This window comes from Lepidochelys kempii, chromosome 6 (assembly GCF_965140265.1).
Source record: "Lepidochelys kempii isolate rLepKem1 chromosome 6, rLepKem1.hap2, whole genome shotgun sequence".
In the NCBI taxonomy this organism is placed as follows: Eukaryota; Metazoa; Chordata; order Testudines; family Cheloniidae; genus Lepidochelys; species Lepidochelys kempii.
In genome coordinates, this window is record NC_133261.1 from 45,143,016 (window position 1) to 45,208,744 (window position 65,729).

Below are 65,729 nucleotides of genomic sequence, written 5' to 3' on the forward strand. Positions count from 1 at the left end.
ACATAAAAGGTAGCTGTACAGTACATACTATTCAGTGTTAATAGCACTTCTTGTTATAGCCATTCAAATGTATATTGAATGATGCTTTGGTCATAAACAAAAGTTATCATGAGAAGTAATTAGAAGTGTGTCATAAAAGAAAAGGAAAAGGAGGTAGATTATGCTTAACTCATCAGATAGCTGATAATATGCAAAAAAGACTTAGTGGGATTCACAATGCAATGTCTTCACACTTAAAAGATTCATACTTACTTTGCAGGTGTAGATGATACTGAGTCATAGAACCCATGGTGAAGAACACTGCAGTGTTCAATATTGGCAAGCTTAATTAAGGTGGAAATAAAATGAAAATAGTCACACTTCTTTGCCATACTAGCATTTGGAAAAACAAAACCCAGTTTTATAACCTCTTTTGGAATGAAGGAATCACTAACTGTCAGTGGTGGGCTTCGTAAAAATGTATCTTTCTGACCTAATACTTACAGTCTATCTGGAAGCGCAAAGGCCTGCACCAAAATCCTGGATATTAATGCTTTGGTTCTTTGGGTTGTTTGCAATCTTGATCGAGATCTGAATTTTGTAGCTTGAGCTCCTCTGTAATTAATAGAAAATACAGTAGGTCTAGAATGTGGACATGATACAGATCCCAGTCAGGCAAAGCACTTAAACACATGTGACTTTAAGACTGTGAGTAATCCCATGGACTTCAATGAGTTAACTCCATTAAAGTGAGGAGTAGGAGTACTGGAAACCCATTGTGCAGATATTGAAACTGAGACAAAAAGTTTCATAGCACTTTAATGGGACTAAGTACATGCTTAAGGTTATGCTCATGCTTTCCTGGATAAGGGCAATAAACTCTACAAAATAATGACATTCTTTCTATCCATGGCAAATTATTCATGCTCTGTCAGAAAGGCCTAGTGCTAGGAGTCTGGAACTTCTGACATCTCATCTCTGACACTGATTACTTCTGTGTTCTTGAGCAGCCCATTTATAAAGCTCTTTGCCTCAGTTTCCCCATCTGTATAATGGGGTTCCAATATTTTGATTATCACTCAGTGAGTTACTTGGACCACAAGAGTGTTGTGAGGATTACTTAGTGAATGTTTATAAGTGTATTGATACAGATGGACCTGATGCAGAAATTTTTACCCATTCAGCACTGGACCTGAAAAGTGCTCAATTATAATTACCTGATGGATGTGTCTACCTGTTTCAGAGAGAATGTTTAGTTGGAAAAAGAGTGACACAAAACAGTGGATATAAAGACTGGTCAAGTATTAATAAAAAATGGTGAGTTAACACCTGAGTTTTGAGAGTGATTTGTGCTCGGGGATTTATTATTATTGTTGTTGGTTTATTATCCTCAGTTCAGTATTTGAATCAGAACAACTTTCCAGATATCTGTTTTCTTTTATCTTGTATTTCTTCTTAAATTTTCCTTTTCTCTTTTCTGTCCTCCTCTGTTTTCCATCTTCCTACTTAGCATAGGAGAGTCAAACAGAAAGTGGATATATTTGGAAGACTATATCACTTGAATACAAAGAAAAAGTAAAGGCTCAGGGTTGTAATCATCTTTTTCTGGTTTTCCTTAATAGCTCTTTTATATATATACACCCCTGCTTTCTATAGCTCTCTGCTGTCTGAGGCTTTGTCAACACTTAAAACTTATATAGGCACAGCTATGTCAGGCCTCATTTATGCTACAAAACTAGGTCAATGTAAGCCATCTTGCATCGACTTAGTTGTGCATGTGTCTACACTTACATTTGTCTGGCACCGGTGTAAGTACTCCATTACAGTGACACAGCACCAACACCCCACCCCCCCTCCCAGCCGCATTGAGCGTCAATGGAGAATGAGTTTAGAAGCTGTGTTATTTTTGTCAACTCTTACAGTCCCCCAGCTGTCCCACAATGTCTGATACTGACCGCTCTATTCAGAGTTGTGAACTCCACTGACCAGGGGTCACAGACACCAGAAGGCCCCCTTGCACTTTTAAAGCTCCTCAAATTTTTGAAATGCCTTTTCCTAATTGTCTAGCTTGGTGAACACACCTACCATCTCTCCATTGTTGTGGGAAAATGCCCAGCGGACCATGCCAGCTATACACTCCAGACACAAACTCTGACTTGGTGTAGACAGGAGATACCTGATATCCTAGGACTGTGGGGAGAAGAAGCTGTGCAAGCTGTAGAAATGTGGTCATCTATGAGAAGACCGCACGAGGGATACAGGAGAATGGGTATGACACGGACCAGTAGCAGTACCATGTGAAAACGAAGGAACTGCATCAGGCATATCAGAAGGCCAGGGAGGCCAACAGTCAAGCCAGTGCCAAGTCACAGACCTGCTGCTTTTACAAAAAGAAAAGGAGGACCTGTGTCACCTTAGAGACTAACACATTTATTTGAACATCGCTTTCATGAGCTACAGCTGCATCCGATGAAGTGAGCTGTAGCTCATGAAAGCTTATGCTCACATAAATTTGTTAGTCTCTAAGATGCCACAAGTACTCCTTTTTTTTTTTGTGGATATAGACTAACATGGCTGCTACTCTGAAACCTGCTTTTATAAAGAGTTGCATGCCACAGATTGTGGATACCACCACCTCACACATCAGCATGGATACCTCTGAGAAGCCTGAGACACATGCTTCTGGTGTGAACAACAAGGATGAGGAGCAGATGCAGGAGGAAAAGGAGGAGGATGGGCATCAGCTACATCATGAGCGAGGACCTGTTTGAGACTCCACCATAGTCCAGTCAGTCCTGGCGGTTGAGCTCAGGTGAGCCTGATGCAGGGGAAGGTACCTCAGGCAAGTGTGTAATTGTACTTCCCATTACAATGATGTACTGATCGTGCCCCCAACTTAACAGGACACAGCTATCATTATATCAGCTATTCATTATCTTACTTGTACTAGAAGAGGTTGCAGTACAACTGAGGTAGCATTGTTATCTGCTTTTCATTCCCCTCTAGAGTTAGGCAAGAGGTGCCCTGCGGAGCAGTTTGTGTATGTACACAGGGATGTCCCTTGAATCCTTCTGAGAGATCTTAATGAAAATTCCGTGCAGGTACTATGTAATCCTCTCCCAAAGGTTTCTAGGGATTGCAGCTTTATTTCTTCCCCATGCCAGTTGGTGATAACTTCACCAGGTACCACTGCAGTACACAGCTAGCAGCATAGGAACCTGGGCAGCTTTGGGATGCTAGCAACAGCTGTGCTCTCTCTGCCTTTGTTACTCTGAGGAGTGAGATATCAGCTAAAATCACCATGACTTGTGGAAAATGGTGCTAGAATTCAGTGCCATTGCCTTATACTCACAGTTTCATGCAACCCAACAGTTGCCTCCTCATTTCCCTCACCTCTGGCGGACCATACTCACCATGTCTGGAGCTGTGAGTGGTGCCATGCACAAGCACTCTGAAGCAGAAGTGTCGATAAGCGTCTCTTGTTTAAAACTTTAGGGGAGCTAGGAAGGCAGTTCTGAATCTTAAATTTCACTTTCTGTTGTGACTATATTGACAGTGGTATCCCTGTGTGTTTTATGTGCAGCTGCTGCTGTTGTGGCCTTGGGGGGTTCCCCCTCCATAACCACGGAACGCCCAAGCCAGATGAGGAGAGAAAAGAGGACTCAGGATGACATGTTCAGTGAGATCCTGCAAGCCAGTGCTGCATCAGACTGTGAGCACAGGGCCTGGAGGGTGAACATTGTAGACAGCCTGAAGAAGGAAAGAGCAGACAGGAGAAAGGCCCAGCAGGAAAAGGTGAGGGCGGTTCACTGGATATAATGGGGTTTCTCTGGCAACAAACACAGATGCTACAGACTCTTGTGGATCTACAGGTCCAACAGTCATGGGCTCCGCTTCCTTTGCAGACCCTGAAAAACTCCATTACAGCACCTCCCTGTGCCTCCCCATAACTTTCCATGTGGTATCTGGGGATGCATCCCTACCCCTACCATTCCACCCACAGCTTCATATACACTGACATGTTCCTTCCCCTTATTAAGTTCTGTTATATTAATTTATTAAGGTTTAATGTATTTGCTTTTAAATTGCACAGTTTTCTTTGCACTTTTTTTAACTTTATAAAATTTGATTATTTGGAAAATAATTCATCATTATTAGTTTCCAGCATGCTGCTGGATGCCTATCAGTTCTGAAAGTACTCACTTACTTCTTGTTGTACAGTGCAACAACTCTTAGGATCACTGACAAATACAGTGCATTAAAGATAAATTTACAGCAACATTAAGAGGTGCATTCACAGTGTCATATTCACTGATGTACATCAAGCACCATACAATTCCTAACAGGCCCCAAACCAGCACAGTATGCTACAACGCATTACTGTGACTCACTGTTAAAGTGCTCTTTCAAAGCCTCCCTGAGCTGTATAGCTCTGCATTGAGCTCTTTTAATAGCTCTTGTGTCTTGCTGTTCAAACTCAGCAGACAGCCACTCCACCCTCCATCATAGTGGCAACTTTCCCTGCTTTGCTTCACAGATATTATGCAGGACACAGCAGGTAACTATAACCCTAGTGATGGCTTTTTTCACAGAGCGCCAATCTTGTGAGTAAATACTGCCAGCGTCCCTTCAATCTACCAAAAGCACATTCAACTTTCAATCTGCACCTGCTAAGCCAGTAGTTGAATCTTTCCTTGGTGCTGCTGAAGTGCCCAGTGTACAGCTTCATGAGCCAGGGGAGCAAGGAGGAGATTAAGTCCCTTAGGATCACTATGACATTTCAATATCTTTAGTGATAATCCACCTGTCAGGAAAGAAAGTCCCTGCTTTTCTGAACAGTCTGGTGTTCTTAAACATATGAGCATCATGCACCTTCCCTGGCCAGCCAACATTGATGTTGTCGAAGCATGCCCGGTGACCCGCCAACGCATGAATAACAGTAGAAAAATAGGCCTTTCTGTTGATGTACTCTGTGGCAAGGCGGTCTGGTACCAAAATAGGGATGTGCATGTTGTGTAATGCTCCAGCGCAGTTCAGGAATCTCATTGCCGCAAATCTATCCCGTCTTGCACATTGCAGAGAGTCACAGTCCTGCATAGCAGCTGACGATTAATGGCCCTGCATACTTGCATGACAATGGCCCTCACAGTGGATTTTCTAACTCCAAAATGATTTCCCACTGACTGGTAGGAATCTGGTACCAATCTGGTATTCCAAGTTTCCACATTGCAATTGCCACTTGCATCTCCACTGTCAGTGGAGCTCTCATTTTGGTTTCTCTACGTTGGAGGGCTAGGACAATCTCAGCACACAGATCTAGGAAGGTGACCTTGCACAGCAGAAATTACTGAAGCCACTGCTTGTTATCACAAGCCTGCATTACAATGCAATCCCACCAGTCAGTGCTCATTTCTCAGGCCCAGTAGCAGCACTCCATCATCTGCAGCTGCTCTGTGAGTGGCACCAACAGCCTTGAATTGGTTCTTGCTGTATCCCACAGCAATCTATCCTCCAAGAAACTCTTATGTTCCCCACTGATTTGGTTCTTCTTACAGCCCTGCAAATACCAGGGGATCATGCAATGCTTATGACAATAGTGCAGAGCTGAGCAGACTCTATGCTTCTGTCAGAACTCATGGACAGTGAGGAGGGCCATGAGGGTTCATGGTATTTTTAAAAAGAGCATGAAAATTATGAGATATAGATGACATTATGGGATGGAGACAGTTGCACACTGGGAAGTTTCTCCCACTCACCCCCTGTGTGACTCATTTCTGCCCCACTGTGCATTTCCAAAACTTCCAAAAAGACAGTGTGCAGGATGGTGGCCAGTTGCACACTAGGATACCTACCTGTAATACACTGCATTGCACATCGACACAAGCACACCTGGTGAGTATGTGCAGCACCCACGTGAGCCGAGAATGCATATACACAAGTGATACTAACTATGGTGGCTTTGCTGATGTAACTTGCATCAACGAAAGTTTGTAGTGTAGACATGGCCTCAGTCAGGGGTATGAAGAAAAGCATGCTCCTAACTGACACAGCTATGCCAACAAAACTCCCAGTGTAGACACAGCTATGCCAACAGAAGAGTGCTTTTGTTAGCATAGTTAAGTCATTCAGGGAGAAGATGTTCCCACACTGGCAGAAAGACTCCCATCAGTGTATGCTGTGTCTCCGGTAAGGGGCTACGCCATCATAGCTATGCCGCCATAAACTCTGTAATGTAGACATACCTTGAGTGTGTATTTTCCTCAATGGATATATTTATTCCCAGGTACCACATGCTTCTTGTCTCCCTAATTAAGGGCCCACACCTACAGTTGTTACTCACTCACAACTCCCACTGAAGTCAGAGGGGCATTTGACTGTAGGTAGATTGTAGTATCAGGCTGTGTATAAATATTCTCTTTTAGACACCAATTCAGCAAAGAACTAAAGCATGCGCTTAACTTTTATGAACATGAATAGTTCCATTGACTTCAATAAGACTATCCATGTGCTTCAAGTTAGCAGTACGGAAGTTCTTTACTGAACCAGGGCCTTACTGAACACTCCTAAAGAAGCCCTCATGGCAGATCGGTTGATAATTTAATTTCCTATTAGGGTATCCCATTTTTCCACAAACAGATTACTTGTAGGGTTAAAAGAAGCAAATTGAACCAAGCACCAGCTAAAAATGGTTGGTTCATATTTATGTTTTTGTATGATTGTCACTGTGGTTACAAGAAGAAAAATATTTACCTTAATACCAAAAGAAAGAGTCCACTATTGTTTCAAAGAATCCAGTAATCAAGTTGCAATAGTAACAGATTACTGCTGTCATGTTTCTTTTTTCCCCAGGTTCTGATTTCTCTGCCTGTCTCTGGTTTTATTCTAGTAAGAGATACCTACTGGCTCACTTTGCTCAGGTCATCTAGGAGAACTTATATGGGCCAATAGTTTCCATTACATTTAGCTCTTCTCTTGTCTTTTGCAGCTAAATGAAATGATATGGTCTGAACTCCACTGGAGTCAGTGAAGTTACACCAGGACAAAATGTGTCCTGTTATTTAAACTGCATCATAGAAGCCTGCCACAGTGGTATTTGCTATCTGAATAACAATAAGTAAATAAATAAATAAATAAATAAAGCAGTTTAATCAACAGCTTTATAACAGCTGGTAGGCAAATAAATATTTGATATAAAAATATCAGACTAGCTCCTAAACCCTCACTCAGGTCCCTTTGTGCTTCCAGAGCAATGCAAAGGAACCCGAAGCCAGTCATAAGTGGGCCGCTGAGGAATCCCCCACTGTGAGAAAATTCTCAGCTGATGCAAAGCCAGCAGAGCCACTTTACACCAACTGCTCTCCCTCTCACTCTAGCATATAGAGCTAGATCTGGAGTGCAGCAAGCCGAAGCCAACAGAGCAATCCCTAATAGACTGTCCCAACCCGCCTAGGTTAAAGCGGCCCTGAGGCTACTCTGAAATTTGCTACGGGCTATTTTGGCCCCTGGGCAGTCCCAGCATTGGGAGAATTGGAAAGGTAGCCTAATGTGAGCCATCTTTGTGTGTCCCTTGCCCAGCTGTGCCAAGCGTCAGCATGAGCTTGGCAGCGGAGAGGAATCAGACCATATAAAATAAAATTTTAAATGAATCATGGAATATATCTCGCTTCCATTCTGACACTGAACTCCCTCTTACATCCAGTCCAGCTGAGACTGGCTCAAGCTAAGATCCTAGTTCTGTATTGCTTACTGAAAGTTTTGGCTGGAGAAGGATTACAGAAACAGGCACAAAATACAACCATTATAAAGTCTTCCTGAAATAGCTTACAATCTATTTTGTTTTTAAATAACAGAACCTAACTTCTCTTCAAACTATGAATTAATTGTGAGTCCATTAAAGGGTGTTCTCTGTGTACCCCAAGCTGTCAAAGTAACAAGTGCAGTGCCTGAGGCTTACTTAATACATAATATTTCCTGATATTCAGGGAGACTACAAGAAAACAGAAACATTCTGGTGCTTTGAAGGAAGACTATGCCTTGGTCGGAGGAGTAGCTAGTATCTAAGTGGGATGAGGACTCCTGTTGATTTTCATGTGCATGGTACAAGGATGGAATGTACTGGTTTTCAGGCTGATGCAAAAAAGGGAAACTACATCAGGGATAAAAGAAGCTAGAGAATAAAGATTGCTAACTTTGCCTGCATGTAGAGCATAGTAAAGATGAACACAACAGGACAAGACAGACTTTGGGGAAAGGCGTCATTGAACAAACTCCTGTATGCTGTTGGGCAATTACCCTTGTAGTGGTATAGGATACAGGGAGCTTATCCATTCCTCACAACAGGGCAAGATTCCAAATCTATTCCTGAAAAGAAACTAGGATACCACCCTAATTGGGGCACTGTGACTCCAAGAGACGTGGTCTACTACCTTAGATACCTGTCAGACTCTGATTGTGTGGCACACGTTGAAGAACCCACACACACACACACACACAAAAGATGCTTTACCAAAATGTTAAAGTTGTTTTTAATCTTCCAAAATACATGTTCAGTTTAATCAAAAGGTTTAGAAATGGTCTAATTGTGAGATTTAAAGCTAAAAATGTGAAAGCATGAAGATTCTTTATGTATTTGGAGTTACAGGTCAGGTCAAATCAGCCCTCTAATGGGACTGTAGTTATAACCTTCACTCTGAAAATCTACTTCTCCATGCCAAAGCCTACCTGTCTTCAGCCCCAAGACTGAAATCCTGGTCTTACAGAGCCAAAAGTGCTACAAAGGAAGATCTCTGTTAGCTATCAGCTATAGAATGACACCTTACGTTCTTTCTAAGCTGCAACCAGCCAAATGAGGGTAATATGCTCTCACACATAGAGATATGTGTCAAAGCCTGCTTCCAAAGAAGTCAATGCAAAAACAAACTCCTATTGACAACAACAGGAGCAAAATTAGGCCTATAACTGCAGCTTAAATCAGTGGGAGCATGATTTTGCCCCAAACGATCCATAACAAAAATGAGTATCTTTGCTTTATTACAGTCTAGTCTCTTGTGATAGCTGCACAAGAGTTTTAAAGGAAAGGTAACTGTACGGAAAGTTGAAGAATTAGCAACAAGCTACTTTTGAGCTACAGGGAGACAAAGAAGGGTTGGCCAATTTCAGACTGTTAAATCAGAGGAATTTCTAGAGACAAATAATTCAAAAACAACTGGAAGTTTCCTCAACCTTTACAGAAACGTTTTCTTTTGCCTTCAAAGTAAATGTGGCAATTCTCAGGTTAAACTAATTTTTTCGAAACAAAAGAGAGGCAAAAATAGGGCTTTCTAATAAGGGTAGCACTTTCCTCCTTAACTGTGGAAATGTTGCCGCATATGTGAAGGATATAAACAGGAGGAAGGAAGGACAGCAGTTACAAGGAGGTATAACTAAGAGCAACTGGATAAAATAAAGAGAAAATTTCTGCTGAATAACAGGAGAAAATGGTAAGATATATTAGTTCAAGGGGAATTGAGGGAACCCTCATAGCATGGGATATTTAAATCTAGGCTAGACAAATCACTAGAGAAAGTACTGCATGAAACAATATTTCATCAGTATGGGGACTGGATAAATGTTAAGTGATAGGTGTTTTCTGTGTTTAATCTGTGTCACTCTTTGATGGATAAAGCAATGTCATTGTAAAGTACTCTTTCCTAGCAAATATGTCATTAGTCTGCTTGCTTCTAGAAAGTCCTCAGATAAAACCTTTGTTTCAGGGAACTTTCTTAACTTTCTATCAGTGATTCACCTATACCATTTTAACATTTTGAGATGAAGCTGATCTGAGCCATATGCCTTCTTAATTTCCACTCATCTGTTCTAATGTGGCCTGAAATTTCTTCACTATCTTTCCTGTCGTAGAAAATGTGTATGTCATAATACTTTTGGCCAATATATCCCCTGTGAACACTAATGTGAGGAATTTATTGCAATTTTTGTATTCTCTCTCCTTCCTCCTCCACCTCCATCTCTTCTTCCTCCATCACTAAATAATTCCTGTTGCCTCTTACAAGCCCTATTGATTCCATCAATTACCTTTTGCTCTTTTATATACTTGAGCAGCATTCTCATTACTGCCTTGATTGTTCTATGTGATCTATTCTAATTCTTGGGGGCTGACCGGATTGAAACATTGTAGACCAAATCCTGCCTTCAATTACCCCATGCCTAATTTGGCCCAGAGAGAAAAGACCACACTTTCTGCTAGTGTAAATCAACATATCTCCATTGAAGTCAATGGGACTATGTTGATTCACCATAAATAAGGGCCTGGCTTAGAAGCTTTTCAAGATAGCTTTCTAAATGAGTATGTGTGTGTGTTTGTGGCAGCATACCTCATCAGTTTGCCTCAGGAAATAAAAAAGTCAATGGCTGAAAAAAACCAAGAATATCCAAATACATTCACTCTATGGATTCTTACTGAAAGAGTTGACACTTGGGGTTTTAGTCTATGCTCTAAGGCAGTGTTCGTTTCATCTGTCCTACTCATGGGCCAGGTTTTCTTTCCTTCTCTGGTAATTAGGAATTCTCTCACTTTTAACTTTACTAAATGGATGCAATCATGTGATCCTGACATTCCAAATGACTAAGACCTTAAAGAGGAAATGTGGCTACATACACATTGATGAGATGAGGACTGACTAGCTGGTCGTAAAAGTGTTGTAGGTACAGTGCTTGTATTTGTCCTTACCAGTGGTGTGGCTGGAGCTTGCTTAAATGAGAGACTGGATTTCTAGACCTGAAAAGTAAGTGGGAAATGGAAAGAACTGCTAAAACTAATACTGCACTAATAAAATCATCCACCTAAGATCATGGAGGAATTTATCATGTATCTATAGTTGGGCTAGAACTTTTAGGCCTATACATAATTTCATGTAATCAAAAATAAGATTTCTTGTGTTTTCATCTCAAATATAGAAACCACTGAATTAAGATTCCATGGGTCTAAAGATATTCCCTTAGTAAACTGCACATCAACACATTCAGTACAATACATCAATTTTTGAAAACTGAAGCTCCCTACCAAATAACCAACACTGTTTATCTTTAAAATATGGCTTGGATTTTTGAAAAAGAAATGTTTGTCACTTCAGAATATTTTATGGGTGAAGGTTCACAAGGCAAATGAGAGAAGTGGGTATAGTCATAATTTGACGATAGTCTAATGCCAACACAAGATTTTATGCATAATTCCTTCTTGTAGCATGCTATGCAAAAAATCATGATTGGCTCTTAAGGAAGAGGCTCAGCAATGCTATTCTGGGCAGCTTTGCTAGAGACCCTTTTAGTTTTTCCACAACATCTTGCACCCAGGACAATGAAGAGAGGGAAGATGCCAGCTGTACCAGTCTTAGGGCAGCATCTGCTGGTTATTCCATGGATCAACATAAATGGTTGTCATGGAAGATGCTGTTTGCTTTGTCTTTGTCTTCCAGACAAAGCAAACTGTTGAATCAATGACTTTCAGAGCCGGGGTGGGGATGGGGGAAAGCACAGGAACAACCATACAAAATTCAAATAACATCCCATGATGATAAACATGGGGGAGGCCCAATGAACCTTAGATCAAATTAACACCTCTGCATCTTGCATTTGGATAGTATTAGAGAATAACAGCCAAAAACTTAGAGACTGTCTGTGGATCCCCAACTTAGTCTGATCAGACTGTAGTTTAACTCCAGTACTCCTCCAAATATAGAGAAATATTCACTCAAGCTATCATTTTTAGGAAAACTTGTATATATTTAGAAGGGGTTGTTTTTCCCATGCTTTTTGAGAGCTAGGATGGATTGGAAATTACCAAATAAATAAGAAAACAGCTATGGAAGGCAAAATAATGAAACTTTAACACATGCAAGCCTCTATAGAAATGATAGTTGGGATTTATTTTCTACTGGGGAGAAATTGCACTTAGATCAAGCTGCTGTAAAGAATAATTCATAGCATTGTATTTTATATGATCATATAACTTAACAAGGTTTCTTTCCTTAAATAAATAAATAAAAATGAAACATAAAAGACAACAAGTTTTCTGCTCTGGGTATCCTGATGTGAATCAAGATGAATATGTAGTTTACTAATCAGGTTAGTTTTGGTTAAAGGGATGCAACAATTTGGATTTACAGTGGGCACTGGTTGACATTGCAGGCATTGACACGATCAACACAAGTTACAGCTGGATTCTTTTTGCAGTATCAGAGTGACCGGTGGCAACATAGTGGAAGTTATGTATTTTTTAGGACCCAACAAGTGAAAAATGAGGGGGGAAAAACCCCACCAACAGAATTCATACTACACTTAGTACTTGAACTATGGGGGTTGCCTTGACATACCTTCATGATGACTTTTTAAGTTAATCTAAGGTGTCTGTCTTTGTATTGCTGGGGGGGAGGGGGTGACATGGAGCAGTGTCAATGAAGTACGTTGGCATGTATCCACCACATCAGGTGCAATATCCATCACTAGAACTGTATCTATGGTTGTTTCTTAAGCAACTCTCCATCAGTGAATCCACCTTACTATTCCCTTCGCTTTTAAACTATATCAATGTTATCCATTAGCTTGGATGCTTTTCTACCTTCTGACTAAAGCTTTTGTAATCTAGTGCCCATTCTGTTCTGAGAGCCCCTTGACAGATAGCCACCAGCCATCCGTGCTCAGCCTCACCACGCTCAGCAACCCTTATTTCAAACAATACACATAATTGGATTAACTAAATTGCAGCTAATCAATTTACTGGAAGAGGAGACACTGAATGATGCGAAGATGTTTCTCTGGGTAATTCCACGGAGCTAGCTCCGAGCGCCAATTGGGTTATTTCACAGCACAAGACGCCAAGTTGGCTATACGAGTGTCGTTACTCACATTTAAAGCCATTACAGTATCTTAGATGCAGCGATAACTTCATTCAAACTCCGTCACTAGACAGAGGCTGAAATCCCCATACTTTTGGCTGCAACTTTTTGTTCTAATTAAGAAAGCTAAAACACTCAAGGTCCAGGAAGAATGTTTCTTGCTCAGTTGAAAAACAGATCAATCTCCCTCATGCTAAAGTCTTGTAGTCAGAGGTCGCTTGCTTATCCAGACGTTCCCCAGGAACATCAGACACAGATCTTATTTCACAACGCTGTGTCAAAAGGAGAGTGGGAAAGAGAAGTTTATTCAGAAGTTCTGCTTTTGTAAATTACAAGGGTTTCCAAGTGACCCACTCTTGATAACTGTACATATTCCTCCTTTGGCTACACTCTGCAGGAACTAGTATGCAACAAGTCCCGGGAGTGCTTTCCGTGTTAGCTAGAGTGAACGTGACACTAAAAAGCCAAATGTTTCCTTACCTGTCACCAATGCAAATCTCCAGAGCCAGCTCATCTTGCACAGCCCCAGGTGCGAGTCAGGAGGTTGTCGGAAAGTGATCTGGAGGCTGAGTTTATTGTATAGAGAGTGTCCAGAAAAGACTTTCCTCGGGAACTTTCTGTCAAACTCCCAATTTACTGGGAGGCGGTTAGTGTCACGTTTTATACCATGTTAGTTTGTAATCACTGGTAACCTCTCTCATTCATTAAAATCACGTAAGAACTCAAAGGGAAACGTGTCTCTGAGCTAAGGCGTTTGCGTAAATCTTTAGGTTTTTTAAAATCCCTGCCAGTTGCATTCTGTCTTCTGTAGTCACCAAGGTGGTGGAGAGTTTAAGCTTGCGGATATTGCAAAGGGTTATTAGATTCATAAGTCACACCAAGTGGTGGGCGATCCACTGAGCAAAGCAGAAGTTCTCACATGATGACTTCAAACAAGACACATTACCTTCCAGCATCTGTTGGAGAGACTGGATTTTAAGACACTTCTGTCTCCAGGACAGCAAAGAAACAATGGTGAGTACCAATAAAAAATCTCTTTCTATAACTGCAAAAAATGTTTGAGACGTTGCTTAACAACAGTATCTAATCTCATGGCTCAGCTTTCTAGTACCTAATATGCCAAAGAATACAACCCACTGAGGCCGGGTGAATTGTGTTTTAGACAGTATAACTTTAATTGAAATGCTCTTTAAGATTGCGATGCAAAGACTGCGTATAACAAACTTGGAGCTGGGGACCTGGAATATCTGAGTGCTCAGTGCTGATGGCTCTGTCAAGTTCTCCTCTCGTTCACCTTTTCTATATGGGCATAGAGTCTGATTTATGTGTGGCATATGTGGGTATTTCCTTGACATTTGTATGCACCATTGATAGAGAGTTAATGCAAGGAACTATAATGGCTACAAGGAGCAGCATCCCAATATTAAGAACCCTGGGTCTATCTACAGATGCTGGGGGGAAGGGGAAGAGAAAGAAGTCCATAAGTGAATGCAGCCGATAATGAAATGGGTGATCCTCTTGCAAAGCAAAGGGTCCAGTCAACATGTGATCATCTATTAACAGGACGGCTTTGGCAAGGCAATATTCACGTGACAAAGCGTGGGAAATGAACGGAACTGTCTAAAGCGGTACCAAGTGTCACTTAATTAAAGTATAGGTTTTAGTCCTTTTCCACCTGGAGCACCCTGTGCAGTCCTGGGAGCGCTGGGGGGAAAGGGGGTTCGATCAGTACCTTGGACAGGGGCACTGGGTTAGGCAGAGGTGGGAGCACCCCAGGTATCTGCCTCGACTCCGGAGTGAATCCTGTAGCCCTTAAAAGGCGGCTATCCCTGAACATCAGCTTACACTGAAAGATCAGGCTGAAGGAGAGACTCTCGTTTAGGAAGCTGATCGCACTTGTAACCAAGCCCCAGTTCTGTCGCCTCTTTGGAGCTGGCTGAAGTTGCATTCCTAGCGGCGCAGGCTGGAATAGGGGGCAAAAAGAGTCTTGCAAGCTCCGGGGGTTGGTATAACGGTGTCAACTTTGGGAAATGCAAGTGTTTATCTCCAAGATCTAGCCACTGCTTGTGGTGTTAGCTGTGACTAAGGTAAGCACAGGGGTGCTAACCCCCTAGCAACAACACCTCTAGCTGCTAACTGTCTATTATGTGGGGATTGTTTCCTGCTCTTTGCCTAGTTTTGTTACCTTTGTTGCTGACCTGTGTGTGGAAAGGAATAGAAAAGGTAGGAGAATCTTTATGAGATTTCACTGAGACTTAAGTTAACTTGTATCTGTTTAAATCTAAGAATCTCTTTTCTCTCTGTGTGTGCATGCTTTAGATAAAGATTAAACTGATCTTTAGATAATGAGATGCCGCTGATCTTTAGATAGAGATGTAACTGATCTTTAGCTACACAGAGCTTAACTGATTTCTAGATAGATCACTGATGCATCTATGTGTGTTACATATGATAGTATGCAAGAACTGTGCATGTCGCTTAGAGTGTTGCTAAATCAAGATCTGTATCTACTTTGCTATAATTAAAACGGGGAGCTTCTGAAATTAACAACACTGAAGCCTTAACGCAAAAAAACAATCGGAGACCATTCTGGTGAGCCTTCTGCTCATCTATCTCTTTCCCCCCCCCCCTTCGATTCTTCCTACGTAGAAATGTAGCTAATAATATTTAGTCTCCGGGCTAAAAATAAGCTCTGGAAAGTCAGCAGTTTGGAAAAGCAGCAGCAGTAGCAGAAGCTTCTCGCAGGTAGCGAGGCTCCGGGGGTCTCCGGCTCTTTAAGGGGGCTGTTCTCTCAGACACACAGAGAGTTTATTTGTCTTTCCCCCTCTCGCGCTTCCCCCAGCACTTGCCGGAGCGGAGTGGGTGTCATTCCACCAGTGCACGGGGATCGGCTCGGAGGAGACTCGCCTTCCCTGCCTTCTCTCCCCCTAGCCCGGTTTCAAGTCAGTCTGCCCCTCTCGGTGCAAAAGGAGCCCCGTGGGTCGGGGCTGGGGAGGTAGATCCCCGGGGGCGGCGTAGAGGGGGGGAGGGAGGGAGGCAGTGCAGCTGGGGAGAGGGGCGTGCAATGCCTTCTCAGCCTCCCAGGGAGGATCGAGCTGCTACACATCCAGTAGGCGCGCAATGGCTTTAACTGGGGAGGCAGAGCCTCGCTCGGTGGAAACCTCTCGCCTCGGCTTCCCCCGCGCGGTAGCAGTGCAGGCTCAAGGCGCGGGGCCCTGGGAGCCGGGGGCGGGCGAGGAGGAGGAGGGCGAGGGCGAGGGCGGGGGGTGTCTCCGAGAGTCACGAATCCGCTTCGCTGCGCGGACGCTGGCGGTTCACGCGCAGCCCCTGGCGCCCTCCGCAGCCGGAGCAGAGGCGGCTGCCCGGGCCCCACCCCAGGGGCCGACCCGCTCTTCCCCCGCAGAGCGGTGATTCCCCTCGCCGGAGCCCTTTGTTCTCGGGTCACCTGCGGGCTCCGGCTCGCCCCTGGGTGGGCGCCCCCCGCACGCCCCTCCCCGGGGACTGGACGCTTTCCTGCCCCCTCCGGCAGCACCGCGCTCGCGTAGCTCGGGGAAGAAGGGAGTAGCCCGCGCCGGCTGGGCGATTTCACAACGGGGTGTGGTTACAACACACACACACACACACACACACACGCGGCAGGGAGGCACGGGGCGCCCGGCTCGGCACGCAAACGGGGGGAGAGGGGGTGACGGTGATTGGGCCTCCCCCCCCCCGGAGCCCTGTGGGGAATCGAGCCAGCGAGCCCTGTGGGAACTGCCTCCTCTCCTCTCTCAGCTGTGTCGGAGGGGGGATTTCTGCTTCAGCGGATGCAATTCCAAAGCGTGCGGCGAAGGAACTCCGAGGCACCAGCATCACCGCCACCTCCCACCTGCCCAGCTGGTGCCGCTTTAAATACGGCTCGGCAGGGCTTGCAAGCTGGAACAGGAGACTCATGACGGAGGGGGGGAGCCGTTAAAGGCGCAGCGCTCCCTTTCCTTTCCCTTTACCTCCCATGGCCTCCCAAAATCTAACTCACAGGCGGGGAAGAGGAGTAAATATTGTGACACTCCGCACTGCCCGGATTGATACGGAAAAAAATCGGCTGTCAGTCTGAATTGCGGAGTTCGCTTGCCTAGTGGGTTGCGAATCCCTGCCTCAGACTAATACAGTGGCTAAGGTTTCCCGTGAATGCATCGGTAAGGGAGGTATTATCCAGTTACCGTAGCTGCCAATTTATCTGACAGTTGAACCGAGAAAATTGTAGGGCTGCTGGTGGTGTTCTGGGAGGAAGGGAATTTTCTTACTCCAACAGGAGACATAGTTCGCCGTTCCTGATGCGACGAACCTCAGGCTAATCCAAAGCAGTGTCATATAACTCTTTACTCAACAGCCCTTGTCGCTTGTGATAGGGGGACTTGATAAACAACCTCCCTGGAAAGGTACTTTGTAAATATTACACCCAATGTTCAATACGGACACCGAATTCCGCAAATAAAGCTAAAATGGAAATACGTTGTTCTAATATACATAAGAAAACAATCAGAGTTTGAATGGTTAACACACACACACCCCACTTCCTCCTCAGAAAACAAATACAGCAATCCCCTGGGACGTCACGCATATTATTGTTTATTACATTTTCAATCATTAACGTCTAATAATCTAGCTCCCCTACTGGAGAAACACTTGATGAGAGTCCTGGACTTGGTTGTAGAGGAGTCAGTCAACATCTCCATGTTCCTCCATAGCACAATGACACAGGGAACTGGCTGCTGAGGTTTACTATGAGGGTTGTGAGTTGAGGATGGGCAAGTGGGGGGGGGGGGTTTGTTGTGATCTGCATGTTTTTCCCCCATTTCCTGCACTTGCTTCTGAAACTTAACCTTACTCGGAATGCCAGCTAACCCAAAATAAGAAGCATTTATTAACCAAACACAAGATGGTGGGAGACCAGACAAGAAGAGGTCAACATCAAAAGTGTTCCCTCTTCATCAACTGGTTTTAATGAACTCCCCTAATCTGCAATTTCCTTTAACTTAAAATCATCTTTAACCCCCCTTCCCAACTAGAGTTTTCCCTTTGTCACCCAGGGATTGATTTACTATATGGACACCTCTATTGTTAATTAGTTGCTGTGTTCCTTGCTAAAACTCATCGAATTCCAAAAATAAATGATTCTGTCATACCTTATGTTGCCAGGGAGTTTCTATTGATGTGATTCTTTTACTCCATGGATAATTTTATATATTTCCATCTATTTTAACTGTACAACTGTTACTTCTAGCTCTTGAATATTCTTTTTTCCCACATTTCTCTCTTGCTCTCCCTCTCTCTTCTTTAGCCAAATTCTACCCATTCCTGGTAAAGATCAGTGGACATGGGATGTCTCTAACAAACAGGACTGGGCCAAATTCGGATACCCTTTCTCCCACTGGGCAATAAATTACTCTGCAAGTAGTGTTCTCACTCTGTATTGATTCCAAATGCCCTTTATGTAGGTAGCACCAGCCAAAGGGAAGTATGTTCTTTCTGCATATGACTAGACATGAGGCTAAATATGGCTCCTTCCTTTTGGGCATAAGATTAGATGGAGATCACAGAATGCAGCATTTTTCATGCTATGCTCTTTGTGAAATTAATATACCCCATGCACAATTTAGGATAACAGATTGGGGGGTGAGGCCAGCAAAAATGGCAACACTGTCTTTATTGTGGAAATATGCAATCTGGAAAAGCAAAGATTGAGAACTAAATGATTGAATTTGTAATCCCCCTTGCCGTTCATGTTCAGTGAATCAACCTAGCCACGCAAATTGTGGACACATGATGAATTAAAAGACTTTGTAGTCTTGGCTATTAGAATTTGATACCCATTCTCAGAATAACGGCTCATAGAAGTGCAAGTCTGTCCTAAGGGACACTTCTGTTTTCAGTCCCAGCTTCTGCCCCCCGGTTACGAGGCTTGTATTTCCATGAGGCTCCAGCCAATGAGGCTGTCACCACCCTCACCCCTTCCGTCTTGTGGCAGCCCCATTATCATACATACTGAGAAGGCACCAGGGGCAAGTGGACACCAGACCACATATGACTGAACATGCCACATGTCTCTGGGACAGGCTCTGACTAATACCAGCGCAGTGCAAAAAACATGAACAACGTCTGTGACTTCCTACACCCACATGCCAGAGAGATTCTATGCAGTGATTGCTCTGCTTAACTGAAAATATCTCTGAGAAATTCTCTTGCAAATGTATGGCCAGAAAAATATACTAGCCAGCATGGAGTGCGCATAACAACTGCCCACCCATTTTCATTATTTCACAAATGTGTGGTGCGTGCTTGTGAGTGTCAGCATTAACATTTCCATCTGTTTCTGTATTGTTTCTATTCTTAGTTGATATATGTTGGGTGTAGGTGTCTGAAAAGGATTTTTCCCTTTTCTGGGTTTCATGAAAGAATAAATGAGAGCCAAGTGCTAAAATAAATTGATTTGTGAATTTGACTAGGGCAATGTACAATAGAAAAGATTCTGGACGAACCTGTGAATTAATAGGAGTCTGCATAAGTAAAGATCTCAGGGTTTGGGGCCTTTGTGTGCTGCTAGGAAGTCCTCTGCTGAGCTCACTGGTATAAAGAGTAAATAAGTTAGAAATATAATTCCCACAGTCACAAAGGAACAATGTCTTTGCCTGACTTTCTCACACTTGCAGAATGTGCAGTATCAGTTACTAATATTTTGGCCTCCTTCTGTGCTTGCAATTTTTGGGCTCAGTTTTTCAAACCATTTATGCACATGACTACCTTTCTTTATCTGCTTAGTCCCACTCAGCTCTTTAGGGCAATCTCTATGGGACTATGTGCAGGAATAAAGTTATCCCATGTTTGCGTGTTTGCAGGATTAGGCCCTTAGTTGCATATATGTTTTCAAATCTTCTGTTGTCCATGTACTCATAACTTTGGCAAACAGAAGACTCTACATACTATATATAACTTAAACCCTGTATGGGTCTTCCTCTGTGGCAAAATTGAACATGGCTCTGTTGCCACTAAGGCTAATAGAAGTTTTGCAATTGGCTGCAACAGGAGTACAGCCTGATCCCATTGACTGTATATTGCACTTTCTATTTCTGCTTGAATGTAATAACAAAGGACAAAATCTTCTGGGCTACTTAGGAAAAACTCCTCCTATTGACGTCACTGACAGAGATAGGCCTGATTCTCACCTCTGAGCTATCACTGGGCTCCCCTGCTTCCCAGGACAGCTAGGGGTCATTTCTGTCCCTGACAGACCTTAAAGCAGCCTCCTGGCTGCTTCTTTGAATAGGACTGATTTGTAATGGTCCCACACTGGCTGACAATCACCCTAATGCAGTGCATGCTGGCTACGCCCCTTCCAACCACAATACACTTCCTGTGTGCCAGGGGCTAAAAGAAATTTCTGTAGAACAAGCTCTATGGCAACTATCGGATTCCCCACATTTCGTGAAGCTTTATAGGCCCTTTGTGCCCCTGGTGCATTAGTGTGGGACATTAGCAAAGGGGCAAGAAGGGGTTAGGATCTGTCCCTATGAATTTACATTTACATTATAATTCCTCCCCAGCCCCCCTCCCCCATTTCCTTCACCCACTTTTTGTGTGGTGGTAGGAGCGGTCCAGTCTATCTGACTTTCTTCAGACACAGCACACAGAAACACAATTTAACAAGATGGATATTCAAGCCACATATTATAGCCTCCAATTTATTTTGACATTCTATAAGGAGGATTAAGTAACATGTTCATTAAGTTATAACTTTCTCACTAGTTTGCCATTTAAAACCCTTATTGAATGTACCACATGTGGAAAGAATGAATTCCCTCTTGAAACAGGAAGTAGACTACAAACATCTGAAGTGAATGCATTGGTTAGTGATGTTGGAAATACAGAGACTTTTAAAGACACAGATCTAACTATGATTGTAAAAAATAATGTTCATTTTTGGAAGGGGCAGGGAGTCTGTATCGAATACAGTTATATGTTTTGTGCATCAAAGGACGTCTAATTATGCAAGTTGTTTCCTTTTTAAAACAGAAGGCACTATACCTTGAAATTCACTGTGTGTCTTGAATAATGCATTAAACAGCCATGGCACTAGATAATTAGATGGACCAACTAAGAGGAATATGAAAGGGGGCTGGTAGCCTCAGAATTACAGAAGGTGTGTGGATATTTTGACATCCAGGAAACGCTAAAGATCTGGCCTTAACTACCTCAGCCTCATGAAGATAATTATGAGGAAATGTGGGTGTAGAAACCTAGGTTATTGCAGCTGTTCAGAACACAATTGGCACAGACACCCACATTGGACATGATTGCCCTTTGATAAGGCAGTTATTGACTTTTTTACAGATGCCATAGCTAAAATGATGTCTTAAGTTTATTGGATGACAGGCTTCTGTCTAGAATGCTGTCATTACAATAAATGTCAAAATACATGCTGAAGTATTCAAGAAACCTTTAAATATTGGTTCCCTCCATCAAGAGTTGAATAGCAAATGACCCCTGAAGTCCCATAAACATGAATATATCTGAGAAGGTACCATTGTGTAAGCAACCCCTGTGCAATGTGAACCTGAGGAAATGTGCAATTTGTAAGAGGCTTGTTTGGGCTACTTTAAAGGAAGAATGGAAGGAAAGGCAGGCAGCATGGTCACTGAACTGGATATGATGAGATCTCAGTATATTCATGGCTGTGCTACTGAACTGCTGTCTGACCTTGGGCAAGTCACAGCATCTCTGTGTGCCTCAGTTTCCCCATCAACAGTCCCCATAACAATACTTCCCCTCCAAATGTAAAGCATTTTGATATACAAGTTGAAAAGTGATATATGAGCCAAATATCTATTTTTATATCTCAGAATTTTTTTTAAATGAGGATTTATTAAGAAACATTCATGAATGTCATCATGAGACTGATGACACTGGAAACTTGTAGCATCTATTCACAGAGCAACTAGGATGTAACAATATAGGTTTATCTATAACCTTCTCTAATGTGTTGCGCTAATATTATAAAGCTATGGGAACTTCAGCATACAATACACATCAGACCCAATCCTGCATACAGATGGCTATGTGAAGTTATTCCTTGCACATCCTGTTAAAACAATACTCTGGAAGCCTGTCCAATGTGCAAGCAAGTGGAACAATGGCTATTATATAGTCTTACTTGTGCTAGTCAGGGATCACTCACCCCTTACCCAACTCTTATCCAGACCTTCCCTAAGAAACAGGAAAAGTGGGTGTATGGGAGGGATTGGCTCAACCCCACTTATGCCACATAGTGGGCATGCAAAACCTGAACTGTTACTCCACTTCCATAACAGGAATAAACTTCCCCTTAGGCAGTTACTTCTGTTGAGGATCTGATGTCAGGCTGTAATGTACCTGAAGATATACAAGTACATTATAGCTGCAGAACTTGCAGCCTGTCTCAACCAGTCCTGTGGGTTAGAGCTTTTTGTCTAACATATATAAATTTGTTATTCTTAGCTTGTTATGTGCTACAGTTTCCTTTCTAGCACCAGGTAAATATTCTTTACCAAATGGGGGGGGGGAGAAATCCCAGGTGTGCAATTAGAACCAAAACACTGAGAAAAATATTAAATTTACAACAAAACATGCTCAACTGCTACTTCCCCACAATGTAACAATTAGCTATTGGTGCAAAATATACCTCATGCATGCATAGTGCATAATATCTCTCTTTGCCTGGGAAGTCTTCCCAATTTCGCCCACAGACAATTACACTGTTTCAATTTTAGTGTCTTTTTTTTTAAAGCAGGCCAAAGTCTGCATGCAAAAATTCAATTACAATTTATATCCTATATTTGTGTGTGCAATTAATACAACTGTATCAGCAAATGGCGCATTACTCATCTCAATAAGCATGAACCTGATTTCTGCATATAATCAGTTACAGTTTACAACTGTGCTTGCATTTGTGTACACAGACCTTGGACTTATAGACTTCTTTGCAAATTTGGCCCTTAAAGTTGAGGATTAGAGCTGGTCAGGAAATGGTTGTTTTTTGCCAAAAGATTTTAAATTTCAAAGTTATTTTTGTTTCAAATTCCTCAAAACAGACCTGTTTTTCAATTTTTTTCAACATTTCCCCATATTTCTATTGAAAACATTATAGAAAATGCTATAAAAATGTTGACAACCAAATGTTATCAAATTTTCAAAATGGAATATTACACAGATGTTAAATGAAGAATGACATTTAAAAAAAGGACAGTTTTTGATCATTTAAAAAAAGCACAGCTGTTTGTCTGAAAAATCTGACCATCTCTATTGAGAAGGTGATGCTAGGCTGATCTAAATTCTAGAATTGGTATTTTCCTGTGAATGTAAGGCTGACCAGATCTCTCAAATATCCTTCATTTCAAGCGATGTCTCTCATTGTAGTCCAGGGGGTACCTGTGTTACACACACATGATGTCCCCTCATTTTTATTGTTGAAAATTAATTACATCCAAAATAATGAAACAAAGGTTACAAAAAGAGTCATTCATACCAAAGGAATGCACCCTACAGCATTCTAAGGAATGCATCCAATGAAGTGAGCTATAGCCCACGAAAGCTTATGCTCAAATAAATTGGTTAGTCGCTAAGGTGCCACAAGTACTCCTTTTCTTTTTGCGAATACAGACTAACACGGCTGTTACTCTGAAACCTAGCATTTTAAGTGTTATTCATAAATAATTTTGTGCCCCTCATTGTGTGTCTTTGTCATGTTATGTGATTTGGACCATGGCGTGGTGAGAGGGATGAGTCCAGCCATGAATCTCTCTATCTGTCTCCTCCTTTCCCCCTCCCACTCCATATCAAATCCATTTGTTTCTTATCCCTCAATAGTTGCCTTACACACAATAGTTCTTCCCAATCCCCAGTTATGTCTGATATCCAGCGACAATAGCACTTTCAACCCACCATCTGCTTTTCTGTTCTCCAGGCCTTACACTTACCTAGTCTCAATCATCAATCTCCCATCCATGGACATTTTCCAGAAGCCTCATTGCTTATCTTGGCTGTAGCAGAGCTCTCTCCTAGATTATCATTCTCTTAAATGTACAGAGGTTTTCCTCAATCTACTGTTCTTGGCACCAAATAATCATTCTATGCTACTCCTTCCCACCTACCTTCCTACTGAAGATTTCTTGCAGGGCTCACAAACATGTATCTAGTAGGTCTAAAATTTTAGGGAGCCCATAAGACATGAAGAGAATTTTTGAGGCATATCTAGAAAAATTTGTTTGATACAGCCAGCATCTTGTAAACATTTATCTGTAAACCTTTATCATCAAGGATGGGAAGGAAATGGGTAGTGTGAGGCATGGAATTCAGGACATCAAGAAAGCTAAAGGAGGTGAACGTTATCAAATTTATTTTCTTCTAGGTTCATACCAATTTTTGACAACAAGAAATGGGCAAGCCAACTGGACAGAGAGCAATAGGTCAAGGCCATAGGAATGTGATGATATGCCTCCCTGCCCACAAGTGGCTATTTCACCAGATGCTATTTCTATATGACAGCTGCCTGGCACATTGATTAACAGAATAGCTTCCTGGCTTTCTTCTGCCAGTACTGTTCACATGGTGATTGTGTGCTATGCCTATTGCCTTTTGAAAACTGGGAGTCAGCTAGAGTTCAGTACATGTTCCCTTAGGAACTACTGGCGATTCTGCAGCCACAAAGCTGAAACTCTTTCAGCTCAGTTTGCCTATGTCTCCTGATCCTTCAGTGTCACTGTCTCAAACTCGGCTTCCCAAAGGCAGGCCAAAATGGCAACAATGTATCCATGTTGCTTTAGCAACTGGCTGAGCAAAGCAAGGTCCTACGGTCAATGTGATGATAGCCTGATAACTTTTGAAGGCTAGGCTACATTTGATGGCAGCAATTAACCCCTCCCCCCATCATAGCTCTGCCCATTGTCTCCAGTAGAGTTTAATATGTTGTCATCTGAATGATTTATCTCGCAGACAGAAAGAAAAAGAAAAAAAAAGAGGGAGCAGGAGGGAATGGGCTGCAAGCATTGGGGGAATGGGGAACAATGGTGTGTGGCAAAGGGAACAAAAAGAACCCTGGACAAGTAGTGGATGTGGGAATGAGGAGACACAAAGAACTTCAACAATGATGGGGAAGAGGGAAATGAGGGGGAACACAGACCCCCTGGCATGTGAGTGAGGACAATTATATGGAGAAGGGTGATGCACAGAGCTCTTGACATGGGAATGAAAGGAGAAATAGGGAGGCAGAGGGGAATCTGGGGCACTCGGAGCTGCTGGCATGGGAAGAAGTTGGAATGGCAGACACATAGAGCACGAGGAAGGAAGCGAGCCGGGGACTGCAGAATTCCTGAACGAGGGGGATGTAGCATACAGGGGTCTTGTGGGGTGGAATGGAGGAATGCAAAGAGCCCCTGGTGTGTGCAATGCACTCAGCCTACAGAAGCAACAGAATGTGCAAAACTTCTAATAGCCTTAACTCAAACCCTGGAATGCAAACCAGCCCATTCTTAAACTTCTTCTAGAAAGAGGCTGCCTAATCTCTAGTAGAGACGCTCCCCAAATTATGCAATCATTCCTTTCCGGAACGCCTTGCATAACTCAAATTTTGCATAAGTCGGAAACGTATACCTGACCATTATGCAAAACAAGCAAACAAAAAAACCCTTCTATTTCTAGCTTAGAGAACTTTTTCCATACATGCGGATTTGCATAAGTCAGGTCTTGAGTAACCCGGGGAACATCTGTACAAAGAATGATACAAAACAAAAACAGCACAACAAAAAATGCCCTCCGTGGACCTACAAGTATTCCTTAACTTTACAGTTTATAGTCCCAGCACACAGATACCAGCATTGCTGTGACACAATCCAGATGTGAGGTAGAAGCACAATGCAAATAACCACACCCAGCACTTCAGACTGTATACACCTAATGCAGCGGTAAGGTGTAGGTTATAAACTGGAACAGGACTTACCTAGGCCACAACCACTGCTGAGCTTGTTTCACTACACTAATTTTCATAAGTGCCATTGCAACTTGGCTTGACAGAGGCTGAATGAGAGTGTGGTACAACCCAAGCAGAATACAGGTACAGAGGCTAAAAGAAGGGATATTATTTTAAAATCTGACTTCCCGCACATAGTGAAAAGAACTTCATGTACTCATAAAGCATTCCTAAACCTTTCATATTTCCATATACCAGTATTACTACAAACAAGCTTTGAGCGGGAAGAGCATTTGGACTATTTGCAAGTTATTTAGTACAAGTGCCATTGCGAGATGGAGACAGGGCAAAACAGGGGTGATTAAAGAGTATTTTTATGGATGGGAACACTGGGCTGTGACCAGCATACTGTCAGTATTTAAAATAGGCCCTCACGCACAGTGGGCCTCATCTTGCAGTCAATACATGAGGAGTCCCACTGATGTTAAAAAGAATCCTGGCATGAGTGAAAAGCTGCAGAATTGGACCCAATATAAGGGGAACAAACCCCACACAGGTAAAAAGTCAATGTTTTTTTGGTAACTGACCTATCCAGATCTTTGATGATGTATGAGTCTCCTGTGCAATCAATAGCAAATAACTTGATGAGAGCAGTTGTCTGCATGTTTATGAGTCAAAACTTCTTGTGGGCTATCAATAAATGGTATCCAAATATTCATGGGCCAAATTTGGCGAGTGCGGCAGCTACTTATACCAAGTCTATCTTTGAGCCAGTGAGTTTATTTTTTCTCATAAATAAGTCACATTTGTTACAGCTTTACTGTATCTTGATATTTAAATTAGACCCTCTTTTCACAATGCTCTTTCTTTACATTAATAAAAATCATTAACACTTAATTAACAAAGTGTTAAGAGAATGCAAATTAGGGATCCTAAGAACAGTAGTTCCAGATCTTTCAAGTAATATTTATTGACAGTTAAACTTCCTAAAAGAAAAAAATGGTGAAATTTTATTTTTAATTGTATAAAATGAATAGCCTCTCGTTAGGAAACTAATTGAAAATAAACCTTTAAATTCTAGTAGTTCTCATTTACTTTATTTGACATTGACACAACTACTTATAAGATGATTATTTAACACCACTAATAAACATTAATAACAAGAAGCAATAGTCAAAATGTCATAATTTACATATGAAGAGATTTCCCTCAGTGCAACTCGTATCTAAAAATGACATGGTCTGAGAGTCTAAGTAACACATTCTGTTGCAATGAGTTTTGCATCAAAACTGTTTTTTCTGTATTTAAAATCCAAGGAAAAAATGTTGAATATTTAACATTCTGTATCCTTTTTGATCTTAATTCCCATCACAGAAGAGCTCTTTAGGCCTCATCAGTGTGCTCTAGGTACAGTATCGGAGTATATTATTCATATTATGAGCTGTAACCCAAATTAGTAAACCAAAGGGGAAAAAGCTATACATGCCTAGAAGGGTAAAGGCTCACACTTGGAAAATACAGCATGGCAAAGCAATGAACAGAAACAAAAATACATATATAATTGTCTACATTCTCTGTAAGAGAAAACAATGTTTAAAATAAAATGCTCAGTTCTGCCCCAGTTTACACTCTATGCATCCCTGTTGCCTTCAATGGTGGTTACATTAATGTAACTACGGACACAATGAGGACAATGTATTGCATATAGCAAAAATAAGGTATAGCTAGAGAGAAAGCAAAAACTAACAAAAATAACAAACGCAATACAAGGAATGAGTATAAAACCAAAAGCTGATTCTTGAAAGCATTCACATTACAGCAGTATAGCAACAGAACGGAAAATAAACAGTGTCCATGGAATAACGGCACAAAATATTATTTACAGATTTACACTTCCTGGGTACTAACCCTTGAACCAGCAAACAAAATGCCTGGTCCAATGTCCCCTCAAGTCAATGGGTACATTTCTAGTCTCTTCTGTGGGCTTTGGATCCCACCCCTAACTCAGACTAAAAGGGATATGGTCAACTGAAGTTGCTTTGAAACGTATACCGGGTCTGAGGAAGGGAATCCTCCCTTCCATCATATGTTCCAGGGCCAGGGTAACTGTCGCAAGGTTCAAATGGGCATGGGGTTATGAGGAATAGCTCTGTGCTTAGGGAACACATAGTAGATGTGCCTTAAATCCTTGGTTCTGTGTGGAGTTGTGGTCATGTGGTTCCATACTACCTGTGAGCACACTGGCCACCCCTGATGCCACATGCTTACATCCCCCTTACCCACATTCATCACCCTGTTGAGACCTGACACAGAAGGCACGTCCATGATGCAGCTTCCTCCTGTGAGGCTCTCCATGGTGCAGAAATGCACGGTTTAGGCCTTGCACACCCAAGCAGGGCATGTCAGAGTTTGGTGCACAGAAGTGAACAGATTTCATCCAGAAAATGGTATGCAGCACAAGGAAGATTATTTTAAAATATCTCCTAACAAACATACGTTGATTTTTAAATAGAAATCATATGGTAGTTATTTACATCTGATAGTTGCTGATTGGGGTCTACAACCTGCATTAGCGGGGAGAGGGGAGGGGGCTCGACTACATCTAACACATCTTTTCATCTCTAATTTCTATTAATCTATTCTAGCTCAAGGAATATATTTGTCATGCAGTGCCATGTCCAGAGAGTCAATTGATGGCCCATACAATTAATTTATGCACTAAAGTTTGAAAGTTTAGAAGCATGATATATTCAAGCTTGTGGGGGGGGGGGGGGGAAACTAATGAGAGCTTCACAATTACAATTAATAAAGCAATGGATTATACAAATTGCTCTGCCAGTGCAAAGCTGCCCATAAATCAATTTACCCAGAGAATCTCCCCAGTATCCTCACTGGGCATAGTGCTGCCATAGTGGCTCCTTCACCAACTACCGCTCCCTGTGGCCAGGACTGGAGGTGTCGCTGGAGGAAAGAGGGTATAGACAGGCTATCCCCTACATCCCAGCTAACACCAACAGCTACAAGGACCCCATAGAACCCCACAAGGATATCGGTACCCATTGCAGTGATACTGGCATCCTTCTGGCTGTGGTAACATGCACCAAGGAATGGACTGACACAAAACATACCAATGATCAGGAGTAGGAGGTGGGAATGCAAAGACCATTTACAGTCATCTGTGCACACACAGCATCCCCTCACATGTACCAAGCATTCTTCAGCCCCAGTTGGGGGCTCAACTCATTTTATCAAGAAGAAAAAGTTAAAAAGACTGGAAGACTGACACCTGTCTCTCTGTTGAGCTCAAACAAAGAGTGCTTTGAAGTCTACATACACAATGGTGCCAGTTATTAAGTTAATGGTAGATTTATAATCCCAAGTATTTGATAAAATGAAAGACAGCAAACAAAAGTGTTTTAAAGACAATCTTGATCCTATCCACAAATCATTCAATAAAGGTCCTTCTCACCACAAGCCATAGGTATTGAATGAGAAAACCAAGGTGTGGTCTGGGGTTAGTTTCCAGTACAATATTTAATTTGTCTCAATGTACTGACATTTATACTCTGAAACTAAACCATCTTCCATAGTTTTTCAGATGTTTTATTTTCTGACACTTGAACATGAACAATGTGCTTCACGCTCAGAAGTACTTCGCTGATGAGCTATTTGAATATGCTATTAAAAAATCCTGACTCCATCTTAAAAAAAACACTAACTAGTTAAAACTGAAAGGCCTGTGTATCTTAGCTGTACCTGTGCTTTAAAGAGGTGATCCAAAGCCCACTGAATTCATCAGAAAGATCAAGATACGTTGCTGTGTATGGTATAGGATGCCTCAGCCTGGAATTGGTAAAAGGAAGGATTACTGGAAATAATTATAATAGCTGACAGCTATACACGCTCTTCATTCTCAAGAAGCTGTATAAACATTTACATGTACAGGAATCCCCTAACTCACTTCTGAGCCTGGAATGTGGCAGCTGTTTAAAAGTGTACAGCAGCAGTATAAAACTAATGGCATGACAACCTACAAAGGAAAATCGAGTGGCAAATTCTGCTCTCAGACACACACGTAGATGCTACCCCTCACACATGTAACCCCCAACTCTGACCCCCTCTTAATATCAATGGGACTCCCACACCTGCAGGCTGTGTGTGTTTGTTTTTTAACTACAAATAATGTTAGCATGTAGAAGAGTTTGCTAAGGTCTGTTACAGATATTTCATCCAATGGTTTGAAGTGTTATTTTTAAGATATCAAAAAAAAAAAAAAAAAAACCCAGGCTATGAGGAGATTATTAACTGGTAAGTTTTGGCAAGAAACATGCTTGCTGCAGGGGCTGACTAGATGATTGGTTTAGTTTATTAGACTGCTAGAATCTGATCCTTTTAAAAATTAAAAATAATTCATTATAACACGTCTAATTGAAACACCCTGAACACATACAGGAAAGGGGAGATGACTCAGTCCTAACACCTTTCACCCTCGTGTGCAGTAGCAGTTTTCTGATCTCCCTTAATCATAGAGCTCCAATAGCAGGATTCATCTCAGAAGTACATCTCTCGCTCTCCCTCTCTCTCTGTCTAATCTACCTGACTATGGCTCATGTTTCCCCAGCCCTGAGGAATCACATACAGCCTCTTTTGGAGGGGGCGGGGATGGATTTTCTTTTTTCTTTACCATATCTGCAACTGCTTTTGATCCTCCTTTTTGTTATTTCATCCACCCTTCCCCATCATCACCAAGCGCTATGCATTCAGGACCTCTCTTTGTTAGTCATGCGGGTCATGCAGTGAACATTAGAACTGCTCAGGTACTGCACAGTAGTCACCGGATACTCCGATGCACAACCCAGATACTTTGCTCTCTGCTCAGACACTGGCTTTTTAATGCCTGCAAGAGCACATGGGAGTAATGCAGTGACACCGGGTAAACTAATTCCCACTTTCTATGTGTATTGCGAGTGCAAGAGAGGTATAGATACAACTTTGAATTTTCCTTCTGGAGAAGGCTTGCTGTGTCTGTGCATTGCCATTCAAGTGTTGTACTGCTGTATTCCTGCTCTTCTGAGGCCTCCCAATCCTTGCCTCCTGAATCATGCCTTCCTCATCTTGCGTTATGCTGTGCTGCTGTCTTTGATTGCTGTCCTCTCATGTTGACTATTTGACTTGTAAGAGCAGATGCAGTACTACAAAACTACTAGTCAATACAGGCAATATATTTATTATATTGGATACCCTGCTGGTACTTTCTGCATATTGTAAAGCGATTTCATGCCCTGCTTAGAAGTTACCAAGTACATTCTTGAAATTGCCTAAGCAGTAAATTAGACTATTTTAAACTACCAAAAAGGAGACCAAGAAACTATTATATACACCCTGGACCACATCCTAACCCAGACTCTGGCCCCTTTCCACACTTTTAACAGGGCAGCTACTGATGCCTCTGCCATGGGGAATTTCTAGTTGGCATAGAGCTGGTACAGCCGGCTTTATGCCTCCTTCTCCTGGCACCCCAGCTATATAGGGAGTGCTGAAGATATGAACAGAGCACAACAATGCTGTAATGACTCCCAGAAATACCTACAAGCTGGCACTAAGCTGCTCTAACTTGCCTTACCTGCCAAACCAACTCCCAGAAGCCCCAGGGGCAGAGAAATGCAAATATGGCATGATGCCACTTTCCCCCAGCCTTGCATCCTATACTGAGTACAGCTTGGTCATTTTATTTGCATAAAGTCTAGCTGCTCAGGATTTATACAGCTGAAACAAATTTAGGCTCAATCCTTCAAGGTGCTGTGCACTTGCAAAGTGCAAAATGAGGGCGCTTAGAAGCTTCCCACTCACTTTCAGGATCAAACCCTGGAACCCTAAAGTGCTGCATTTTCTGTGCAATGATTGTCACGTAGTCATACAACAGAGTCAAAATTCAGTCATTCTATGACAAATGTGGCTTGTCTGCAAACTCAAATTATGTTTATAGCGCATTGAGATTTTTAGCATCACTTGAGTTGATTTTGATCAATTTTCCATTCCTTTATTCTGAAAAAAAGTAGCAAAGATAGGTAACTAGGAGACATGAATAAACATAATTAAACATAAAATACTTGTAGTGATATTAGTACTGACCTCAGCCAATTAAAATTATTAATAGAAAAAAATACTCTGGTGTCAAAACTTGAGTACATTGACATCATTCTCATTTGTATAATCAGGATTAGTTTATATTTCCTGACAACAAGGAGAGATGGGCATCCAAATGGTTGCTTCTTGACCTTTTTCTCTTAGAAAAACAAGTTGGGATAATGTTATGCTAATAAAACAGATGGTATAAGGATAGCAAGAAAAGTTTTGTTGGGAAAAAAGACTCAAAAACCTACTGTGTTCGTTACAGAATTTTTGAAAAAAGATTATTCCTTTTAAATATTGGAGTTTTACTGCTTCCGTTAGCATTGTGAAGGGGAAGTTTAAGAACCCTGCAAACTACTATATCATATAATTACAGTCTTTTAGGGTTTGGTCCTGATAGATCAGTCAGTTTAATTCATAACCCCAGCAGAGACAGAAACCAGAAGTGCATGCTTCTGCTTCTTCTATGTGCTATCTACTGCATCATTAGTGCCCATGGTATAGTTCAAATTTAAGTCAGCAAGACAGCACTGATCTTTGCAATCGTCTGTTGCTGCAGGGATAAATCAACATTACATTGATTGACAACCTTTATTTGTACCTTCTTTCTCTTTTGTTGAATAAAAAGAGAGAGAGAAGTTTATTTCATGTACACGAAAAACCAGTTTAATTATTTAGGGGGCAAAAGACTGTCAGTTACAAAATAAATTTTGTATCTGTTGATGTGCCATGATAATGATTCCAAGAGCCTTGCAGAACACTAAGAGATGGCAAATGGATTGAAAGTGAAGTTTATCTGATATGGAAATAATTTCTTATCGCTTTGTTCCTTTCCATCCAGCCTGCATTTTTGCTTTTTGTTTGAAATATCTCTGTATGCTGTTGCCTGTAAAACCCCACTGGGGAAAAATGTATTCACCTGACACTGTTAGGTTATGAGACATCATTTTTCAGATGATAGTGAGGTGAAAATGTAATAAGAGCGCTCTTTATGGGTTCACCTGGGAGTCAGCGGGAAATCTCAAGAGGTATAATCCTTGCAATAGGAATTTTGTAGGCAGTAGGCTATATATTTCATAAAGCAGACAGAACATCTAAGAATGATGGGTAGATTTGCCTATGGGATTGCCTTTGTATTCTGAGTTATTTAAAAAAATCTAATAAATTATGGGCCCGATCTTTTCATGCTCCCTCATGCAAAGCTCACGTTGAAGGCAGTGTCAAGGCCTGGAAAATCAGGAACATAGATTGTATGGTAAACTTTAATATTGAAACCCAGATAAAGCATTTTTATTTCCCCAGCAGGGGCTCCAAAGGCTGGCTGGTAATGACCCCCAAGGGGCTGGTTAGGCCAGATAGGCATTGTCAGAGCACAGTGGTACTTTGACCATGCATTGTCCCCCAGGTATGTCCCTATGCCACGGCAGAAGGCTGAATGGGGGTGGCAGAGCCACCTGGAGATTCCTGCAGCCTGGGGGAAATCCTCAGCTGCCTGGTTAAATCAGCTTTGTGATCCTTTTTCACCACCAGAGCACAGTTCAAATGAATGTATCATGATTAATGATCCCATAGTTTTTAAATGGCTGTAACATGGTTCATTACCCAGATTAAAAACACTGGTCCTACCTACAAAGACATGGCCAAAGCATGTTATAACAGCTAGGAATCTATTGTGTCCTATTAAACCAGCCCCACAGCATGGAAAAATTGCTGTGCAGATGAGCCCTTGAACTGCTTTCAAAAATTATTTGACTTAACATAGTTTAGCCCCTCAATGTAATGGAGGGCAGTCACCATTTTCAGAAATGTCTTACAATATCCCTGCTACCGCCACCACTTCCAGATAACAGTTAATAGCTGCTTCAGTGTCCCTAATCCAGGATTCTTGATACTGTTCATGTGCACATGCATTGCATTTAAGGGAAGGGATCTCCCTGTAGAAATAAAATAGATGAATTAAATTATCACTACTATAACCTTTCAATAGCCTGCTGCCATTACATTTGAATGGTAGGTCATTCAGATTTCTTGCTCTGAATGTGCAATATAAAAGAATGGTGTCCTGTTCAAACCATGTGAATTGCAGGAGACAACCATACTAGTGCAGTTATATTTATAAATGTGAATGGTCCCACAAAAGTGTGATCAAAATTCAAAAATAAAGTAGATATGTTAACTGATGACAAATTTGAACAAGTCCCAACAGAAGGAGGATCTGTGGCACCTTAGAGACTAACAAATTTATTTGAGCATAAGCTTTCGTGAGCTACAGCTCACTGCTGTAGCTCACGAAAGCTTATGCTCAAATAAATTTGTTAGTCTCTAAGGTGCCACAAGTCCTCCTTTTCTTTTTGGGGATACAGACTAACACGGCTGCTAGTCTGAAACCTCCCAATAGAAGGTCACCTGTGCAACACCACTGAGACAAATATGGTTGTACAGGTGTGGCAGAGATATCCCTGAGGGCAGAAATAGAGGGTGGGTTTGTACCAGTGTGGCTGAGGGCAGTATTTGGCCAGTGGAATTGGTATTACTGGCAATTATTCACCAGACAGAAAGAACAGAGCATGATTTTTAGAGCCCAGGCTGAGTTTGCAGGGCTGGCAGTTTGAAAGGCCATCTTTTTTACTTGTAGGCTGAGTTAGTCTGATCTGGAAATCATTGAGACAGTAAATGTGGAGTCCTTTTCAGTATGCTACTAGATTTTTAGCCAAACCACATTAAAAAAAAAAAGTCCAAGAAGACTTGTAATGTGGTACTTTACTAAGGTTTCTAAAACAGTTTTAAAAGCCGTAGTAGGGAAACAAACTAAGTTAACCACATGTAAGCCATGCTGCTCCCCTTAACATATATCAAAAGTTGTTTTATGTAGAAGGCCTTAGGTATCCTCAAATTTTAAAAGCCTGGAATAGTCACAACTTTTCTGATCTAATGAATGCAGGTATTTCATAGTAAAGGCACACAGGCTGTCCGAAGGCAAAAATGACTTACATACATTTGTTAAAGTAAAACCTTGCAGTGGGCCTGAGCAATTGAAGTAATTGACTAGAGTGACAACAGGTTCAGGCCTTAAGGTTCACAAATATATTTGCCTCAACTGATTCATGGGAGAGATGATGATCCCGCTTTGAAAATAAACTAACTCACACTATGTCTGTTTTGGGGGAAATGGGAGCAACTCAAGTGAGAACATCATAAACATGTGTAAGGCACTGAAACGAAACCCTGTTAATAAAAGATGCATCATTCTCAATGCATGGTATTTTGATTCTTGTAATCCATGCAGTAGTGTGTCTATGCGAGGCAGCCAGGGTATCATATGACATACACGTCAAGCGTGTAGAGCAAGCGCTCGTGTGGCTTCCCACCCACACTCCCATTCAGAGCGCTAGAGGTCTGATGAAGCTTGAGCTAACCCTAGCGAGCGAGCGAGCATGAAATCTTTCTGTTTTTACCAAGATCAAATGGATCTACTCACTCAGAGGATTCCATTATTACCTCCACTATGCAATTTCCACTATCAATAATTTAATCTATTTGCTGCATAAACAGAAGGGGAAACCAGCAAGCCAGATTTTTGAAGGGGGAAGAAAAACACCCCCCAAACCAGAGCCAATTTGGGAGTTTCGTCAGAGGTCCCACATGCAGCGCTGTTGATATTGACTTGTACAAGTAGCCACTAAAAATAAAAGGTGGGTTTTGGATTTCTGTCTGTTGTTATGCCTCCGAGAAAGTCTTTAGGCTGTCTAGATTGTGCAAATATGCCCCTGCGTGTCTCCAGAAAGTGACTAGCGTAACGTTATCTGGAGCGTTCATTAATAAACAATGCTTATTATCTTGATTGCATCCTTAAAAGCAAACTATGAAGGGGTCAGTGAGGGAGCTATACTTAAATGGATCTGGTTTGTTTAATATACTAACACGTAAACTAGTATTCTCCCGCGTTTAAGAGATTTAGGTGCAGGCTCAGACTCCTGGTGGGTTTTATTTTGATGTGGTTCTTCGTTGTCATTTCTCGGTTTCTCTGCGTTTCTTTAGTAAAGTCAAACACCACTTTTGCCTTGTAGCAGGGATATAGAAGTTGCAAACTAAGGAGCAGGCAGTAGACCTGAGTCAGCAGCTGTGGAAGCCGAAGTGTGTGAATCAGAATAATTATCGGGGGAGGGAAATTCTGGGGGATCCCCCCCCCGGTATTAACTGATTGGAGAGTGTATTACTAACTAGCATAGAATAAAGAGGCCAGGGGGGTTGTTGATCGGACCCCTTCAGGGCAAGAAGTTTAGGGAAAGAGGGAAGGGCTGGCAGTGCTCTGCTGAGTGAGGGGCTTGTCCCACTCGGCTGCGATGGAAGGGAAAAGGCGTGCGGTTCCTTTAAGCCAAGCAACCCGGCGCTGGTGGCTCGGGCTCGCTGGAGCTGCTTGCTGGAGACAGTTTGACCAATAGACGCCCAAACGGAGATCTAAATAATTCCTGAGTGAGAAGAAGCCAAGGCAGAGGCTTGTGTGAGAGGCTCCTGCACCAGCCGGGGAGTGGGGGTGGGAGTGGGGGGGATCTGAGCCTCACAACAACTCTGCTGCCCTCCCACCCTTCATAAAGCTTTGATGAGACACTTGAGCTGCCTCCTGTGTTGCTGGGGCTGCAGGAGGCGGCTGGTGGGACTGGGCGGCTCGGAGAGGATGTGACTTTCCGGAGCGACCCGAGCAGGCTTTGCGTGGACAACAAGGTACGAGGCGTCTCTTGGCCCGAACTAACTCACTCTTCTCCGCCAGCGCGGCCGCCTGGCCGGGAAAGTTGAGTGTCAGGGCTGGGCACGGGCGGGGGGCCGCCAGGGGCAACTTCTGGCTGGGCTTCCCCTTCCCATGAGCCAGCCCCTGGGGGCGGGCAGCCCCTGGCGCAGTGTGAGCCCGGGGAAGCGGGAGAGACGCAGGCCGGGGAGAGGAGGGGATCCCGTGCAGAGGGGAGTGCCTAGGGAGGATGGGCAGGAAGGGGGCCTGGGGGCGCGGCTCGGGGGGATCCAAGGCTGGGGGAAGAGGAGACGGGGGATCCAGGGCTCTGGAGTTCGGGAGCTGGGCGCCCATGGGCGGAGGGGGGGATGCGAGCCGGGGTGAGGCTGAGTTAGGGGGTCATGGGACTGGGGGTCCTTCCCCTCTCCCCGCTCAGGAGCGCCCCCAGCCGCCTTTGTTCCCTGCAGGCTCCGCTGGGCTCGGGAGAGCGCCCCGCCGGCGCGCGCAGACACCTGTCCGCCCCGTGCGCCGCGGCAGGGGCTGGGCAGGTAGCAGGCAGCGCAGCTGGGCTTGCTCGGAGCCAGGTGGGGGTGGCGCGGTTCCCAGCCTGTCCCCTGCCCAGCCCCCCGGTCCGGTCTCCCGGCGGCGGCTTGGAGCTCGGTCCAGAGCGAAGGGGGACCCGAGAAGAGTGTCTGGCCGCCAGGGCTTCCCCGTCGCTCCAAGCCCTGGCAGAGCCGGGGGCAAAGAGCCCCGTGCGTTGTAATGGAGACGGGGATTGCGCAGGCTGGCTGGCTGGGGACGGGGATCCCCCGGGGGGTGCGGCCACGGGCAGGCTCAGCGACACAGCTTGCCCGAGCGCTGCTGCAGGGGCTGAGGCAACGAGCGTGCCACGGGGGGGCGGCGGCGGCGGCCGGAGCTAAGGCTGCAATACAAAACAGCCCCGCGGGGCGCACGCCGTCCGTGCGCCGGTGCGAAGGTTGGGAGCGAGCGAGGGGAGTTTTGGTGGGGAAGGTGGCCCTCTGCTGGCCGGTGGTTGAACAGCAGCTTGCGGCCGAAGGAAAGGGGGAGCGAGGCTAGCTAGCTGTCACCACCGATCTCAATTCCCTGCTGGGGACTGGAAGGTCTTCCATGGATCTTAGAATCATAGAATCTCAGGGTCGGAAGGGACCTCAGGAGGTCATCTAGTCCAACCCCCTGCTCGAAGCAGGACCAATCCCCAACTAAATCTTCGCGAGCTACGAGCCACTCCAGCCCGCTTGTATTCTGCTAAAGCGTCACATTTAGCAAATGATGCACCCGTAATGAATGAGGGACGTATAGCTGCCTCTGTACAGCTGGCGTGAGATGCGCAGAGCATGAGAGATCTGTCATCACCGTTAGCTTATGTGTATGTCTTAACTGAACTTGCAATGAGGTGTTTCCCCCAGTCGGTCTGTGCAATAACCAGTGAACACTTTCTGAGGAGAGTAAAGGCATGTACATTGACAGGAATGAAGGCAAAGTGGATTTCTAAGTCTCAGAGTAATCTTCCCAGTACTCTATCTCTTTCAGCAATAATAGTTTGCTGGTTACACTGATGTAATTCTGTGTGCTAAACACCTTTTACAATAGAGCATACTACAGGAAAAGCTGCAAAACAGCGTAGTAAATAAATACATTTGGGTTCAAACATTTTACATCTTTTCTTCATTGTTAAACTTTGATACTTTACATTCTCATGTTCAGGACTGTTTTTTTAATATAGTCATAAAAGTAATGCATGAACTTTCATTGTTTGCTTTATGCAACATTAGATTTCCTCCAGATTTAAGGTTATTTGGCTATGACATGGACCGCTTCAAGCTATTATAGCTGTAAGGAATTAAGCAGTGCAGTTTTGGCAGTGGGCATACATAAGTGTATGTGTAACATATTGCCTGAAACTATAAATGGAATGTTTGAGTATAAGGAGAAGAAACTCATTGACCGCAGCTCAGAATAATGTATCTATATATCAACTGAGGTACAGTAGGTGAATGGAAAGATACACTTGTTGAAATGTAACCTTTACTGGAATTTAAAACATGTTGGTTACCATAACTGGAATTCCAATACCATAAAGTCTTTGTCCTTTTCATCAACTTTGTGTTAAACTGAGGAAAGAATATGAAAGTATTCAGTAAATAATTAAACGGATTATACTCTGTGTGCAATGAATGAAGAAGAGAACTCTTCAGGGTGTAAAAGTTTCTATCTTTGAGTAAATTAGATAATAGCTATGTGTTCTCTCTTTTAAGAATTGGGAAGATGGTAAAATAATGGTGTTTTTTTTCTGTCTTTGTTTTAATTTCATGGCTAGATTGAAAATAGTTCTCTTTCCTCTGAAAAGGAATTAGAATTAAATGGTAAGTGGTTTTGGATGGTCAAAACTGAATTAATGATTTGGATACCTTGCAATATCCTACTGATTTTTTTAAAATATAATTTTACGACATTAAAAGAGTAAAATGTTATAATCATGGACATCATTCTTTTTAATTCCGGAGATGCTATTAGTGTCTTCACTTGAACATTAAAGTTTTTTACAATGTACATTTTACTTTCACTTTATTATAGGTTGCTGTTTTGAGGTTATTACCATTGTGAGATCAATAGTCATTATTTATTTATGTTTCTAGTAACTGAGTTTTAATGTATGCAGGGAATCTATCCCGGTGATATATTCTCTTCAGCAAATATTTGTGTATCTGTAATTCGTGGTTTGATAAAAATACATATACATAAAAAAATCTATGGTATTTCATACATATCCACACATAGGGCCAGGCTTTGAACCTCTTGCTTATACACATGAACAGTTAGTCATCCAACTAGTCCCACTTATTTTGGGTGGATAGTTGTTCACCAGCATGAGTAAGAAGTTTGTAATCTGGTCCTTTATTTGTATGTGTTTAATCAGTCACCTCACAGTAAAAGGTCATAATATTGATTTAGGGCCACTTTCTCATCCCTTAATCACATTGAATAGTAGTTTAGTCCTTGAATAGTCTGACTGGAATCAATGGATCTACTTGCAGAGTAAGATACTACTTAATGTGAGTATGGGAATCAAAATTGCCCCCACAGCATTTGCATTACCGTTGACCCAAAGGTGGCCTGATTTGTGTAGCTGTGCAGTGATGTAAGTGGGTATAAGGCTCCCGGCAGCCATGTCCTAGCTATCCGAACCATGGGTGGATGTGCAGGAGGAGACAGTCTTCACAGAGGCATTACATCTCCTCCCACTGCACATGTGTGGTGCTTTAGGTGTGCAAACAGACTAGATGCAGGACTGTCCCTCAGACTGTGGGGGAATCTGTGAGGCACATTGAGACTCTCTTCTGGTCCACTCTTGGGGCAGCACAATAGCATGCTGCCACTTACTCTGGGCTCAGGCCAAAGCCACAACTTGGCCTCAAATATAAAATCACTTGAAAAGTGCTGATAGTCACTGTTAGTTAACACACCCAAGAAGAGCCTTTCTACAAGGCTCCATAACATGAACAAATTTTCTGCCATAGTACTACCACTTAATGTTCAACTTCACTGAACCACAGCTCGGGAAACCCATTTATAAATTTTATGCCTTGTGTTCAGGTCCACAGCATTCTTTGCTTTCTAGCACTGCAGAGAGGTGCCGTCATTATAAGGCTGTAAAGTCAGGTTAGAGCAAGCTGTAAGGATCAACAACATTTTAATTCTTATCTGAATAACTCTGTTGGAATAGGGGAGCGGGGGTAGAGGGGTGAAGGGGAGGGCAAGTGTATATTGTATTTTGTAAGGGGATGAGGAGGCTAAACTGAAAAGGCTGGCTCTCATCAATATGCTTTCAAACATAAAACACATTAGTTTATATGTTGCCACAGGAGGACTGCACGACCCAGCTGAAAACACAGTACAGAGTTACATTTTTAAAATTCATCTTTCTAATGTGCAGTCAAGACACACATAGGAAAATAAACATCCAATAAATCTTTTTTAAAGTCGCACACATAATGAAGATCCAGAGCTGAAAGAAGCCTGCAGTTTTAACTTATTATCTCTACAGTACTGTCTCACCGTAAACAATAGAACATAATAGCTGAAGAAGTTGCACTGTTAGCTCAGTTAATAGGCCCTCAAGGGTGCACATAGGAAAGCAGAAGTCAAGGAGAAGTTATGGGCAGAAGAATCTCAAACTTTGTGTGTGTAAATCTGAGAGTGGAGATCAGTGAGCTTTCACACTGCTATAGTGAGTACACTACTGCTTTAAAAATAAAAGGCCATCAAATTTATTTTAAGTGTCTGCCTTATAGATTTATATAAATGGCTGAAACATAGTGTTAAGCATGTGTCATCTGCCTACAGTGAAAAATCTCATGTTATGCACTGCGTGGGGTACTGGAGGCTCTGATGTAAGCAGCTATATCCTTTTAGTAGGGTAATTACTTACTTGTCTTGACTTGTTTTCAAATGATTGTTATGAGTACTCCTAATTGCAAAATTGCTGCTTAATTGAAAGACTCTCTCAATCATCTCTGAAAGCAGTTCATATGCTGGCACACTCTGTGATATCAAACAGTGAACTGCATTTTAAATAGGTGTTTTTAAGAACAGTTAAAGTTGAGTACTAGATTTGTAATTTTTTTTTAAATATTACTGAAATGAGAAGTAGTGGAACAAATTACAATCTCTGGTTCCAAAAAAGGAAAAAGGTGAGTAATATCCCCTTTAACACATCTTATTGCAGTGATCAAGCAGTACAGGTGTGCTTTTAAACAAGCTGACTGATGTGCAGCTGGAACTGAGACTGACAGCTGGTAAGCTGTGACCACTGTGTATCCTGCTGACCACTATTGTCTCATTGTTGCTTTGTGCTCCCCTATCTGACTGTTTCCATCTGTTGTCTCTTGTCTCAGAGCTGGATTGTAAACTCGTTGGGGTAGGACACTGACCTTTTGTACTGTGTTTGTACAGCACCTAACGCTATGGGATCCTGGCCCATGATTGGACTCCTAGATGCTGCCACAATAATAATGTACATTAACTACACAGTGCATTCGAACAACTTGCTCTTATACTGACTACATTGTGTAACAGATGATGTTGCCAGATTAAATCCTTATGCCACTTGGAGGCAGACTTCTTTAAATACTAGAAGACACAGCATCAGAGGGAAGAAAATACTTTAGTTTTTGGACTAGACAGGTGTGTTATTAGGACAGCTGTTCTGTTGGAATACCACATAACATTATTTTATGCTAGGCATGTATTGCTATAATTTTAGGTCCTGATCCTTCAAACATGTATGTGGGTAACTATGCTCAAATGAGAAGTCTCACTGACATCTGTGCAAATATTCACATGAGTAAATTTATGCAAAAGTGTGTTTGCTCGTTCAGGGTCTTAATTTTTCACTTTCTTCACCATACTGGGGCAGATCCTCAGCTGGTGTAAAATAGCTGCATTGATTTCAGCTGAGCCAGATTGACTTAAACTAGCTGAGGATCTGCTAATATATTGAGGATCTGATTACATTAACCACGTATTTGCTAGTCATGCTATATCAACTTTGTTAAACTAGGTGTGCAAAAAAACAAGTATCCTAGTTTCAATCACAGGAAGTATTAATTCCAATTCTTTATAAATCACTCAAGTATACAAAATGAAAAGGAAGGGAGGAGAAAACAGGTTGTTTTTATTTTGTAGTATAAACAAAGGATTTGCTAGGATGATACCGACTATATGTGATTATAGTCCCTTAGTTATTCTGATATTACCAGTCCCAAAATGTCCCATTACTGCATAATCTAGGCATCACTAATAGCTACACGAATTGTCTGAAGATGAGTTCCATAAGACTTCATATAATAACTTTTCATGCATTCGTGACAGCTGTCATCATGCTGCAGTAGTTGTATATTTACCTCACTAAGAATGTAGTATCTTTCCATGAAGTAATTCTCTTTTAAACTAGTTAATTAAGACTTTGTAATTTCTTTCCATGGCAATTGTGTACAAAATTGAAAGCATGACAATCCATATGAGTTTTTTTCTAAGTCCTCTAAAATGCTTGAAATTTAATGGCTCTTTATTCCATAAAGGTGCCTTAATTTTGGGTCCATTAAATCTATTTGCCTTTTTCCATATACTCTGACAGCAAAATGCAGAAATCATATTACTTAATTTCAGACTGTATTATAAATTTAAAGAAAATAGGGACGTTGCTTTAATTTCAGAGTAGAATAATTACAAGAGTTAATTCTATGGGATAAAAAGAATACTTATTGCTAAATTCTGGAGAAGTATTTGTAGATCTGAGTAGCTCAAAATCTGAACTACTATCGCCACCTAGAGATAAATTCCACACATTTGCCAGACATGCCAACAACTTTTTGTGTAAGCAACTCTTGAAAACTGAAATTAGTGATGAGGCTATTAATATTAACTGCTCTGAGTAGACAGAAACTAGGTTTACCAGTGCATGGCGTCTTTGTTTTTAAAATATTTATGCATTAAAGTTGTGTCTATGACTTTTCTGATGAGGCAGAAAACTCTAGTATTCACACAGTCCTCTTTATGCGGTGTGAACAAATAAACAAGAAGGAACACTTTCAGTAAATCAGATGCCTATTTAACTTTATATTATTACTAGGGAAATATTTGCAAGTTAAATTTCTCTGGGTTTGTTACAGGTGTCATTGAGACTCAATTGCATGTTCAAAGTGTGCGCCAAATACATGATTGCAAAATCCCTTTAAGGATTTGATTTTTCATTTACGTGAAAACTAATTTAAAATAATTTTATTGTGCAGGAAAGTTTTTTTAATAGAAATTCCAAGAATTTTTTGAGGCTGTGACTCTTGAGGATGAGATCCTCTCTGCATTGAAGTAAATTGCAAAACTCCCATTGATTTGAAAGTGGCTGAAATTCTGAACCCAATCTTTAAATACAATATTGAGGTTGAACTGTGGGAGGGATATGCAGATGTGTGTTTAGCTACTCCATACATTGTACAATGAAGAGTGGATTATTCTATTCTATGTGTGGCTGGCTCAGAGAAACCCAGAATGAAGGAGGGCAATGACAATTTCCCCTCTTAAATGTTTCATATTTCCTTCTGGTTGATGGAAATTATAGTACTTGCCTTCCATTTGGGAGTATGCACTTCCCTGGTGCAGCCATCAGGAGTTGTTCATACAGAACGCTAGAGTGTTTCTCTGCACTCCCTACCTCCCAGAACCCATATAATCTTTTTTCTAAATATTTCTCCCTGACTTCACATAGGAGACTGGTTTCAGAGACTTAAAGGTAGACTTAAGATAGCCAGTATACAGCCATTAAGCTAGGGTTTTCAAAGATGTCTAAAAGATTGAGGCCCCCAACTCCCACTGAATTCCAATGGAAGTTGAGAATCTAACTCTTAGGCAACTTTGAAAGTCCCAGCCATTAGTCTATAATATTTACTTAGCATCTTGTCCTTTTAAATGATGACTCTGGTTATTTCTCAGAAACTTTAGAACCTACGATTACAGTCACACACTATATTATGGTAGATGACTAATCTATATTTCCTAAGTTTCTCTTGGGATTCAATGAGTTATTGTGATATAAAGAGAATCCTTTATATTCAAGTTAGGAGCACAAATGCAGAAGTCTTATACTATGCTACATTATAGAGAGTCATATGGTTAGTGTTCACTATATCAAATTATGATCTCAGATATCTGAGAGGCTCCCATTGATTGCAATTCTAGTTATGTATGCACATCTGAGAGCAGAAGCTGGCCTATTACAGTACAGTAGCCACATAGGCACACATATGTATGCAGTGTTGTGTAAGAGTAGGCTGCTGGCAAAAAAACATATGTCTCAATTATAGGGAGGACTCTTGAGCAAAAATATCGTTGTACAAACATAGGGGTTTAAAAGACCTCAACACATGCTTCTGCATCATGATTATTTATTTAGCAGCAAGCACTGGACTAGAATCCTTTTCCTCTCACCCTAACCAATATTCATGGGATCTTATATTAAGTGTCTAAAGGAGATGGTAGAATCAAACATACAACCTCTCAATCCTAGTACAACCTCTCAATCCTCTCAACCCTTGTCTCATCCAAGATGAGTAAAACACTGCTTTATTTGAACATAAGAGCTCCTGAGGAAATACAGCATTGTTTAGAGCAGGGAACTAAACATCATAATCTCTGGATTCTTTAACCAGCTTTGTCAATGACTGTTTGAATTTGCCAACATCCTTAATCTTACTGGGCCTTAGTTTGTCCATCTCTAAAATGGACATGCACCCTGTAAGTGCTTGAGATCCTGAGATGAAAAGAAACTACTTACATATATTTAGTTTTATTTAAGGGCTGAATTAATGAAATCAGTCGCTCCTGCTTAAGAATAACGGTGTCCCTGTTGCTAGTGTGAATATTCTTGGCAAGGGCTCCTGGTCATTGTTAGGACTTGATTCTTGGTGTTCTCAGATAAATGAGAGTCTGCTGGCTTCCTGCTCTCATACTTGGATCTTCAGTTGATGTTTCTGCTCCTCATGAGTTGATCATCTGATCTGATTAGAACATAAATGCCAAAAGACAAATAGTTGTGATGATAGGCTTCACTCTGAATGCTGACAGCTGAATCCAAGGGGGAAGAAAAACCACAAACAAGCCAAGTTGGCAGTGAGTCTAAACCAGTGCCTAAGATCCAAACACAGATGAACTATGGTGAAGTCATGAACTTCATGGCTACCCTTTATCCTTACCGTCCTTCAGCCCTAGTGGGCTGAACCAAAACCAGATCTGAACACCTCTGAACTTCCATAGGGTTTGGATCCAAATCTGAACATTATGGCTTGTGACAAAGTCACAGATTATCTTTTCACTGCAAAATATTGGCAGGTCACCACAGATGCATCATGCAGATTTGGTCAGCAAGGAGGTCCTTGTTTTTTGTTCTTCTTTTTTTTATGAGCAGCAAAGAGAAGTTTTGCAAAGTTTTTTTTCTGTATGAGGGAAACAGCCTGGAATATGCAGGAGCCTCTTAAAGGAAACAGTAGAAAGGTGAGCTAAGCAATTGTTTATCCACATGCACTCAGTAGGGCGAAAAATCAGGGCAATACAACTGCATGTAACAGCACAGAAACATCCAGCACTGTAACGGTGGTACTCATAAACAAAGATACCTAGTTTCCCTGGACAGAATCTGGTTTGTTAAAGAACCCTGTCCCATATCTCGGTGACATGTTTTCCTTGGAGCACGGGCCAAATGATGCGGTGTTTTTAAGTCCCTCTTAAAGTTGCCCTATAAAATTGTCATAACGTTTACCAACCCTGGCACAAAATTTACTTTTCCAGCCTAACAATGATAAAAATAAATGAAAAAAATAATGATGATTTATTTGCCCATTCTAAACCAAAAGTTCACCCAGGACCAGTGGGAGAATAAGATTCTGCAAGACTAAATTGAATAATAAAATGATATAAGGCTGTAAGAGAGCTGAGCCCTAAATCTCTATGGAGCCTCTGCCTATGGTTTTGGCAAATCTGAGGGTGATAGTTCCACAGAAGTAGTGCAAAAAGCTCAATCACCTGGATTTGTCTTAACTTGGTTCAACATTGACCTTTTGCTGAATAGAGCCCCCAAATTGTCTGAGAATATTAAAATCATGCATTTGGAAAATTCTTCTATAACCTCCTTGCTAATGGGCCAGTAGCCATTAAATGAGAAATGGAAAACAGGACAGAGTAAAGCCATGAACGAGTTTAAACAAAGGCTACTCTGAAGCAAACAGATTTAGGGCCAAATTCTGATGGGTGCAGAGCACCTGCAATTTACTTCTGTAATCAACTTCAGCTCACTGGGAATTGATTTTGCTGGGAGTTGCAAGTTCTTAGCACTTCTGATGATTGGTAATCTTCAAGTGTACCCCAAAATGTGATCCATTGAATTATGTGATATGACCCAGGGCTGTCTTACGTTGAATAGAGAGATGTGGCCTTGGAGATGATGGAATCCAATATGCCTGCCTCCATCTTGATTTTTTTCCCATTGCTTGGATCGAGATGGAGCTCTGCATACTGGATCTCATCCTCTCCCCAGGGAATGTATCTGTATTACAAATGGGGCAGCTCTGTTCTTCTCCATTTTAAACAAATTAAGGGGTGACCTTCATGTTCCTGGCAACATATTATGCAGTCCTCCTAGGGCAATGTTTTTTGCAGCCCTGGCTATCACCTACTTGTGCAGTAGTTGTTCTACACGTGGAATAGTTATTTTCAGCTTTTCTGAAGCTGCTTTCACTTGGAGCATAATCATTGTGTATGGGCCACGGAAGCTGTGATGTGTCTCAAATCAATACTCTGGAAGAGCTGCCTGAGCATGGAAGAGCATGTTTCTACATTAGCATGTCATTTCAATTTTAACAATATTTGTTGTTGTTGTTGCTGAGCCCACATATTAGAAGCAGGGAGATCAGGTTAAAAACTGAAGAGTGAAGGGGGGAGGGAAAAAGAAAGCCATATGGCAAGAGCAGGAGGTCTGGCCACCCCACCTTGGGCTCGTGACGACATGCCCTACATTTAACCTACAGTCAGGAACTAATTAACAACACAGATGGGAGTGAGCTAGCATATGTATTCAAAATAATACCCTTAAGGTTTTAATGAGCAGCCCTGCCTCTTTCTGAGTAAGAAACAGAGTGAATCCAGTGTTGCTAAAGAGAGCTTTGCAAAATGTATGAGTAATATGAATGGGTAGGCTATGTTCTGTAGTGGCTAGAGCAGGGGACTGGGAGTTTGGGCTTCTGTGTTCTTTTCCTGGCTCAGCACTGATTTGCTGTGTGACCTTGGGTAAGTTACTTAAATCTCTCTGTGCTTCAGTCTACCCATCAGGAAAATGGGATTTTTAATACAATTCCTCCCTCACACACGTGTTGTGGGGCTTAGGCTTAATGTCTTTAAAGCACTTAGAGATCTCAGATGACAAGCGCTATAAAAATGTTAGAATTTATACAAGTAGGGAGGGACTACAGAAATTCAAATACTCGATCTGTGTCCTCTTGCACTTTATTTTTTTCAGAGTAATACCTCTCAAGAGTTACTGGACCTGGTTCTTTGTCCATCTGTCCATATACAGAGCTGTTTTCTATTTCTGATAGGAAGGTTATTTCTGGGTAGCCTACTTTGTATCCTTTTGTGTGGCTTTTTTGTCTTTTGTTTAGTTTTTCTTTGGAATGGGGAACCATTATATTTTCCTCAGTTAACGTTTGCTTCCTCATTCTCTTCAGCTATCTGAACAGCGGCTCTCCTTCCCTGGAAGGCAGCAGAATCTGCGGGAAGGGGCTGGCCCGGAAGCCGCTTCATAGATATGTTACTTAATTACTTAATAACGTGTGTTCTTCCCTCTTTGGAGCTTGAGGGGTCTGGCAGCAAGAGCTGTATCTTGGCAACAAGACCACGTCCACACTCAAACACAGCTGGGGGAGGAGGGGATTTCCTAGAAGCAAAGCATTCTGGAGGGCGGAGTGTTAGCTTGGGACAGGCTGTCTTTTACATATCACTGCTTACAGGTATGTTAGAGCTACTTGTACACTTCTGCAAATAGTTACAGGATACATTTCGGGGGGAGAGTCATGTTTGGGAAACCGTCTACACTCCAATCAGCCACCTTTGTTATAGAGTTGTACTGAAAACATCATCATTCCCAAATATACATCTGTCCGTGAGGAGTCTGTCTCACTGGAACCTGTCTTCTGTATGGCAAAAGATTGTGCTGCTCTGATGCAGCTGTTCGGGTGGTAACCCCATTTAATTTCATTCCCACAAGATCGGTCCATGGAAATACTGGGACAAAGCCTCGGCTGGTGTAAATCACCATAGCTCCATTTACCAGTTTACACCAGCTAAGGATTTGGCCCCCTATGCTCTTCTGGGATTTACCAGAGCAGTGAACCTTTTAATTCTGATGGAAATAATGTCTCAGGGTTGCAGGGAGCCTGTCACTAGACCTAGTGACAAGTATGAAATAAACCTCTGTTACCACTTGCTGAATTAACTACCATGGAAAATTGGGGAAAAAACCCGTACATTTATTAATAAACTATAAAAAAACAGTTGCTCAGGGAAGGGGCAAACCAACTTTTTTTTAATTGTCGGGAAAGAAATCATTTCAATGTTCCACCTTTATAGAAATACAAAACAGCGGAATATTCCTTCAAGAAAAGAAGTCATTCCATTTACATTTGGGAGCAAGGACAGGGGCCTGACAAGAGTTATCTGACACTTACCCTGTATTTTCTGTAAGGCTGCTGTCTTGTATTCATTAGAATCTATTTTTTTTAAAAAAAACCGCCTTGATTTACCACAATGATACTGTGAATGCTACTGCATGATGCTTGTAATCAGAAATTATATATCATCGTTATCAATTTTTTTTTAAAAAAAAGCGTGTGCTCCATATCCAAATGTCTGTATTGCAATTCTGGTAATATTTTAATATTGCTACTGGTGAGTAACCTGTTATCTTCAAACATTCAAAGCACGGAGTCAAAGTGGAACACATGCAGCAATTCCCCACACGCTGCTTTAGTGCCGTGACAGAGGTGGTTTAGCTTTCTAATGAGTATTTATGTCTGTGTTCAACAAAAATTCCCCACCATGGCATAGACGATGGAGGCTTTTCAACCTTCCCAAGCTCAACCACTAGCCAATCAGATTGTTGCTAACAAACCAATATTGTCCTTTACATTCCATGGAATTTTGGACTCCTGGCTTTATCAGACTCCCTGAAGCCACTCTGGAATCTGAATGTAAGCTTTAACCCTTGCCCATAAATGGAAAGTATCCCCACAGAGATGCCATGCTGATGAATGGACTCAGCATGTTTTGAGAGAAGTCCAAACTTTGGGTGGATGGACAGAAGATGACTGTCAACACTGCTAACAAATACAGACACAGTTTATGTTAATACGGTCAGAGCTCTGATAACAGGCATTTCCAGTTTTTGGTTCATGATCATCACAGCAAACTGTTGATTTATTTCATTTTGAGGACTGACTATGGCTAACAGCAAGGTATCCAGTCAGCTATTCTGTCACCTAGATCAAAGCCACACACAGTCAGGACCTCAACACAGATAAGTATCTTGCCTAGAACAAATGAGTGTAGTGTCCCTATTGCTTTCTTCCTATCTAGAAAGCACACTGAGGGCCAGTTGAGGTTGTACAGCCTTGTCTGTCTGCCCATATCATGGGACAGATGTGTCACCTGAGCATTATACTTCCTAACCTTTAGTCTTCCTAGCAACATGAGACATGCATTGTCTATTGCTTACATCTGATCCAAACTGCCACCTATGTGGCCATATAGGTGGCCAGAAAGGAATTACTGCTTGCAGCAATGTTCTTATTTGGGAGGTTCTGCAAGCTTTCCCATTGCTGATAGGCAACCTAAGCACTAAATAAAACTGGTATGACAACTCGTGTGCCAGCATGATCATGGCTGCAATCCAGCTAGGCATGAGTTTCAGTACTAATGGCTCTTAGGGTTGCCAATTTTGGTTGGATGTATTCCTGGAGATTTCATCACAACATAATCTTTAATTAAAGATTAATCTTTAATTCCTGGAGACTCCTGGACAATCCTGGAGGGTTGGCAACCCTAATTTGGCTATTGAAGGAGAGTGGCTTGAGCAAATCGTGGCTTGTTCACTGATTAAGAAGAGAAAACTACCCTCAGTGTGGAACTGGCTAAATTTTGACATAGGCTGGTTATATTTCACGCAGAGTTAAAAGGAGTGATCAGTTCCATAAAGGAATCTGTCTTGTCACAAAAGAGCTGTTCAATGTTTCTGCTGAATCAATCCTTTGATGTAATATCACAAGTGTAAGTGGTGCTAAGATTGTTGCATGCAGTTTTCAGAGCTAACCTCTGTTTGGAAATCAGTGTTGCTTCCAATGATCAGCCTTTGCTGATGCTTGGATGTCACTCCTGGAAGTTATGCCTTTTCTGTATAGTTCAGTGGTTCTCAAACTTTAGTATTGGTGACCCCTTTCACATAGCAAGCCTCTGAGTGTGACCTCCCCCCTTATAAATTAAAAAACACGTCTTTATATATTTAACACCATTATAAATGCTGGAGGCAAAGCGGGATTTGGGTGGAGGCTGGTAGCTTGCGATCCCCTATGTAATAACTTTGTGACTCCCTGAGGGGGTTCCAACCCCCAGTTTGAGAACCCCTGGTATAGTTCTTATAGAATGGTGCAAGAAACTAACCCCTGGTATAGTTCTTATAGAATGGTGCATCCCTCCCCGCCCCACCATACTCAGCTCCTGGTAAGTAAAATGAACCTGTTGGTAGCTAAGATATTTGAGTGGTGCTCCTTCTGCATTGTTAGTTATTTCAATTCTAAGCTATTTTCTGATTAGTGCATTATCCTGTATAAGTGGATACTCATTAGCACTTTCTGTAGCTCAGTCTGTAGAACTGTTTCAGTGATAGTCCCATATTCACATGCTCACAAGTTTCTGAAAATTATTCCCCTTTTGAGTGGAGTGTTCCACCTGTGGCCTCTTATCAGAAGGTGAACTCCTTTTTGGAAAGCTGCTGTTGTTTTTATTCACTATGGTTGTGCTCAGAGGCCCCAATCCTAAGGTGACCATATTTCCCAAAGAGAAAACTGGATACTCCCAGCTGCTCGTCTGAGGCCCCCCCCATCCCTCCTGCACGAGACTGTTGCCCGTGGCTGGAACTCTCCCCTCCCAGCCCCTTGAGGCTGTTGGCCCGTGGCTAGAATCCTGTGAGGGGGACCCCTCAGGAGTCTGTCAGCCTGTTGCTGGAACCCTTCTGCCATGCTGGAACACTTCCCCAACTCTGCCTCCCCTGCTGCAGGGGGTTGGCATCTCCACTTGCCACCACCCCCCCTCCCCAGTTCCTCCACACTGCACCCCACTTTTTGGACAAAAGTAGGCATTGGTCCTGTTTGCTCCTGCCAGCAGATCAAGTCAGCCAGAGCAAACGGGACAAATGCTACCTTTTAAAAAAGAAGAAAAAGTCAGGACAGCCGGTACAGGGCTTAAAAAAGAGACTGTCCCGGCCAACACTGGATATATGGTCGCCCTACCCAATCCAGACCAGGTCTTCAAGGTGCTCAGTGTCATACAAACATCTGGAAGGCTGTGTGTGTGGTGAGCTAAACAACCATTTTCCATTGTAGAAGTATTAAAAATAAGAAGAACGTTAAAAAGGCCAGACTGGGTCAGACCAAAGGTGCATCTAGCCCAGTATCCTGTCTTCCGACAGTAGCCAATGCCAGGTGCCCCAGAGGGAATGAACAAAACAGGTAATCATCCAGTGATCCATCCTCTCTCACCCATTCCCAGCTAGCGAACAGAATGTTCATGCACACACACACCCGCACCCCACCCAAAGGATATCACCGCTCTGCTGAAATGAAGGTGAACAAGAGTTGTGACATCACTGAGCCGCTAGGCTTGGAAGGCTGTCCTGCCATTTCCTCACCTACCTGTGCTGCCACTTTCTGCATTGTCTCCACCTCTCGAAGTGGGGACAGTGAGCCTCTCAGATGTCAGCCTGATGGAGGTGCTACCAGGAGCTCCTGCCTCAAGTATTTTTGGGGGTTAAGACGACCTTGGGTATGGGGTGGAGGGAGGAGTCTGTTTTGTACCATTGGAACAGCTGGGCATGCCTCCCTGTAATTTGGGGGAACCATCTCCCCACCACCATCCTTGCCCCATAGCTTTCCCAGTCCCAGGAATTTATAGGACAAGTGCTACCAGCAGCACCACCAAGCTAATATTTCAATGTAATGTCAGGACAGCATGGCACAATTGTTTTGTGGCTTTCTGAGACTCAGTTTACCTCTTTCCTTTCCTCTCCCCTGATTGCTCTTGGCATTTCCCCTCTTTCTTGGGTGCAAGAGCTCTGGTCAAACTTGGGGACTCCTCAAAAACCCCATATGGTACCCTGAATAGAGATATACTTCCCCAGAGCCACAGGTTGGCTATCACGGCTATACAATGTATTATTGTTGTATAGCAGCTGTCATACACTCTTGTGAGACAATAAGAATATCTCATTTTCGCAAGATGTGGTTTGCAACAAACTCAGACCTTCTTGCAGCTTTACTTCCAAATAGCACCTAGCTTGTGTAGTTCCATCGCTGCCATCTCTGGCAACATAGCTGGTTGGTATTATTACCTGAGGAAGCAATAAGCACCAGCATGAATAGGGAATAATTCTTCCCTCACATCATGCAACAATTTACGAACACGCTAATTCCTTAGATTGTGACTTGTGCATGTGGTTTTTTCCTTTGATTTCAGTAATTAAAAATAATTATAAAGTTGGATGTATAAATACCCCTAAGGATAACCTACATGCATCAAACATCCAGTTATGCATGCGTTAAAAGTTAATCTTGTTTGTTCTCAGTACATTTAGTCTTTGCAAATCATGTGCTGACATGCATTTCATTTTGGTATCTGTTCACACGCTTCTGTAATGATACATAGAGCAGGAACTCATGTCTGTGCCCTTCAATAAAATTTAGCAAATTGAACTTAAAAAAATATCTTAGAAAATGGCAAGACAGAAATTGAATAGTTTCTTGCTGCTACTTTTATCTCCCACCTGGGGTTCCATTCTGATGAATTTAAAGGCCTCATGTACAATTCACTGCCTAATTTGTTTCCTTTATTTTAACTTTCAAAACCATGTGGCTTTAGTGTCAAGATCCAGTGGAGAAATGTACTTATGCACAGCTATTGACTAGGTCTCTCTGTTGGAAATAGGACCTGTTAATCTTTTTAGAATCTGCTTAAATTACGTATCTATATAATTATACTATTTTATATTTCAATGAAGTCTCATTAAATGAAAGTATTTGTTTTATTGGAGGGATTATGCAGATATGTAATTAACTTCAGATGTAAACTAGTCCTGGATAATTGGCAAGGCCCGCATGTAACCGGTTGCCTTCCGATTGTTACAGTTACATGGCCTACTTCAGACCTCACTTACACCAATGTAATTCCATTGACTTCAGTGGCATTACACCAGTGCAAACCAGGACAGGTTTATCTGAGCTCAGGCCCATGTGGTGTATGACCTCACTTTTTGTTGTTTTTGCTCTGACATGCTGTATTAGGGAAGAAGGATGTTTCTGTGGTCAAAACACTGGGCTGAGACTCAGGAGACCTCATTTCAGTTCCTTAGCTCTGCCACAGGCTTCCTGTGTGATCTTGGAGAATTCTCTTAATTTCTATGTGCCCCAGTTCCCCTTCTGCCAAAATGGTTCTTCCTTTATCTAGGCTATGTATACTGTAAACTCTTTGGGCCAGGGACCATCCCCTACAATGTGCACGTAGAGTGCCTAGCATAATGGGGCTTTGTTCTCAGTCAGGGCTTCTAGTTGCTATCACAATACAAACTAATATTAAAAAGTGTATTGTGTCAAACTTGTGTTAAAGCCAAACACATCATCTCAGAGCATAACTGATGGAAAGAAGTAACAGCACCCATAAAGAACATGCAGGATCAGGCCCTGGTCTGTGTTTTGAGTTGAAGTGGGAGATCTTGCCCTGGTTGACCAAAAGAAAAAGCAGTGGCAGGAAAGCTCTGGCAGGGAGGAAAACTGAGTTACTGCAGAAAGTTGGCCACCACACTCTCCCTAGCAAAAAAGGCAGAGATTCTGTCCCCAAAGCCTGGAATACCCCAGAGATCCCCATGGATCTGCTACAGAAAAAGGACGATCCACAGAGGAGCCGTGTGCATCTGTACTGGCTTAGTGGTCCCATTTCACACCTTTTGGCTCTGTGCCCTGGGGCCCTCCTGGGAAAGTGAAAGGGCATGCATGCTGCATTAACTTCTAGGTATATTTGTCACTTTTTGCCTGTGTGGGGAAGGGACAATTGTTATAGCCCAGCCCTGTGCACAGATTCCTAGAATTGCTGAGGCACCTCCGTGCAAGGTTTCATTGAGGTTGTCTTTCCACATGGAAAAGGAAAGTACTGCACTGATTCTGGATGGATGAATCCCTTCCCCACCCTCACCCGCCTGCACGGATACAATAGTAAAGGATATTTAGAAATGCTGTTAGAAAAGCAGATTGGAAGATAGGCAAATACAGCTCTCTTCTCTTTTTCCCTCCTCTGGCTCATACAGCATAGTAGCTAAGCAGCAAACAGGAGTGCATACATAATCTGTACTGGTATTTGGATTTACAAGACATGTACTGTAATGGAACAGGCAATAACTCTATTGATCTGGGAGCAGAAGGGAAAGAACTGAAAACTCACATTCAAACTGTAATAACTGTTTCCAGAGACCCTTTTGATATGGATATTACAATATTAAGGATCTGGTACCAATTCCTTAAGTGAGATATGAACCTTGCATTCATCAGTACATTTTCAGTGCCTGGGGTAATACTTTTAAAGTAACAAAGAAAAAGTCTCCAGCTTTTGAAAGTGGCTGAAAGAATTTTATCTGAGCACTGAGATTTAACACTCTCATTCCATTGTGACTTCATCATTACAAGATTAGCAGACTTCCTGTGACTGCATCTGTGCTTCCACTATGAGCACACTGTTGCCTATGAAATGATAAGGTTTTGTATGTGTTAAAAGGATTTCCCTCCACATTAGCACATTTGGACATCATTCTTTGCCAGGGATGATGATTGTGCCCAATGCACAAGTTACTAACAGTCTCTTTTCTCTATAAAGAAATACAGACAGACCCATCCTTTGAGATGTTACATATCCATTGGTACTTGACCCATAACTCGTTTAAAGGGGAGACTGTTGACATTTTAGGGTCCCAAGATTCACTTATCAGAAATGTGTGTTTATGGTGCCTTAAGGGTGGATTCCAGATATAGTTTTTCTGTTTGCTGCCAGGCTAAATTGCTAAAAGGAAAAAAAGCCATGGTATGGTGACCTCTTGTATCAACAAATCCACATGTGCGCTATCATCATGCAAATCTGGCAATGTAGGAGATGGCTGAGAGGATTGTTAATAGGATTGAAAGCCTAATTGGACTTCAGCCCCCATCCCTCCAGATTACTTATGCACGATAAAGATAAATCTATGTCATGTGTAAATTGATCAGGATTAGGGTGGATTCTTTTCTACCATGATGTAGGGAAGAACTGGTTAGGTGCATTGTGGGTGGTAACTGACTGAAGCAGTAGGTATTGAGCAGTGACAGACTGGATGGACCAATGGCCAGCTGGCAGAGGATATCTGTGGACTAATAGATTGAACTTTTCTTTTCTTTTTTTTTTTTGTCTCCCACAAGCACTGTCATGCCTCTTTTTCACAAGATCTCTTATGGCTGACTCTGGGGGAGGATTAGGGGGGTGTAGGGCAATCATCTGGATGCCAACTTCCAGAGGTGCTGAACTGCTGTGCCACTCAGTTTTGGCTGGCTTTCCCCCCGCCTCTCAGTCACTCATGGGGAGGGGAGGTGCCAAAAACATTTTCCACCTTGGCCAGCAAAACGGCTAAGCCACTACTGGTGAAATGTATGTCTTAAATCATTTTGCAGAGCCACTAGTCTCTTCTCCTTCAAATCCCTTCTTAAACCCCATTGCTATCATGATGCCCGCTGTAAACTGCCTAGGTAGGTAGTCTGTTAGTGATTCATTCTGTCACTCATTTACTTGCCTAATTTTAAAACAAACTTTGAGGCCCCCAAACTGTACACCTAGCTCATATGTGTGTCCTTATTGCACTTACCTTTGTCTCTCCCCTCCCCACCCTGTTGTGTTTTACATCCACCTGGCATGTCTAATCCTTATTTAGACTGTAAGGTTTTTGGCATAGGGACTGTCTTTTATTTTATTCTTGTACAGCTCCCTGTACAATGGAGCTTTGATACTGGCTGGGGCCTCTGGGCACTATTGTAATATAAATAATAACAACAGTAATGAGTACTTGAATGGAAGCCATAAGATCTTGGTCTGTTCCTAGCTCTGCTGCTAACTTGTTGTGTGATCTTGGGCAAATCACTGAGGGGAGAATTTTCAAAATGTTTACAGATTTTTTCAGTGGCTCAGTTCTTGGGTGCAGCTGAACCAATGGGAGCATAATCTCTCAGTGCCATAGGTGCCCTGTCTGTCAGTAAGATAAATCTATGTTTATATTAATAATGATACCCAGTCTGTAAGATGCTTTGAGATCCAAAGGATGAAAAACACCATTCATGTACAAAATATGGTTGTTCCTCATCATTAGAGCAAATACTATGTTCCTGTGAATCACAGGCATCAGGTTTGTTTAATTTCAATGTGTCTGTGCCACAGTGACACACTTAAACAGGAAGGATGACTTGGACATAAGGGGTGAGTTGAGCTGGGGAGATCCTCAAGTAAATTCCTCTTGAAAGAAATAACCCTTCACTAAGTGAATGTTGGGCCTTAAAACCTGGGCAGTGTCCCTCTAGCATGTGAGTTTGGTCTTTTCTACTTGCGAATTTGGGAGTACTGGTTTCCCACAGACTATTTGTAGGAGATGAAGTAAGACTTCTGCAGAGCACCCTGTTGCCAGACAAATATAGCATTTACTCCAGTGTGCATGCCAAGTATGAGGTACTTCCGAATGAACTTCAAAAGCACTGAAATGAACATTAGCTGCTGCTTCAAAAATGTGAACAATGCCATTGCTTACTAGTGAACTGGCTTGAGCAGGGATCAGAAGGGGGCAAAAGTAACAAGTGGACTTAGAAGATGTTGTAGCAGCACATTCAGATCAGCAAACACAGCTCTCTTTGTCGCTAAGGGGTTTCAAGGATTGTATGGATTTCTTATTAAAGGAGCACCTAAAATGTGCAATGTAGCATCTAAAATGTGCACTGTACAGACATACATAGCAAGAGACAATTCCTGCCTGGAAGCGCTTATAATCTGAAAAGACAAAACAAAGGGGAGGTGGATAGACATGCAAGCAGACTCTCTGAGGTGCTGATAGGAACAAATTTTGTTAATTCTACTGGGTGTGTGTTGTGGGGTTTGATAATAAATAAACCACTCCCTCACACTTCCTCTTCCATACTGCATGCTGTTTGCCTTATCACACATGGCAAGCATTTCTCTCACCTTGCCCATCTCACACCACAGACTGTGGGCCAAGTGTGAGACACAGAAGGCAAACCAGACAGTCATGATATTTAAAACTCCTGGGGGTGGGGGGTGGCAGGGCCCTAATGGCTGGTTCATGCTAGCTCCGCTGTGCTCAAGCACTGGAGCCAAATGTTGCCATTCTTACTCAGGCAAAACTGTTGAAATCAATGCTGCGTTCAACAGCAAGCTTGCCTGAATAAAGACGGTAGAATTTGGCCCTTCTAAGTTACCGTACAGCGGTTTTATTATTGTCCTTTCAATATAACGTGTGTTGAAGTGTGTGTGTGTGTGATACAAACAATGTATTTACTTAGGCTGTATTTTAAGTGTTTATTATAGTATTAACTCTGTGATGGTTTGTCTGGTTGCATAGTCAATTTCTGTACACACCTGCTTTTAGGCAAGAGGTAGGCTTGCCAACACTCAGTAATTGTATAGTTTCTATTGGTGAATGAAGGTATTTTTCAAACCATAGTTACAGGTTATGGTGGTTGTGTCCACATATGCTATAGACAACCTCAGGCAGGCAGGCTGTGACACGGTTTGGGCCACAACACTCCTCGGAATAAAATACCTGTGCGCGCACTCAGAATGGAAATCTTGTTTGACCCACATGAGCAACAACCACACAGGAAAACAGTTGCTGGAGAGGGTTCTGACAGAGCAGCTTTTATTTAGTATGGCTGTTGCTAGCATAGTTCAAGCTGCAGTATGGATAAGGACTAAATGCATAGCTAATTACTTTTTGCCCAGAATGTTCATGTTGTGACCTACACAACCTCAAATTTGTTTTAATAGCCAAGAGAAGGTAGCCTTACTTTACATCTCAACTTCTACATCAGGGTTAAAATACATAGCTGTGTACTTGTAACAGACAGGTTTCAGAGTAGCGGCCGTGTTAGTCTGTATCCGCAAAAATAAAAGGAGGACTTGTGGCACCTTAGAGACTAACCAATTTATTTGAGCATGAGTTTTCGTGAGCTACAGCTCACTTCATGATGAATGAATGCATCCGATGAAGTGAGCTGTAGCCCACGAAAGCTTATGCTCAAATAAATTGGTTAGTCTCTAAGGTGCCACAAATCCTCCTGTTCTTTTTGTAACAGACAATCTCTGAAACTCTTCAAATTATTACCATTGTACTGTGGATGTTTAGTGCCATTTCTAATCTACTGTTACACTTGCACCACAAATGGAAGGTCATTAAATCTTAGGCCTATATAGTATCTGAAGTGTGACATTTACTAATGAAGGACCTTGGGCAGGATTGCCTATTCATTGGCTTATGTGTTAGCTGAAGATATAAATCAAGGGACAAATGTTGAGTGTCTTTTCATAAAATGGAAACAATAATGCACCATTGATATTAATCTACACCTTTGTGCTGCTGATGTTCATAACAGCTGTTACATAAGTAAACTTTTCTCCTCTCAGGTCAACTAAATGGATATGGATTTTTTTTTTTTTGGCCCCTATGAAATTTTAAATCTCTGTTTTTTGTCTTGTCCTTAACAGTTCCACCAAGTAAGAAGAGTGATGACCATCCTTTTCCTTACTATGGTTATTTCATACTTCAGTTGCATGAAAGCTGCCCCTATGAAAGAAGCAAGTGTCAGAGGACTAGGCAGCTTGGCTTACCCAGGTCTTCGGACCCATGGGACTCTGGAGAGCCTAAGTGGGCCCAACACTGGTTCAAGAGGACTGACATCATTGGCAGGCACTTTTGAACATGTCATAGAGGAGCTTCTAGATGAGGAGCAGGACATCCAGCCCAGTGAGGAAAACAAGGATGCTGACTTGTACACGTCTCGGGTTATGCTAAGCAGTCAAGTGCCTTTGGAGCCCCCATTGCTCTTTCTGCTTGAGGAGTACAAAAATTACTTGGATGCAGCAAATATGTCCATGAGGGTCCGGCGCCACTCTGACCCTGCTCGCCGTGGGGAGCTGAGCGTGTGTGACAGTACTAGTGAGTGGGTAACAGCAGCAGAGAAAAAGACTGCAGTGGACATGTCTGGTGCAACGGTTACGGTCCTGGAAAAAGTCCCAGTACCCAAAGGCCAACTGAAGCAATACTTCTATGAGACCAAATGCAATCCCAAAGGTTACACAAAAGAGGGTTGCAGGGGCATAGACAAGAGGCATTGGAATTCCCAGTGCCGAACTACCCAGTCTTATGTGCGAGCTCTCACCATGGATAACAAAAAGAGAGTTGGCTGGCGGTTTATAAGAATAGACACTTCCTGTGTATGTACATTGACCATTAAAAGGGGAAGATAGTGGATTCGTGTTGTATAGATTATATTGAGACAAAATTATCTATTTGTATATATACATAACAGGGTAAATTATTCAGTAAAATAATAATTTTATGGACTGCATGTATAACTGAAGTTTATACAGTACAGTGGTTCCACAATCTATTTATTGAACATATCCATGACCTGAAGGGGAACAAACGTCATTTGCGCACAACTAAAACAAATAAGTCTCTGCATTACATTCCTCGATAACATTGTGGTTTGTTGCCGTTGCCAAGAATTGAAAACGTAAAAAGTTTAAAAAAATAATAAAATTGCATGCTGCTTCAATTGTGAATTGATGATAAACTGTCCTCTTTCAGAAAAAAAAATTTGAACCAAAACATTCCGTTTACATTTTAGACAGTAAGTATCTTTATTCCTGTTAGTATTATATCCGTTTACTGCTTTTACCTTCTGATAGCGTTGGAATTAAAACAATGTCAAGGTGCTGTTGTCATAGTTTTACTGTTTTATTTTTTTACTTTTAAATTCCCATGAGGTTGGAAAAGGGAAAAAAAAATCGTTAGATACATGTTCTGGATGAAACAATTTGTTTTTGTTTTTTTGTTTTGTTTTTTTTTGTTTGTTTGTTTTTTGGATGTTGTGAAGGTGTTTGCAATATTGAATCAGGCTACTGACTAAATAAATAAATAAATAAATTAAAAAAAAGAGGCAACTGAAAAAGAATCCTGATGTTCCGCTTCACATTGCTGAGCTGCGGGCTTAAGGACAGCACTTGTGTAACTGTCTGGCTCCAGGCTTTTTTTTTTTTTTATGGCTACACTGTGAAAAAACTGCATTTGCTTATATCACATTGGTTTGTGTGGGGAGGAGGGGCTTGAGGGAGGAGTTGTTTGGAGTTTCTCCCTTCCCCCTCCCCCCCCGGCCCCTTCCTGTCTTGGGCAGGAAATTGATTGCCATCTCTAAAATATTTCACTCCTCACCGTATGACTAAAGCTTGTCATACTGAAAATATCGTATAGAGTGTTGAAAGCAATTACTTAAAATGGAATAAAAGCCTTTTTGTGCTTGGATCAAACGTTTTGTTGAAGCACAATAAAATTTCACGATAATGTGGTCTGAACAGAGTACAGTAAACATAGATCAGAGCGGCTACAGGGTGGGACAGTGTGGGCCAAATTCAGTTACGAGTTACAACAGATTGGGTTGAGTGGGGCTGCATGAGTGTAAATCTGCAATGAATTTGGCACCATGTATTCAGCGGCAGAGCAATGCCCCTGCCCAGCATACTGATGTCTGTACTATAGCCTAATTCTCCACTGATGACAAAGGAAACATCTAATATGCTCCATCCCTTGAGTTTCTGGGAAATATAGCACTTGAGAAATTGAGAGAATTCACGCCTGAAGGATCAGGAGGGGTGGCTCTGGAATGAAGTAGAAAGAGGGTTCTACCTCTAACTTTAAGTACTGAATATATTTGAATACGTTCAAGAGGTTCTATATCTTAAGGTGCAGTACATGGCAGATTTAATCCATTAAACGAATAGCATCATGAATAAATAAGACTGTAAAAAAAAAAAAAAAAAGGTAGGTGTGATCGTCACCATTAGTGATAGCTCACACCAAATCAAGCAATGTCCTAGAAGTCGAATAGCATGAAATCCATATTTTTGAGTTAGAAACCAGAGCAAAGATGTTTGAACAAAGGATAAATGTAGGTAAGGACTAAGTACAGCAATTGCAGTGAATACAGTGGGGGAAACACACAGTCTAGAGTGAGAGAAAGTAGCTCACCCTCTACTCAAGTAACTGGTAGTTAGTGAGTCCATTAGCCCAATAGTTCAGCTTTGTAGGCAATTCAGGTAGGTGTGAGAAAAGAGATAAGAGAAAAAATAGGTAAAACAAGGACACTTACAATTTGCTATACTTCATCCAGAATTTAATATTCGCAAACTATGTGCCCTATTTTGCATCTCTATTTTAAATCGCCTGTGATCAGGCTTATTGTAAAATGTATTCCCTTCTCACAAATTATGCCTGGACATATGTTCAGCACCATGTAACCCACCTATTTGATCAATATACAAGTAGACATTATCCCATAAATTAACCCAATCATCCTTGTCAGCTAAGGATTGACGAAATAAATGGTCCTTCTACTAAAAGTAAACAGACTCTGGATCTGTCAGTTCAGCAGAATAAATGACTACCAGAATTTAGCTTCCCCACCTGCTCAATGACAACTTCTTTCTCCATCCTCAATATGTTTAAGCTTAGGGACTGCTAGCAAGAGTGTGCTGCTGCAACTGTGGAAATCCACAGGGATAAAGAGAGACATTTATCTGAACCTCTTGAAGCTGCAAACTTCAGGCTTTATGAAGAGATTTCAGGCATGCTGCTCCTAGATGGAAACTAGAACTAAAGTATTTACCTGAAGATCTCAGAGGCAGAGCTCCAGTTTGAGTTTGCTTTATACAAACTGAAGGATTGGTTGGGAGAGGATTTGATTTTGTTCAAATCATTTGGTCCACCATCAGTTTTGTGTATGTCTTTCCATACTCTTTCTGTAGACAGAAGGGGTGAAATCCTGTCCCCACTGAAGTCAATGAAAGTTTTGCCGTTGACTTTAATGAAGCTGGAATTTCAGCCAGGAAGGGCAACTGACTCTACTGAGGTCTAACTTTAGATGTGACAATGGTTTTATTGTCTCATATTTTTCAAACCACAAAAATTAAAAAAGGCAGCCATGTAGAAAACAGGAAGGGGTGAAATTAAGCAGTGTATAGGTGTATTACCTATTTCTTAACTTGGCAGTGGAAGGACAGATAGAACATGACAGGAATCTAATTTGGACATAAGATTAAAATAATTTCAAATTGACTTTAATAAGCTTCTATGAGAGAAGTGATTGTTTCTTTAAATATAATTTATACTAGAAAGAACAAAGATAGTGAACTTGCAAAATTATCTATAGATATGTCTTTACTCAAACAAAACTCTCAGCCATTATTAGGCCAGATGTAAATTGTTAAGAATATTGTACATTGATCTATGTCCAAATTCTGCCACTCTTACTCTTGAGTAATTGGATTTAATGGGTCTACTTATGGAGTAGCTTATTAAACAAAGTGAGTAAAGGCTGAAGAATCTGACTTCTATTTTCTTTAATAATTGTACATTTTAAAAAAATCCATAGATTCATTCTTTTGGGACAGGAATAGCAAATGAATCTTCTATGCAAGTATATTAATGTGTTACAAATTATTCCCTAAGGTGTTGGTATTTACAATTACAATCAATGAACTAGGCAATTAATTACAATATGGTTCCATGACTGTCACATGCGGGGCCTAATACATACATGATCCCAGGCTTGGCAGTTTTAGTTGAAATGAGATATTTCTTAAAAAGTCACTCAATTGAAGTCTTGCTGTGGTCTGTTTGTGGCAAAGGTATTTCATTCATGTCAGCAGGCCTATTGCTTTGTTAAAGTAAAGACTTTCGTGCAAATGTAAGTTAATGTCTGTGGACCAGTTCTCTATTATTCACCACGTGTAACAAATATTTATTGTATATTTATATAATGTTATGTTTTTTGGGAAACATTGAAGTTGGCATTAAAACTTAAAAGTATCTGCATCATACTGTAAATATAATTAAGCTATATTTAAGTGTACTACTTAATATATGTTTAAGTATAACATTTTGTATTCTTTTAAGATATTTTCAATATATATATAAAAAAAACTTGGGTGTGGGAAGGGTTGGGGACCATGTCACTTTTCCTTACTTGTAAAACAAACTTGAGTTTTACTATGAAGATTTGTGTTCCTTGCTTTAAAACACGGTTTATTTTAGCAATAACACTTCATTTAGAGAGCAGATAGCCACCTGTTTCATAGCTGAGACAAGGTGAGTGATGCAATATATTTTATTGGGCCAACTCCTGTTGATGGAAGAGACAAGCTTTCGAGCTGATACAGAGCTCTTCTTCATAACCAGGGGTGGCATGTCAAGATGTCATTTTCCACAAAACTTGAAGATTCTTTTCAGAATTATGTATTTCCATTTAATTCTAGACCATGAATGCTAGGAACATGAACATCCATGAATCTGGCATAGCTGATTTTATTCAACTATGAAAAATGGTTAAAATTGAAGTAGGGTGGTGGGATTTTTTTCATAAATCAGTTAATAAATAACTGAACAAATGAGACATACATTCAATGTTTATAGGCTGGTCATGTACCTGTTTTTTGGAAATGGTACCATGTATATTCATATCCATTACATTGAACTTATATATGACCCTGTAGAGTTCTATCTCAGATTGGAATTTCCTTGGGTTAACATATTGTTAGCCTTTCTAAAAGGATATGCCTCTGCTATAACTGCCAAGCCTTTGTATGCTTAATTAAACCATAGTCATAGAATGATCAATAAATCATCATGATGAATGGAAAACTTTCAAATAAGTTACAAAAAAATTCTTTTTAAATTCCAGTGTTGCAACTTTCCCAAGAGATCAGTGCCAATAATGCCTTCACAGAACCTAGTAAATTGTACTTCTGCAGATTATCATTTATATTAAACACACATGCATGCACATAACCCTTTAGTGTTTTCTTAAAAATAAAGCTAACAAAAGCCATAACAAATATTGAAATGGTTACAGTGTATGGAATAATGGTAAGAGAGAGCTCTTACTGCTATGCCCTGATTCTGCTGCTGACAGTACGTTCTTTGCAAGATGTCCTTGATTTTGGAACTTGCTTCTCAACCTTTGTCTTCCAGAGCTGAGATTTATTAACTCTTCAGGCAAGCTGCAGTTCACATTTCCCTCCCCTCCCCCTTTCCAAAGGCTGTTGAGGAGGGGGTTGGACTAAGGTGAATATATTTATAGGCTTATTTTGTTGTTTTAATTTATGGGCTAGGTAACCAGGGAACAGGATTGGTACCTATAGTTACACTTTAGAAATTTGAAGGTGTAAATAATCCAGTTGATAGACTAGAAAAGCCAGTCTTGAGCGGCTGATTATAATGAGTCTGCAGAGATGAAATGCAGTTTGGCAACGATTATCCAATTTTTTCTTTTTTCTTGTAAGAGACAAACAATTTACATAACTTGGAATCTTGGAGTCAAACTAAAGGGATTTTAAATTATTCAGCCAGAGAACCATGGCAAAAGGAGGTTTTGAACTGGACATAAATGCAATATTAACAAGAAATGAGAAGGCCGTGACATTTATGTCATGCAGTCCCAGGTATGTGCAGTACATTGCTTCCACTGCCTACCTCTTCCAATTAATTTCTCACCAGGATGCAAATTAGCCAATAAAGACTCATTCTGTCAGGACTATTGAGTTAGAAAGGAATGCACTGGTTTGGATGAAATAAAAACTGAATCAAACCCTCACCCAAACCACAAACCATTTTTGAGATTAAAAAGAGTTCATCTTATTGTTTGTTTTTTCAGACTAATACCTCGCTTGTTAGCCAGAGATGGAAGTATCATAATATGGCAAAAGGGGTTGCTGTAATGGTATTTCCAGCAAGTCCTTAATGAGAAAGTACCATGAAACAACCTGACTTTGCAAGAGCTTCAGAGGAAAAAGGTAT

The 65,729-nt window shown here is 41.7% G+C and overlaps 1 protein-coding gene across 5 annotated transcripts; it reads left to right on the forward strand.

Annotated features, from left to right (window-relative positions):
• The first annotated feature begins 13,747 nt into the window (after window positions 1–13,747).
• On the forward strand, window positions 13,748–60,272 carry BDNF (brain derived neurotrophic factor). Of its 5 annotated transcripts, none has more exons than XM_073347787.1 (2): window positions 13,748–13,883; window positions 59,363–60,272. In XM_073347787.1, the coding sequence occupies exons 1-2, from the start codon at window positions 13,881–13,883 to the stop codon at window positions 60,122–60,124; spliced, it is 765 nt and encodes a 254-aa protein (XP_073203888.1). In that variant the 5' UTR covers window positions 13,748–13,880; the 3' UTR covers window positions 60,125–60,272. The 5 variants fall into 5 exon arrangements, with proteins under 5 accessions (XP_073203888.1, XP_073203891.1, XP_073203887.1 ...); XM_073347790.1 differs by lacking the exon at window positions 13,748–13,883 and adding an exon at window positions 14,674–14,956; XM_073347786.1 differs by lacking the exon at window positions 13,748–13,883 and adding an exon at window positions 15,000–15,092.
• The last annotated feature ends 5,457 nt before the right edge of the window (window positions 60,273–65,729 follow it).

What these genes read in the sequence shown, in the direction of transcription:
- BDNF (XM_073347786.1), top strand. Translation starts at nt 15,015, where the DNA reads ATGTGGGGATTGTTTCCTGCTCTTTGCCTAGTTTTGTTACCTTTGTTG. An exon ending in TGTGGAAAGGAATAGAAAAG is followed by an intron (nt 15,093 to 59,362) that starts GTAGGAGAATCT and finishes TGTCCTTAACAG; the next exon opens with TTCCACCAAGTAAGAAGAGT.